The 70,191-nt window shown below is 44.3% G+C and overlaps 3 protein-coding genes and 1 long non-coding RNA gene across 15 annotated transcripts; 2 read left to right on the forward strand and 2 right to left on the reverse strand.

Annotated features, from left to right (window-relative positions):
• Nucleotides 1–2,570: 2,570 nt before the first annotated feature.
• Nucleotides 2,571–10,596, reverse strand: LOC138426712 (uncharacterized). 2 transcript variants are annotated; one of them, XR_011251722.1, is made up of 4 exons: nt 10,467–10,586; nt 9,620–9,690; nt 5,636–5,707; nt 2,571–3,426 (listed from the first exon to the last, which is right to left on the reverse strand). It is a non-coding gene; the product is annotated as an uncharacterized lncRNA (long non-coding RNA). The 2 variants fall into 2 exon arrangements; XR_011251723.1 differs by having other exon boundaries at nt 2,862–3,426; nt 10,503–10,596.
• Nucleotides 10,597–10,682: 86 nt separating this feature from the next.
• On the forward strand, nt 10,683–22,538 carry HYLS1 (HYLS1 centriolar and ciliogenesis associated). Of its 2 annotated transcripts, none has more exons than XM_069565428.1 (3): nt 10,683–10,869; nt 17,548–17,665; nt 21,216–22,538. In XM_069565428.1, the coding sequence occupies exons 2-3, from the start codon at nt 17,652–17,654 to the stop codon at nt 22,144–22,146; spliced, it is 945 nt and encodes a 314-aa protein (XP_069421529.1). In that variant the 5' UTR covers nt 10,683–10,869; nt 17,548–17,651; the 3' UTR covers nt 22,147–22,538. The 2 variants fall into 2 exon arrangements, with proteins under 2 accessions (XP_069421529.1, XP_069421530.1); XM_069565429.1 differs by having other exon boundaries at nt 10,692–10,869; nt 21,219–22,538.
• On the reverse strand, nt 14,554–25,298 carry PUS3 (pseudouridine synthase 3). Of its 9 annotated transcripts, none has more exons than XM_069565422.1 (7): nt 24,598–24,627; nt 22,511–22,634; nt 18,640–18,729; nt 16,592–17,012; nt 15,915–16,480; nt 15,200–15,390; nt 14,554–15,079 (listed from the first exon to the last, which is right to left on the reverse strand). In XM_069565422.1, the coding sequence occupies exons 4-7, from the start codon at nt 16,967–16,969 to the stop codon at nt 14,769–14,771; spliced, it is 1,446 nt and encodes a 481-aa protein (XP_069421523.1). In that variant the 5' UTR covers nt 16,970–17,012; nt 18,640–18,729; nt 22,511–22,634; nt 24,598–24,627; the 3' UTR covers nt 14,554–14,768. The 9 variants fall into 9 exon arrangements, with proteins under 9 accessions (XP_069421523.1, XP_069421526.1, XP_069421521.1 ...); XM_069565425.1 differs by having other exon boundaries at nt 18,657–18,729; nt 24,598–24,625; XM_069565420.1 differs by lacking the exons at nt 18,640–18,729; nt 22,511–22,634 and adding an exon at nt 24,934–25,298 and having other exon boundaries at nt 24,598–24,810.
• A 768-nt stretch (nt 25,299–26,066) lies between these two features.
• DDX25 (DEAD-box helicase 25) lies at nt 26,067–44,785 on the forward strand. 2 transcript variants are annotated; one of them, XM_069565432.1, is made up of 12 exons: nt 26,067–26,303; nt 26,925–26,991; nt 27,239–27,283; nt 27,765–27,900; nt 29,305–29,397; nt 29,483–29,585; nt 30,618–30,732; nt 32,132–32,309; nt 39,292–39,529; nt 41,241–41,403; nt 43,316–43,504; nt 44,586–44,785. In XM_069565432.1, exons 1-12 carry the CDS (start codon nt 26,241–26,243, stop codon nt 44,645–44,647), a joined length of 1,452 nt encoding a protein of 483 aa, XP_069421533.1. In that variant the 5' UTR covers nt 26,067–26,240; the 3' UTR covers nt 44,648–44,785. The 2 variants fall into 2 exon arrangements, with proteins under 2 accessions (XP_069421533.1, XP_069421532.1); XM_069565431.1 differs by having other exon boundaries at nt 26,079–26,420.
• The last annotated feature ends 25,406 nt before the right edge of the window (nt 44,786–70,191 follow it).

Below are 70,191 nucleotides of genomic sequence, written 5' to 3' on the forward strand. Positions count from 1 at the left end.
AATAGCCTTGAAAGCCAGATAACTGTTTGTGGGAAAAAAATGGAAAGGGATTAGCCAACTCTCTTTAGCTCCTTCTCAAGTCAATAATTAAAACTGAGGTACTCAGAGAAAACTTCGTGGTTGAGAGTGAATGTGCCCAAAGACTATAATGCCTAGGTCTACTGTATCATAAAAAGACGTGTATGATTTAGAGGAAGGAAAAAAATCAGTGTACTCTACTTTTCCAGCTCCAGGAGAAAGCTGGGAGGGGTGGCAGAAAGAACAAGAAAGCAAACATCTCATTTATCCCTAGTGGGCTCTAGAAGTGGAATCTGACAGGTTGGCAGAGGAAAATCTTGCCCTATTTCCTATCTGGGACATTGGGAGGGAGTTCCCCTTACATAATTGTCCTCTACTGATCTGGGCAGAGGCTTCTCACAGTGACCATGGGGGAAAAGCATAGACAGCAAAAGGGGACCCCAAGGAGAGCTTTTCTAAACCACCCTTCTTCGTGTACGAAGTGGACACTGAGTTGAAAGCCAGTGGGCCTGCCTTGGGGTTTGCTGTGGGACACAAAGATGTTCTAAAGACATAGACTTGTGGGGAGGGCGGGAGTGGGCATTGGCAATGGGTTGGGGGAGAAACGAGCCAATGGGCTCAATGAAGGTCTCAGTCAGTCAGCAGAGGCTAAGAGGCCATTTTCCCTTTCCATTCAGCAAAGGAAAAATGGCCTATGTTTCCTGGGAGTACTGCCTGAGGCATAAATTAAAAATGGACCATGAGTTCACCAGGTACAGAGTATGGGCACCAGAAAAATGCAGTGTGACTGTACATGGGGAATTAGCATGAGACAAATCTGTGGGTTCCTTGACAATTAAAGTCAAGTCCCAGGGACTGTTTTTTCTGAGTTGAGTGATTGGAGACACAAATCAATACTATTCATGTATTCTGCTACCAAATGTGTTTTGTTTGGCCTTCATGGCACAGTACTGCAACACTAAATACCAGAGGAAGTCACACAAATATCCAGATCTGTGGATACTTTAAAATCCACATTATAAAAGATTTTGTGTATTTTGAATCAATGAAGTCTTTGTCAGTGCTGAACCTGAAATACTGCATGGCTACCATAAGCCCGAGTTCCACAGCTGCTGCCTTTTCGGTCAAGGGTTGTCCAGTTTCTTATAGCCTCTATTGCTCTCTATTCTCTCCAGATGTAACCAATTTAACCTAATTCGTAACACCTGGTTGGCAGTTTTACAATCAACATGCAAATACTAGTTAGGATTCTACTGTTTGCAACTTTCAGTAATAGGAATCAAAGTAGCTTAAATAAAAAGGGGAATTTCTTCTAAGGATACTCTGGTGTCTCATGGCATACAAGGAAAGACACAGGAACAAATTTTAATATAAACACACCAAATACCCCCATCTTTTCTGCCCCTTCCATGAATATACGTTTTTCTTTTCTCTGGCCAGAGAGAGAAAAGAGGAGCTCTCTCCGGCCATTATTAAGAGCTTCAAATTTACATCTCCTCTGCCCTAGGAAGGAGCCAGCCCACTTTGGAACCCAGTCCCTTTCTGAATTCTTTGGAAAGGACACTGAACAATGCAGCCTTAGGGAATCGCCCACTGTGCGTATCTGCTGCGCCACAGTGCCTCTAACCCTTTCCTCCTCCTCCCCACCTCCAGGCACAGGAGGTTCCCATCCACAGCCTCTGCTATCAGGCAGGACAGGTGCTATGTCTGGCCATGGCTGTCCATGATGAACCACTGAATAGAAAACCCTGGCAGGATGATGGTCTTTTTGCACAAATATTGTTCCCAGAATACTGCAAGATCATACTAGTTCAGGAAAAGTATGGAATCTTCGTCTAGTCTCCCTCCCTGGAGGGAAGATAAAGAACTGTGCTGAGCCACTACAGAAAACAGTATGGAAGTTCCTCAAAAAACGAAAAACAGAACTGCCATATGATCCCGCAATCACATTCCTCAACATATACCTGGACAAAACTGTCATTCAGAAAGAGACATGAACCTCGGCATTCATAGCAGCACTATTCACAGTAGCCAAGACACAGAAGCAACCTAAATGTCCATTGATAGGGGGATGGACAAAGAAGCCTGCGGTATATACACACACGCGCACACACACACACAAATGGGTAAAGAAGAGGTGGTATATACACGCAGTGCATGGAGTACTCCTCAGCCATACAAAAAAGAATGAAATAATGCAACATGGATGGACTGAGAGACGATCATACTAAGTGAAGAGAGTCAGACAAATACCATGTGATATCACTCATATGCGGAATCTAAAATATGACACAAATGAACATATCTATAAAACAGAAACAGACTCATAGACATAGAGAAGAGACTTGTAGTTGCCAAGAGGGAGGGAGGCTGGGGAGAAAAGAACTGGGAGTTTGAGATTAGCACATACAAACTATTATCTATAGAATGGATAAATAACAAGGTCCTACTATATAACACAGGGAACTATATTCAAAATCCTGTGATAAACCATAATGAAAAAGAACATATATATATACATATAATGGAATCACTTTGCTGTAGAACAGAAATTAACACACTATAAATCAACTATATTTCAATAAAATAAATTTCAAAAAAAAGGAGAACTGCCCTGATTTTGAAAGAGCAGTGTCCTTCAGAACACAAGTCAGAATTAGACAAATCAAAACCAAAAGAAAATGAAGCTATAATGGCACAAGAAATTCTTAGAGGATTAGGAAGAAAAGCAAGTAAACAGCAAATAAAGAAAACAGTCTGATTCAGTCTGACTCTGCTCAAAGAAATATTTTATGCTTGAAGACAGGTCTCTTGGGACCAGTAAAAACCATTACAGAAATTAATCATGCAGCATTTTTATTTCCAAGCCAAATTATATTTCTTATTTTTTAATATTTTAACTTCATTTAATTTTCTAGTTATAAAATAATAGATGGCTGTTATAATTTTAAACAATTTTAGGAATGTAAAAAGAAGTTGATGTTTTTGCCTATTCCCCTCACACATAACATCCACTCTCAAATCACATACTTTCAAGGTAAGCAGTTTACAGTGTGATTACAACCGAATGGAATTAAATTCCTCAGTAAGAAAGCTAACAACTGGAACAGAAAGCCTCCTCCACTAGCGGAGTGGAGAGACCCTAAAGCAGTCCTGATCCCACGGAAACACTTTCTCTCCCAGGTAACACCCCCTGCTGGCCAGCGTTGTGATTGCCACAGGATTAGGCTGCTCTTCTTGAGGGTCCATTTCAAGGAGAAGCAGAGGCGTTGTCTCAAGGCTTTCTTTCCTTCAGCATATATTCACTAATCCCACCTCTAGATACGAGGAGCTGTCCCAGGAGCTGAGCAGACAACGATAAATATCATAGCCAGTGGTTCCTCATGAAATGTACATGCAAGTAATCAGCTAAAAGAATGAAGGTTGATATGTGTTATTAACAATCTGAAGAGGGTCCTGGGTGTAAAACACAAAATGATTAGGTAGTCAGGGAAGAGCTCTGGAGATTGTGCCATTGAGAGAAAGAAGAAGGAATATTTGTTCAGTGGATGGGAAGGATATGCAAAGATCCAAAGTCAAGTTAAAAGGGTATGTTTTATTCAAGGAAATCAAGGAAGAAGAGGGCTGCAGATTAATGAGATGAGAAACAAGGGAGAGTGACTTCCTTTAACTGCTGTGGGGAGAACAGTGTAGAGAAGAAGTGAAAACACCGATCAGGAGGTGCATGGAGTACAGTGTTTAGTATTAGTTTTAATAGTAAAGACAGAAAAATGGAAGCATCTGAGATACATTTTGAGTGAAAATGTACTGACCTACTAGGAGGGAGAGAGGAATGAATATCAAAGACGCCCAAGTACTTGGTATATGCTACTGGTATATGCTACTTGGTATACGCTACTGGGTAGAAGTATCACGACTCACTGAGGACTCCTCGAAGCGTGGCATGAAAAGGGGAGATGGTTCAACTTACACATATTACATCTGAGAGTTAAGTGAGCCATTCACCCAAAAATGGCAAAAAGGCAGTAATTTTGTGACTATGCAGCTCAGGAGATAAGACTGAGAAGTAACATTGAAGCAGGGGGAGGGATGCATGTGGAAGATATGATGGTTTTCTGTGTCAATCTGACTAGGCTAAGGGGTGTCCAGCTAGCTGATAAAATGTTATTTCTGGGTGCATTTGTGAGGATGTTTTCAGAAAAGATTAGCATTTGAGTCAGTAGACTGGGTAAAGAAGATCACTTTCACCAATGAGGGTGGGCATCATTTAATCCACTGAACAGAACAGAAATGTGGAAGAAAGGCAAATGTGCTCTCTGCTTGAGCCAGGACAGGCACCCAGAATCCTGGTTCTCAGGCCTTTGGACTCAGACTTAATTATACCAGACTTTCCTGGTCCTCCAGCTTGCAGACAGTTGACTGTGGGACCTCTGGGTGTCCATAATCACGTTAACCGATTCAATCAGCCATTCAATCAGTCAATCAATCCTATTGAATCTGTATCTTTAATACAGATTTTGGTACTGAGAATGGTTCTGCTTAGTTGCTCAGTCGTGAACCACTCTTTGTGATCCCATGGACTGCAGTCTGCCAGGTTCCTCTGTCTCTGGAGATTCTCCAGGCAAGAATACTAGAGTGGGTTGTCATGCCCTCCTCGAGGGGATGTTTTCAATCCAGGAATCAAACCCAGGTCTCCCACACTGCAGGCAGCTGAGCTACCAGGAAAGCCCAAGAATGGTTCTAGAGGAACAGAGCTTTAAAGATGAGTTTTCTGAATCAGTTCTGGGGTTTTCTGAATTGGCTCTCTAATTTGATTTAAAGATACTAATGACTATTTCTAGTAGTATAGAGAGCAATGACAGACCACACCAAGATCTGGAAATAGAGATAAGCAATGTATCTCCACTGAATACTTCTAATCAGCCACTTACAAGAAACACGAATCAGATGACTATATCTTTATACTTAGTTACTCCCCAGGTCAGACCATGTGGTAAAAGGATGACTTCAGGGATTTGAAATTTCCAGCTCAAGGACCACATAAATGACTGGAAGCTTCTACATGTGTCCATGCAGACCTTTAGCTCCTCCTGGAGCTAAGGGCTGAAATTGCTGAAAACCAAACACAGAACCTCATACTGTGTATCTACAATTAGAAAAGAATAGGACACTATAAGTTGGAATGATAAATGTAGGGATATGGAGCCTCTAAATTCTGAAGAGTCTCCTTTGCTGGTGGAAGATTCTTCCCATCCCCATAATAATTTAATTCGACCATACTTAATTTCATTATACACATAGCTTTGATAGTTGTGGTAAATAATACCAAATATGAGACATGTATGCATATACTACCCTTAAAGAGCTGAATCTTCTTGGGAGGATAAGAAATACATACTTGGAAAAGTAATAGAATAAAAAGCAAGGTATGAGTATCAGGGCTTAGGATGTAAATAAGAATGATTGGGAATACTATACTTGAGCTGGCCCTGTAAGTAGATTTAAAATGAAAGGATTTTAGAACTGAAAGCAATTAACATAATATCTAATGTAACTCCATTTAATAACTGAGAAAACAAACAAAGAGAAACTTGTCCAAATTATGATAGCAACTTACTGTGAACAGAACTCTGGTCTCCTGATTCCTGACTCTTTGCTCTTTCCTTTGCAACCACTGCCTTTGTGACTGCTACAAAAATAAAAAATAAAAATAAAGGAGAGAAAGACAGGTGAGCAGAGAAGGCCCTGTATAAGCACTAGGAGAAATGTACATCCTTGTCATACATATGTATGGATGATGGTATCATGCATATCATCAGCATCCTTCACTGCGGATATGTGAATGTTCAGTGATTATACTGGTGAAGGGCTCCTATTATGAAGTATCAAAAAGTAAGACTGGAATGGAATGAGCACCTTGGGATGAAAAGATAAGATTAAACTAAATAGAATATTAACAGTCTCAGTCTAGGTATTTTAGATGTTAAATAAGAAATAAAGGTAAGTGCTATATGAATTTCAAAAAGGGTCAGATTCCAAAGGCTGAAAGTAATCAGGGCTGGCTTAGTGGAAGGGATAAATTGGAGATGAACATTCAAGAGGTATAGGATTTGAGAGAAGAGGATAATTTGGATAAGGTAAGGAAATCCTAGGACCTGGGAAATGAGGCTAAAAAGGCATGATGGCTCAAGATGGTGCAGAGTCCCAGGAAGGCTGAATTTACTCTGACAGAGACCACTGCAGGTGCTTAAGCAGAATAACTTGATTAACGTTTTAGAAAGACTCATATGGCAATGACGTATAGGATGGACTGAGCCAAGAGAACAAAAGGGAAGGCAAAGAGCTATTTTTCTAATAAGAATAACAAAGAATTTTATAGACTAAAGAATACTATACAATATTTATAATACCATGAGCTATTATTCCCATCAGTTCATGGGAAATAAATGGGGAAACCATGGAAACAGTGTCAGACTTTGTTTTGGGGGGCTCCAAAATCACTGCAGATGGTAACTGCAGCCATGAAATTAAAAGATGCTTACTCCTTGGAAGGAAAGTTATGACCAACCTAGACAGCATATTCAAAAGCAGAGACGTTACTTTGCCAACAAAGGTCCGTCTAGTGAAGGCTATGGTTTTTCCAGTGATCGTGTATGGATATGATAGTTGGACTACAAAGAAAGATGAACGCCGAAGAATTGATGCTTTTGAACTGTGGTGTTGGAGAAGACTCTTGAGAGTCCCTTGGACTGCAAGGAGATCCAACCAGTCCATTCTGAAGGAGATCAGCCCTGGGATTTCTTTGGAGGGAATGATGCTAAAGCTGAAACTCCAGTACTTTGGCCACCTCATGCAAAGAGTTGACTCATTGGAAAAGACTCTGATGCTGGGAGGGACTGGGGACAGGAGGAGAAGGGGACGACCGAGGATGAGATGGCTGAATGGCATCACTGACTTGATGGACGTGAGTCTGAGTGAACTCCGGGAGTTGGTGATGGACAGGGAGGCCTGGCATGCTGCGATCCATGGGGTCGCAAAGAGTCGGACACGACTGAGCGAATGAACTGAATTGAACTGAACTGAGCTATTATTTCATAGACACTATGCTAGCTTTTCTCATTTAATGCTCACAAAAACGATATGAAGGAAGTTGAATTATCATTTCCATTTTTAAAATGAGAAAACAGAACCTACATAACCTGCCCAGGTCATAAATCCAGGGAGTGGAGGAGTCAGAATTTGAGCCCAGATAACATGACCCCACAGCCTACAGTCTTAGCTTCTATGCCATATCCTGCAGTATTACTAAATGTGTCTGTATTACTAAATGTGTCAGTATTATTAAATTCTATTAAAGAATCCAAGAACAAAATAATTGGGGCTGAACTAGTGATTAGTAGGAAAAAGGAAATGTAAGGAAGAGATGAGACTTTACAAGGGAACAAAAAGACAGAACTTAGTATGTATGAGATACATGGGGATGAGAAAGAATGAAAAATGATCATCCCTTCAGGAGTGAAAACACAGGAAAATGATAATACCATTCATACTTGGAAATCACACAGGTGAATCCAGAGGGGAAAGATGAGTAGTATTTCAGATATGTTGCATTTGGAAAGATGAAAAGATATCCATGTAGAAATCAGAGTATGCAGATAAGATACATTTTAGAAACTCAGGAGAGAGGAAGGATTGAAATTATAGATTTTTGAAATTCTCTCACATAAAATGAATAGAGGAAGCAACAAAACTAAGCTCTTTAAGGGAGGCGGGGGGGAAAGAACTACTCTTTAGGGACCAGCAAAGTTGAAAGGCAGGAAAGCAGCAGGAGCAGAAGCAGGATAGGGCAGAGTTCAGCAGATGAGACTTTCAAGAAGAGAGCAGCTGCCTTCTAATTCACTCTATATTCTCTCCTGGAAGATCTCATTCTCCCTTATTCCTTACACTATTATCCACACACATGCAAGTAAGAAGTAAGAGAGGGCTACAGTTGAAGGAGTTTGAATATGTCAACAAAGGGCTGAGGTAAGCAAAGATATCACAAAGGAGTGATTAACTTAAGCATGAGTATATAACTAGTTGAAAGCAATATTTGAATGTACAAAGACACAGATGGGTTAATTAAACCAGTTAGGTTGAATCAGGGAAAGCATCTGGAAAAGGGCTGCATTACTACCAAAAGGTAAGGAAGCTATGTTAATCTATATCACTCAGACGCAATCAGCAAAATTCAGATTAAGGGAAACACCACAGGACCAACAACTGGGCTCCTTCAAACGAAATGCAAGGGAGAAATATGGAGGTGAAACCCGTAGAATAAGAGAAGCTTGAAAGACCTATCAACCGATCACAAAGTGTGAACTGGATAGGATCCTAGGTTAAACAAGCACAGTAAAGAAAAAAAAAAAAAACTATGTGACAAGTAAATAAGAAAATACATTAAATATTTAAATGTGATAAGATGATGGTTATGCTTTTTAAAAGTCCTTTATGTTTTTAGAAATCATATTGATATATTTATAGATTTTTGATGCTTGATATTTGCTTCAGATAAATACAGGAATTATGTGGATAGTGATATAGAAGTAGAGATTGCTATTCAGTCTCTCAGTTGTGTCCAACTCTTTGTGAACCTATGGACTGCAGCACGCCAGACTTCCCTGTCCTTCACCATTTCCAGGAGCTTGCTCAAACTCCTGTCCATTGAGTCATGAGGCCATTCAACCATCTCATCCTCAGTCATCCCCTTCTCCTCCTGCCTTCAATCTTTCTCAGCATCAGGGTCTTTGCTAATGAGTCGGCTCTTCGCATCAGGTAGCCAAAGTACTGGAGCTTCAGCTTCAGCATCAGTTCTTCCAATGAATATTCAGAACTGATTTCCTTTAGGATTGACTGGTTTGATCTCTTTGCAGTCCAATGGACTCTCAAGAGTCTTCTCCAACACCACAGTTCAAAAGCATCAATTCTTCAGCGCTCGGCCTTCTTTATGGTCCAACTCTCACATCCATACGTAAAGAGATTGGCCAGAAGGTAATTGCTGGAGCTGGGCATTGAGTTCATGCAGCTTCATTTTTTCCATATGTTTGAAATTTTCCTCACTACATTTTTTTTGAAGATGCAGTTTGCTTTGCAAGAATAGGATTTTTTTCCATTTACTGTAGTTTAGATCACCATGGTTAAGTTTTCTTGACCTGGCTTATGGATTTCAAGGAATCATGGGGATTATCAAATCAGATCTAGACGAAGCTAGAAAATGAAGTGGTCCATCAAAAAATAAGGACTTAGAACACAAGGTTCCACCTGAAATATGACAGGAGATAGATGCTTCAAGTTATTAAAGGGTTTCAAAGCTAAAATTCTAACAGAAAGGACAAGAAATTAATAAGGGATGTGTGTAAGGGGTTTGTTGAATGAGCAAAACAATAGTTAAGAAAAATGATTCTGTCCACTCTTCTAAGACAAAGTAGAGATTCAATGTCAATGAAAAAGACATACAGGGATGAGATGACCAAACCGCACATGGGATATTTGTTCATGAGAAAAGAATGTGCACTAAAGGCTTGTTAAGACACTGGAGATCTAGGGGTAGGGTCATTCAAACCTTTGCAAAACGACTTCTGTCATCTTCTCTGTTTATTCCTTTTTCCTCAACAAATCCAAAGTGCACAGGCCCTAGGAAAAAGGTGGTTAAGAGTAAGGGATAACTGAAGTTTGGAGGAAAAGGTTAAAGATCATTTTCTCCCTCTCACTCAATCCTGAATTTAACAAATCGTGTTAATTAAATCTGTCACCTTCCTATTTGCATGAGGTGGGGTATAGACTCAGGATGGGAAAGGACAAGTTGCTTTACATAGGTTGCAGGGAGATGACTAGGACCTTGAGCTGTGAAGACCTCTACCCTTTTTCTCTTCTAGGCTTCACCCTCAAGAATTCCCAAAGCCCTAGAACATTTTTTCCCAGGTATGTAAACGAAACAGCACTTAAGGGTTAAGATTACGGGAAGGGAGTGGAAGGGAGCATTTAAGCTTAAGCGAGGGCTTCTAGCAAGGAAGTCGGAGTGGCGGAATCAGTCTGAGAGTCACGTTGGCGAGCGCTGGAGACACACAATGAGTCAAATCGGAGCGCCTAGGAAGCTAGGGAAAGGACTGCACTTTATACGAGTCTTTATACAGAAACTGCGCTCATCAGACTCCAGGGAGACTGCTGCGGAGCCGCGTGGGGTGGGGAGGACGGGGCGGTGGAAGAGGCGGTGGAAGAGGCGGAATCGGGGGAGAGGGCTCCAAAAGAAGGAAGAGATTGATTTCCCGAAGGTAGACGTAACGTTTAGAATGCCCCTCCCCAAATCCAGCTATCTCGCTGTTACGTAACCTCGAGAGTTAACCGAGCCTCAGAAGCCCGCCCCTCCCCAAATCCAGCTATCTCGCTGTTACGTAACCTCGAGAGTTTACCGAGCCTCAGAAGCCCGCCCCTCCCCTTCGAGCCACCTCCAGGCGACGCCGCGTTGCTTCCGGGTTACGTGCTCGAGCTTGGCGGCGTGTGGACCTCGCCGAATCCAAGCCGCAAGTCCCAGGGCTCCTCCCGCCCATGGGGAGGGCCAAGAGAAAATATGCACCAATCGGGATGTAGACTTGGAAGACGTTCACTCTCTGGGCCAATAAGAAGGTGGTGGGCGGGGCTTAGGGGGCCGTTCGCTCTTCGGGTTTAAACCTGGGCGGCCGGGCGGTTAACGGCAGCTTGGACGCGTTTGTGGTCCGTACGCCTGCGCGAGCTGCGGGAAGCTAACTGAAACTTGCGATGGTGCCATAGCTGCGCCGCAGGACTCGGTGCGGCCGACGGACGTCGGCTGGGCTGGTAAGCGGGTAAAGGAGGAGAGAGGTGGTACACGGGCCTCCCGCCCGCCCACGGCTATAGAGATGGGGCCCTGAGTAGCGAGGAATTGGAGTCTCCCTCCCGTGGTTGCCGGTCCCCCGGGCGCTCGGTGCAGAGCCGAGGTGTGGGGCCTCCGGAGGCACGTGTGAGCCGCGCTGTGCGTGCCCCCGGCGCGCCCGAACCCCGAGGTCACGTTATGCTTCCACTGCCGGTCCACTGCCCGCCGGCGGCTGCAGCGGCGAGGAGCCCAGTGGTCCGTCCACTCGTCTCTGCGAGGTGACCGGGCTTCTGGGCGGCGGGACCCGTGCCCGCGGAGGAGTCCGCTTCCCCGGAGGCTGGCCGCGAGCATGCGAGACGATGACCACGCCCCGGGCCAGCTGGTGCAGACTGTTGTCATTGTGAAGGGAGAAATCTCTTCTCCCCTTCTAGTTGGTTTCACCTTTGTCAAATTCTGTATGTTACAGTGCGAGAAACTCTGCCTAGTGAGTTAGGATAGCGTGTAGAATTGAAGAACCCTATAGTCCTGCCCCAGAATGAAACAAAAAAACTTTTTTTTCCTGGTTATAAAAGTTATACAGTCTCATTATTTTTAGGAATCCCAACACTGTTAAATACATACTAAAAAAGGAAGAAAATACTCGAGATTCTATCAGCCACAGATAAAAAATCAGTGTTCATATTTGGGTTTATTTCAGATATTTACATGACTGTAAAATGTATTTATTTTGAATATAACAAAGCATTTTCATTTAAAAGGCAGATCATGCCTCAGTCCCTAGTAGTTTAGGAATAAGATATTTGATCCATATCGAATGTAGACATGCATTATCATTTTCAATGGGGGCATATTTCTTGCTGTGGCTCTCAGTTCAGTTCAGTCACTCAGTCGTGTCCGACTCTTTGCGACCCCATGAATCGCACGCAACACGCCAGGCCTCCCTGTCCATCACCAACTCCCAGAGTTCACTCAGACTCACGTTCATCGAGTCAGTGATGCCATCCAGCCATCTCATCCTCTGTCGTCCCCTTCTCCTCCTGCCCCCAGTCCCTCCCAGCATCAGTCTTTTCCAATGAGTCAACTCTTCTCATGAGGTGGCCAAAGTACTGGAGTTTCAGCTTTAGCATCATTCCCTCCAAAGAAATCCCAGGGCTGATCTCCTTCAGAATGGACTGGTTGGATCTCCTTGCAGTCCAAGGGACTCTCAAGAGTCTTCTCCAACACCTCTACTATGCCATATTATTTAACCTGTCCCCTAATGGATGGACATTTGTTTTTCTAATTTCTTCATCAGAAAATAGTACGGTAGTGGTTACTTGCACACATATATGTTTGCATCTTGTCCAGTTTATCTCCTTAGAATAATTTCTTGGAAATGGATTGTGGCTTAGAAATAATGGTACAGTTTAAATTCTCATTCAGGGTGGGAGGGAGGCTAAACAGGGAGGGGATACACACTTATGGCTGATTCCAATACAGCATGGCAGAAACCAATACAGCATTGTAAAACAATTAAAAATAAATTCTGATTCATGATGCCAGAGCGCCCTCTATAAAAACTGTCGGTTCCCCCTCCCCTCTCAACAGTACAGAGTGTTAAGAGTAGGTATTTCTCCACACTCTGCCCTGCATTAAAAAATCTTACCAATCTAAAAGGATAGCTTGATGTTTTTATTTGCATTATTAATGATATGGAACTTTTATGTTTATTAGTCATGATTTCTTTGATAAATCATCTGTCTTTTGTCTATTCTGCTGGTGTTTGTACCTTTTAATAGCTTTCTAAGAGGAATGCGAATTAGTGATTTTGAACCTGTTAACAGAATTTCCACTAGTCTATTGTTTCTTTGGATTATGGTTATCTTTTTTTAGGGTATTTTGTTTTCTTTTGTTCTAATATTGCTGCACTTGAAGCTACTTGCAACCCTTCCAAGAAGTAAAGGAATTTGTTCTAGCTCAGCAAAGTTTAGAATCTTAACTAGTGACCCAGCCCCTCTTCCAATTTAAAACCCTTGAAATCCTTTCATTTGTAACTAACTCAACTGAACACTTAATTGCTTCAAATTTTGACAAGATACTGCTGGGTATTTTGGTACAGATAATATCTGTATTTATCTACAAAATATAAGCTGTTCTAGCTTCTGTGTGAAAGTTTCCCTATAGGTAAAGAGAAAGGATTATCAGTTCTTTATATTAAAAAAGAAAGAGAAAAACTGACAGCTACTTACAGATCTTGCTAAATTATATATATTATTATTTGCAAACACCTATCTTCATACACTCAAGAAAAAGTGTGCAATAATTTAACTGCAAAGAAAACATGCTAATCATAGTATAGTACACATGCCATTAAAAAAAAAATCACTTTGGGCTTTAGTGTTGGAAATCCACTCAGCGCGTCCTGTTACATTTCTGTCCCTACTTTCCTGTTCTGTGTTTATCTCTTCAGTAGGTAGTTTTGTATTGCATGAACACTGAAATGGATGGTATAATAGTTCTTGCAAAGCACCATTTTATTTATATATGTAACATATACTTACATGATATGTATATAAAATCTTGTTTAAACTTCACAACCTATTGAAATAATTGTTTTCCAAAGTAAAAGCTAAGCCCTACTTTACTTCTCACATTCATTTAGTCCTTACCATGGGTCAGACTTTGGAGTTTGTACATTGTATTATACAATACAGATAATTCTGCAAAGTTACATTTGGGGACTTCTGATTTGCTTCATCTGTGATGATTGTCCTGAGTTTTTCTATGGCAACTACCAAAAATAATGTCACTAAATCCTTATTCTTCTAGATTTGATAATACATCTTGTTAACTTTGAAAGGATTTCACTTAAGATCAAAGACCCTGATCCTCTCTTGCTTCTACTATAGACTCTCCCGTTAAGCTGCTGCTGCTGCTGTCATTTCAGTCGTGTCCGACTGTGTGACCCCATAGATGGCAGCCCACCAGGCTCCCCCGTCCCTGGGATTCTCCAGGCAAGAACACTGGAGTGGGTTGCCATTTCCTTCTCCAATGCAGGAAGGTGAAAAGTGAAAGTGAACTCGCTCAGTCATGCCCGACCCTCAGCGACCCCATGCACTGCAGCCTTCCCGGCTCCTCCATCCATGGGATTTTCCAGGCAAGAGTACTGGAGTGGGGCGCCATTGCCTTCTCCGATAGACTCTCCTAAGCATGGCTTTTTAGTTAGTTGCTTTTTGTGTCATGTATCATTTTTTAGAGTTGATTTTTTTTTTGGTTCCCTAAACTCTGTTCTTTTCCTAGGTTTTTTTTTTTTACTTGAAAACTAACGCCAGTGAAAGTACATTGAAATAAGGTAGAAAGTTGAAAAAAATAAAATGCTTTGGTTTGTTCTTATATGTTTAAGTGGGAATATCTTGCTACACTCCATGATTACGCTAAAAACAGAAGGATCTTTACCTCAAAATTAAAGGAGAAAGACCATTTGTGGCTCACATAGCACTATTAATAGATTGATAAGCTTCGTAAAAGATGCTGTGTTTTATCTACTTAGATCATTTTCACTAAACCAGTTTATCAAATATATAACTAAGTTTTGTGTTTTTAAGTTTTGACACTTGGGCAAAGCTCTTTATGAGAACTCAGATGAGTAGTATCATTTGCTTTTAAAAAGAACCACACAACAGATCAGATACTTGTGGGTTCTGGTTTTAATGACTTTGAACACAAGGCACAGGTTTCCAGGTGTATGTCAATGTATGTCCATTTAAAAATTTCTTCTTGCTTCTCCTACCTCTAGTTCTTCTGTACAGGAATGAAGGAATGTTTAAACTTTTTCTTGTTCAAGAGACTTCTTTAGCCTAATGGTGTTTTATTGCCTCCTAGATCTTGGTGAGTTTTCTGTGGTTTAAATGATGCTTTTAAGTTCTGTATCAACACAAATTCTCTTTGTTGGTTTCTCAAAAACAGTATTTTCTTCCTCTAGTGTGTCACTACAGTCCCTTTTGGCTTTTGTTTCTTCCTCATGGAACAAATGTGGGTGTTCAATGCGTCCCCTGCGTACAAAATGCTGGATCCGGGATTCTAATCCTTGGCATTTAGGACGATCCATTAGTGGCTTATAAGTGCGCGTTTTCACTCCTTCTACAAAGGCACTGGTCTGCTTTGTGACAGAGGGCTTAACATTTCTCCACTCTATCATCCCATCCATCTTTGGTCCTGTAATATATACAGTCAAGCAGTACAATGGGTACTTACTTTACCACAGCAGAGTCACATCCAAGCTCTGTGTGAATCTCCCTCCCCCACAAGCCTGTATAACTTTGGTTCCCATCATACCTGTTCCACAGGGTAGTGCAACAGAGTCCAGTCCTTGTAGCATACTATACAGCATCTGCGTTTTCACAGCATGATTAGCCCATAGTTGCTGAAGGTGGGTAACATTGAATTCCTGAACTTCCCGGTCATAGATCCACTTAATATTTTCAAACTTACAGTCATACAAGACTAAAGGAAATTCCACAGCCATACTAGAGAAGAAATAGTATGAGAATACACAGCAGCCATCCAACAGTTCTTAAAAAACAGGATTAGCTGGGTTAGGAGGGGGAAAATTTTGTCAATATTGAGTATCTAATAGTTGAGAAAATATGACACCATCCCTCATGTTGAACTTTAAAGAAAAACGCAGCAAACCATGGATCACTTAGTTAGGCTTGATCTACATTAAATTTCAATTGTAACAAGTCACCTAGAAGTGAGTTGACTTGGCCCCACCATAATGCTGTAAAACTATTTAAGGAGCCTGGTCCAGACCCCTGTTACTTACTAAAGGGATAGAACAATGACAGAAGAAAATTAAAAGATAACCACTGTTACATGTTTACAACATTCTACAAGTTAGAGTAAAAGCCTCATGAAGGGAGAATCAGAAATTTAGTTTTTTAGACAATGGTGGGGAGAGGAAGAATATTTTAAAATATATCCTAATATATCTACAGGCAATAGCTGTTTTTTTGGGGGGGGGCAACCTGGGTTTATGTTTTTAACTTACCTATATTGAGGCTTCTGGGGATTTTTCTCTATGTTCAGCAGCTCATCAATAACCTCTGGCTTCTCCATTCCTTGGCCAATTAGAAAAAGAATAGCCATCATACAGCGGACTTGATGATAAAGGAACGCCTGGCCAGTCACTTCAAACTGGCATAACTGAAAGGGTTCTTGCCATCCCTCCTCGGCCAGGTTCTGGCCCACTCGCTGTACTTGAGCAGACAAGATAGTCCTCTGAAAATTAGTCACCCCATTGGCTACATCCATTTTACATAAGTTCCTAAAATCATGTGTGCCAACATACTTCTGGGCTGCATAGTTCATGGTTACAATGTCTAAGTTAGCACAAGGGAAGAAATAGCGGTAGGTCCGCTCCAGACAGCTGAACCTAGCACTGAAGCTAGTTTCTACGGGCGCCCAGGCCAGCACACGGATGTCTGGAGGGAGTACCCGATTGAGAATGTGGGTATAACGGATCTCTGTAGCCACATCATTGACTTCGTCTTTTAAATTAAAATCCTCAGAATCCCTGCCCTTTGGAAAGTGAGAACGTAGGTCAAGAGAAATCACCTGTGGAATTAAGAGAAAGATATTTAGAGATACAAATGATCTGAATCCTCAGTATGTACACCTAGAATATATTACTGTCGCTTGCTTTGCAAAAGAGTACAATGGCCTTACCTGTCCAAAGGCACTGACTCCTTTGTCTGTTCGCCCACACCGGTGATAGTTGGATGTCTGCCTGTTTTCTACCAGTCGAGTCTTGGTTAGAGCCTCAAACAGTTTCTCTTCAATTGTATTGCTTGTGTTTTCCTGACTGGCAAAGCCCTGATATCCCCAGCCCAGATAGGCGATCTTTAGAGCTACATGTCTTTGACCATGAGCACTGAAATCAAAGGCACGCTTAGCTTTTCCCCCAGCTCCTGAAGAATTCTCTCTGATGTTTGCATCCTTGTTATTGGCCTGTTCTTTTTTAAGTCGTTTTACCTCCTGCTCCAGTTCCTGTACTCTTTGTAGGAGTTTCTCAGTCTGGATTCTGTCTGCGTCATTTTCAGCCATGATACGACAACTTCAGGAATAAATACAGAGAGATCCACCCTATCTGAAAAGAGTAAAGAGAGAAAATTTCAGTGCTGATTGCCTTGGTGATGTCGGTATCATTCCATTATGTTCAAACAGTATCTAAGATTTAATTTGAGGCCTAAAGGATATATAGACGTTTGATTCTGCCCAGGGATACAAGCATTAGCTTCATTACTATGGGTCAATCATCTAGATATTATTCTTTTCCATCATGTCTGGCCAATTCACAGTGGAAAAGGAAGGTAGCATCAAAAACAAAAAAATCCAGCTAGCATTGTTAAGATTTAAGTAGTGAGAATTTAGGGGAAATGTAGATTTCATTTCTCTATTCTTCATGAGCTGAGATGGTGGAGGACTGATGCTATTGATATTTTTCCCCTAAAACATTTCCTTTTGACTTCTCATTATATTTGTGCTATCTTCCAATCATAAAATCTTTTTATATGGAGTATTTATGTCTACTCCAAGTTCCTGTTGCTTTCTAATATTGCAGATAAAATTAGTGCTTGTGGTTGGTGGTGTGTTCTATCATCTAAAACAGTTCTGTCTTAAAGGTGGTGCAATAGAAGCTGGCCCAGTGGAAGAAACTTGTCAGTGATTGTACTTCATATTGGAAGTAGAATCTGGAATCAAGATTTTACCCCTTTAAGCAGCTCTGATGGCACAAAGAAGGTAATTAAGCATTAAGATCTTTTTAAGTCAAATTTAATGCATGTTCTGATAAGAGATTTCTGTACCTCTAGTAGTTAAAATTGTCATGCTGGAAAATAAAGTCAATCTGGATAATTTAGCTATCAGTGTTGAAATTCTTGATGTATTGCAATAACCTGAGGACAACTGTACTACATCTGTAAACTGGGACAGTACTAGACAGTCTTTGACTGATGGTTACTTTAAGTCTAGGCAACTCAATTTAGTTGTTTGCTCTTTGAGTTTCTATATCTATGATAGATTACAAATATAAATGTAAAAAATGAAACTATAAAAGTATTAGGGGAAAACATGACATAACCTTCTTATAATCTTGAAGTAGGAAAGGCATAAGTGAGGCACTGCAGAAACCCAAAAAATGCAACCACCTAAGAATATGTTTCTAACAGCAAAAAGTCAGAAGTTAAACAACAAACTAGGAAGAAAAATGTAATGATGGTATGTATTTCATATATAATCAGCTTTACTATAAAGATCAATTAAAAAACCCAACAACCTGAGAGGTAAACGGAAACATGCATATTTCATACAGAGGGAAAAAAATCTTATAAATGTATGAAAAGATGCTAAAATTTACTCAATGTAAATAAATGCCAGTATATAGGAGGACTGTTTTCTGTACCAAACTGACTGCAAAGAGGAGAGTGTTTGATAGGATACCACCTGGAAGAGAGGAGAGGAACGAGAAACAAGCTTTGGAATACACACACACTCAGTACTTCTTTAGAGGGAATCAGGCAACAGCTATCAAAACTGAGTGCACACATGCCTTTGACCCACCTATTACATTTCTAGAAATTGAATGTACACATATCTTAAACAAGTATGTAAAACTTACAAGATATTTGTTATAAGACTCATTTTTAAGAACAAAAATAAAATCACTAAAGTAAATCACTCAGGAACAGGTTGAATAAATTATGGTGCGTCCATACCTTGGAATTCCATGTACCTTTAAACAATGAAGTCAGTCTGTTACTTCTGACACTGACAAAGCTGGACCACTAAGACTGTCGATTCGAAACCTTTATGGTATAAAAATGTGCATGTCAATATGGAAAATTATTGGAGAAATGATAAGCTGCCTTTGACAGTGAAACTTTCTTTGGGTTGGGGGGTGGGGAGTCCTTGCTTTAAACTACATGTATTAGTTTTTCAGCTTAAGAAAATTAAAAGCATGGACTCTCAACCCAGACCGCCTGAGTTAGAATTCCAGCTCAACCACTTATCAGCACTGTAACCTTGGGCAATTTAATCTGTCCATGCCTTAGGCTACTCATCTGTGAAAAGGAGCCTTTGACTGTGTGGATCACAATAAACTGTGGAAAATTCTGAAAAAGATGGGCATACCAGACCACCTGACCTGCCTCTTGAGAAATCTGTATGCAGGTCAGGAAACAACAGTTAGAACTGGACATGGAACAACAGACTGGTTCCAAATAGGAAAAGGAGTACGTCAAGGCTGTATATTGTCACCCAGCTTATTTAACTTCTATGCAGAGTACATCATGAGAAACGCTGGGCTGGAAGAAGCACAAGCTGGAATCAAGATTGCCAGGAGAAATATCAATAACCTCAGATATGCAGATGACACCATCCTTATGGCAAAAAGTGAAGAGGAACTAAAAAGCCTGTTGATGAAAGTGAAAGAGGAGAGTGAAAAGGTTGGCTTCAAGCTCAACATTCAGAAAATGAAGGTCATGGCATCTGGTCCCATCAGTTCATGGGAAATAGATGGAGAAACCATGGAAACAGTGTCAGACTTTGTTTTTTGGGGCTCCCAAATCACTGTAGATGGTGACTACAGCCATGAAATTAAAAGACGCTTACTCCTTGGAAGGAAATTATGACCAACCTAGATAGTATATTCAAAAGCAGAGATATTACTTTGCCAACAAAGGTCCGTCTAGTCAAGGCTATGGTTTTTCCAGTGGTCATGTATGGATGTGAGAGTTGGTCTGTGAAGAAAGCTGAACGCCAAAGAATTGATGCTTTTGAACTGTGGTGTTGGAGAAGACTCTTGAGAGTCCCTTGGACTGCAAGGAGATCCAACCAGTCCATTCTGAAGATCAGCCCTGGGATTTCTTTGGAAGGAATGATGCTAAAGCTGAAACTCCAGGACTTTGACCACCTCATGCGAAGAGTTGACTCATTAGAAAAGACTCTGATGCTGGGAGGGACTGGGGGCAGGAGAAGGGGATGACAGAGGATGAGATGGCTGGATGGCATCACCGACTTGATGGACGTGGGTTTGGGTGAACTCTGGGAGTTGGTGATGGACAGGGAGGCCTGGCGTGCTGTGGCACAAAGAGTTGGACATGACTGAGCAACTGAACTGAAGAGTACTTATCCCACAGCTGTGAGGATTAACATGAATTAATAAATGTAAAGCACAAAAGGCTTCTCTGGTGGCTAAGAGGTTAAAGCGTCTGCCTCCAATGTGAGAGACCCAGGTTCATTCCCTGGGTTGGGAAGATCCCCTGGAGAAGGAAATGGTAACCCACTCCAGTATTCTTGCCTGGAGAATCCCAAGGACAGAGAAATAGTGCTGGGTACATAAAGTGTCCCTCTTAAGTACAAGTTAGATAATGTACATGAACCATTATGCCCCATATCATTAATCTCTTGAGCTTTTGTTATGCCAGAACCCACCTATCCTAGGAGCTACTAAAGGTGGCAAGACTTCCAGGCAGTTAAATTGGGAATGATTAAGAAGAGCCTGGAAATGAAAGTGGGTAATAAACCCTGAGTTAAGTTAATACCTGCAAAATCACTGCAGATGGTGACTGCAGCCAAGAAATTAAAAGACACTTGCTCCTTGGAAGAAAAGCTATGACCAACCTAGACAGCATATTAAAAAGCAGAGACATTACTTTGCCAACAGAGGTCTGTCTAGTAAAAGCTGTGGTTTTTCCAGTAGTCATGTATGGATGTGAGAGTTGGACTCTAAAGAAAGCTGAGCACCGAAGAATTGATGCTTTTGAACTGTGGTGGTGGAAAAGACTCTTGAGAGTCCACTGGACTGCAAGATCAAACTAGTTAATCCTAAAGGGAACTGGTCCTTAATATTCATTGGAAGGATTGATGCTGAAGCTGAAACTCCCAATACTTTGGCCACCTGATGGGAAGAATTGACTCATTGGAAAAGACCCTGATGCTGGTAAAGATTGAAGGCAGGAGGAGAAGGGACAACAGAGGATGAGATGGTTGGAGGCATCACTGACTCGATGGACCTGAGTGAGCAAGCTCCAGGAATTGGTGATGGATAGGGAAGCCTGGCATGCTGCTGTCCGTGGGGTCGCAGAGTCGGACACAACTGAGCAACTGAACTGAGTTAATGCCCCTCCAAAGTGCTCCCTTACTGCCTGTACTAATCTGTATTTGGCCATACACTTAACTGTTGTACTTATGACTGTTCTGTTTCACTGCTATAAAATAGTACATAGGAAGGGAATGGTTTTTGAGGTGGGAGTTTATTGTCAGGAAACTAATTGGTGATTTTCTCTTACAGAAGGTCCTTCAGTGTAGGGGAAGCAGTGGAGGCACTTGTGGGACCTGATGGACAAAAATGGGCTGATATGGATCCAGAAGAACGAATGTTAGTAGCCGCTAAAGCTTTCCCTCACATCTGTGCAGGCCACGGTGAGGGAGATGTAAGAAGAGAAGCCCAGTCCCTCCTGTATGATCCCTACAGTAAAGCCTCAGTAACCTCAGGAAAGCAACCTGCTTTTCCTGCACAACTGCATTACCCACATACAGAAAGCAATGCCCCTTCAGAAGCAGTCTCAGAGACCTCCCAAAGACTCCGAAAACCAGTTATGAAGAGAAAGGTGCTGCGTCGAAAGCCAGGTGGGGAAGTATTAGTGACGGATGAGTCAATGATCAGTGAATCAGAGTCTGGTACAGAAAGTGACATGGATGTCTGGGACTTAAGACAAAGGCTGATGAATCTGCACTTCCAGGAAGACAGGGAATCTCCAGTTGATATTTCACAAAAATTTAGTCTACCACATGACTACCAAGAAATTTCTCAAGATCAGCTCATTTGCTATCTACGAAGAGAAGAAATGGGCCCTCCAGCTTATGAACAAGACCTGATTGTTGCCAGCCGGCCCAAGTCCTTTATCCTCCCAAGGCTGGACCAGTTGAGCCGAAACCGGGGCAAGGTAGACCGGGTAGCCCGCTATTTTGAATATAAACGAGACTGGGACTCCATGCGGTTACCTGGTGAAGATCATAGGAAGGAATTACGCTGGGGTATCCGAGAGCAGATGCTTTGTCGTGCAGAAGCCCAGTCCAAGCCTCAGCATATATATGTTCCAAACAATTACCTAGTGCCAACTGAGAAGAAACGATCTGCCCTTCGCTGGGGTGTTCGTTGTGACCTTGCAAATGGTGTGATGCCCAAGAAACTTACTTCCTTCCCTCTTTCTCCTTCTTAAAGTTTTTTTTTTTTTTGAACTTGTCTCTCTTTTCACAGGATTGTTTGCATAACCTGGTTCTTAGTACCTCTCCTTTATTTAAATAGAAACAACTAACTCAAAATACCATGGAACATAGAGTAAGGACTTCACCCATCACTGGTCTTTTCTAGGTATATGTCACATTGGTATCTACCACTTAACTTCCAAATGACCATCAAATCTAGCGACTGCAAGAGGAATCATGCCAGAAAAACAGACTTAGGCTTTCTGTTTTGTCTTAGTGAGCAAAGCCAGCACTTGTTTCATGAACTTGTTACCTTTGGCCAATGTGAGTTGCTGTTTTTATCAGTGTGTTTTTAAAGTTGCTGAGCAGTAAGCTTACCTATTAAACAGTTTTGGAAATTTGTGAACTTGACCTTATTTTCTCTTAAATATTTTCCAAAGGCAATCTCAAACCTAGGTTATGTTTCTGCTTCCAATTATACTCTCCATCATACTCTCCGCACCTAAATGAGAGCCAAAGGGAATGAACAAAAACCTGCCCTTTATACACAATCCTACATGAAGGAACAGCAAGATAACCTTTGTTACTAAAGGAATACAGTAATTCCACTAGCCATGTTAAATGTTTTTTAATAGATGCTTAATAATAGCACGATACCACATGCAAGGTTCTAACCCAAGTTTTGTTTCAGAATTATTTCAATGATATGTTGCCCTCCGTTTACTTCTGGAATGCCATACTTTTCATAATTTGCCTCTGAGATTTTCTTAGAAATCATGTCTGTCATTTGAAGGCTATTGCCACATTGCAACAGAGCTTCAAACTACTAGCAGCTGGAGCCAGATGTAGACAATAACCAAAATGAATCTGGCCTGTTAGGGTCAAATCACTAACTGAGCTCATCTGAACTTAGATCTGTTTGTTCTTGATTTCTGGTCCAATAATACCTAAAACCTGGAGGCTGTCAGATTTAGCATTTAAGCCAGAAGAGTGACAGCAGAAATAGCTTGCTTGTTCAAGGGAAAAACAGCCATGTAACAAAAAAATCTTCCCCAGTGGCCCAGATGGTAAGGCATCTGCCCACAATGCAGGAGACCCGGGTTCGATCCCTGGGTTGGGAAGATCTCCTGGAGAAGGAAATGGCACCCCACTCCAGTACTCTTGCCTGGAGAATCCCACGGACAGAGGAGCCTGGTAGGTTACACCCCATGGGGTTGCAAAGAGTCGGACACGACTGAGCGACTTCACTTTCACTTGACCATTACTATCTGCTAAAATATATTTTCTCTGTAATATTTCAGTTACATCATTCATTCATTCACCCAGTTCCATTGTTAAGCATTCATCAGGGAGAAAAATAATCAGTGGCTCAAAGATACATATAACATTCACTGCAAATAAGCAAAAACTGCCAACTGTCCAACAATAGTGAAGTAATTAGAAGTTAGTCATTGGAAATATATGGGAAGCTAATAGAAAAATGAAAACTAGATCAAACAAATAGGCTGCGCGCACTGTCTTGCTGCACACACAAAGCACAAGGAAAAATAAACACACCTAACTCCAGGTAGTGGGATTCAAGGTAGTTTGTACCTCTTTTAAAAGTTAACAGCCACATGGTATTTTTTTACATACAAATCAGTTAAAAAAAAAACTCCCAATGGTTTGCTTCTTCATATATTTCTCAAAGCCCAATATTACCTACCTTATTAAACCAATTAACTAGTCCAAAGGTATTAAGCCGGTAATAAGACATTTTTGGCAAAACAGAATTGACTCAGTATAGTTTTCCCCAGAACACCACTTCCGCTCCTCAGGGTGAAGTGCAGTGGTTCTCAAGCAGCCGTGTAATATCAGGAAGTGAAGTAAAAGTCGTTCAGTCGTGTTTGACTGCGACCCCATGGACTATACGGTCCATGGAATTCTCCAGCCCAGAATACTGGAGTGGGTAGCCTTTCTTCTCCAGGGGATCTTCCCAACCCAGGAATCGAACCCAGGTCTCCCGCATTGTGGGCGGATTCTTTATAGCTGAACCACAAGGGAAGCGCAGGAAAGGGGTCACCAAATTATCAAACCAATTTTCAAATTTTGGGGGAAAATATTGCCACACCTCCACACTCCACATACTACCGGAATCTCCATTTCTATTTGGTTTCATGAGCAAACGAATTCTGAGGCAGAAGAGACTACACTCCGCGGTCCCAGGGCCCTCAACAAATCGAAGTAAGCAAGCTCCTAACTGCTGCACGTTTCTGACGACTGCTCCAAGAAGCATCAGACACAAAAACACAGGGTCTTTAGTGAGGTTCCACTTCCATACTCAAAAGAGTGCTTTCTTGAAAAGATCAAGGTACAGAAAAAGGAGCATAGGGGAAATGAGAGAAACGTCCATCTGTTTGCCCATCTGTTTGTTCCTCTTTGTAGAACCCAGAAAATAATTCACCCCCCAAAACCCGCACACTTACCTTCCGGTTGTCGGCCACGCAGCTTTCCGCGAGACAGGAAGCTGTCACTTTGCGTCTTCTACGTGCTCCTCCGGGACCTCATGGGAAATGTAGTCCACCTTTATGGGAAATGTAGTTCTAAGAGCCGGGAGTACAGGTTTAACACTGAAATCTGCCTAATATTTTGTAGTCCGGCCGCCATCTGTGCACCTCCAACAAGGCATGACCTGGGGCCTGCGCGAGGACAAGAATAAAAGATAGGATAATTTCTAGTCCGCTAAAATAATAGAACGTTAAATTTAAAGAACTTGACCCGATTTTGGCGAAGGCAATAGCACCCCACTCCAGTACTCTTGCCTGGAAAATCTCATGGAAGGAGCAGCCTGGTGGCTGCAGTCCATGGGGTTGCTAAGAGTCGGACACGACTGAGCGACTTCACTTTCACTTTTCACTTTCCTGCATTGGAGAAAGAAATGGCAACCCACTCCAGTGTTCTTGCCTGGAGAATCTCAGGGACGGGGGAGCCTGGTGGGCTGCCATCTATGGGGTCACACAGAGTCGGACACGGCTGAAGTGACTTAGCAGCAGTAGCAGACCCGATTTTACTTGTAGTTAAATTAGTAGAAAGCTATCATTGAACGTCAAAACCATTTACAATTAGACTCCACACGAGGGGCTGAAAAGGAATGTGATCGTCTCATTAACAAATGACCGAGATGTCTGAGTAACCAAACAAGGATGGGGAGTCTTGCTTCAGCACCACGGAGAGGTCATAACTAGGCTTTTGCGCGTTTTTCTAGAGATGCTGATTGAAATCTCAAGATTCCGGTTAGAAAATTTGAAGAAAAAAATATTCTGCTTCTTTTGTCCAGATTTAGCAGCCATTGGTGCAAAGAATCTATCCCTGATTGTGCAGGTGAAGGTGGGAGGTGAAGGCTGTACCAAAGGGGAAACAGTTTTCTCCGCGTTGTTTCAGCACGAGACACTATCAGAACTAAGATGAAAACAAGCCGGTATTTGGAAACATGACAGGTATCGAGTAACAGGGACAGTAGTTAGAATTTGAGTAACTTTACTTCCTTTCTGCATCTTTCCCATTTGTCCAGTGAGCCTCACTCCGTCTGACTCCACTTTCCTATGCCATTCACTACTAGCCTTTCTGACATCTTGCAACGTAGCAGCAGAAATTTCGGGGGAAGGCGAACATGCGAGTTTGAAGCGGGGTGCGGGGGTCCTGCCCCACCACCTGGAGAATAGTCTGGGGAGAGGGTGGTGGGGGAGAAGAGGTAGGACTCTCGAATCAGTGGGGAGATTCCTGCCGCTTAGTCTCCCACGCCGCTGCTGGCTCAGCAGAGGTCCGCCTAACATTCTAACATTTGCCAAAGAAGCGCCGGTGGCGGGTTTCTAACGCCTAGAGTGGACCTGCGGCGGGGCGGAGGACCGCTACCCCGCCCCCTCCTCCCCGGACCACGCCCTCCGCCCCTGACTCCGCCCACCTCCCCGGAGCTAGGGCGCCTGCGCGCGGCGGGTGGTGTTTCTCCCCAACCCCCACCCCCACCCCCCGCCCGGCCGGAGGAAAGCCCATTGGCCGCCGTGTGGGGCCGCGTGCTGCCTCGCGCCTGTGACTGTCGCACGTGCTGGGGCCGGAAGCAGCCGTCGCAGCGATGGCGTCGTTACTTTGGGGAGGCGACGCGGGGGCCGCGGAGAGCGAGCGGCTGAACGGCCACGTAACCGCCACCGAGCCGGGGAGGGCCAGCGGGTGGGAGCTAGAACAGCACTCCCTGAGGGAGATGTGCTGGGGAGGGGAAGGGGGAGCCCCGGTAGCGTTTGGAGTGGGGTGTCAGGTGAGATGTGGCAAGGATTTGGAAGCGGGCCATCGGAAGGGAGACTCCGAGAGAAACAAGACCTTGGGTTGGAAAGGGCAAAATGAAGACACTTGCGCCGGGAGGGAACGCAGCTGGTGGCCCCAAGTAGACCCCGACATTTCTATTCTCCCAATTTGACCACTAGGCCTCGGCTAGCCTTCATCTTCGTCTTAACTACCAACACGCTTTCCTGTCCACTTTCCTTTGCTTGTCCTGTGACCCCCAAGAACCGTCCCATTTAGACCAGAGGCTTAAAAGAGGAATTTCATATGCAGGAGCAGCGGAAAGTCTCCTTCCAATTTTAGGGTAATTCATACAGGAGACCAGTTCCTCAAAGGAATCCATTTATACATAACGTTGCAAAAGAAACAGTATTGGGAGGGGGAATCTTCCCTTTCTTCCTTCCAGTCTGTTAGGGGGCAGCACTGAGCTGCTTGATGATTTGCTTCCTAATACTGATTGAATTTTGTTATCTTTCAATAGTTTTCAAACCTCATCCACTCCCAGAAGAACCTTCTGGGTATCAAGAGTGCTACCATCCCAAACGTAGGTGAGTGCTGTTCAAGGAGACTGGGCTCAGTTCCTTGAAAAAGTGTTGTTTTCCTCATATCCCAACTTTAGCTCCCTTAACACTCAGGGCCCTCCACCACCTTCCCAGTCTTTTTACCCTCTTCTCTACTGCTTGACTCTTGTGCACACTGTAGAGTCAGCAAGAGAAACTGGGATCATACGCTAGATGTTTCTGCTTGGCATTTTATCTTTACAGTTTTTTTTTTTTTTTCCTCACATCCTTTTAGATGGTTCTGTTAATAGGATTGAAGACGATGATGAAGATGATGTAGGTAGGAAATAAATCCATTTGTGGGTATTTACTCACAGTCTGTTTCATGTAATCATGACTTCACAATGTGAATGAATAATATCTTAAGTGGAAAAGAACCATCTTTGCTTCTGTTTTCTTTATGAATAGTGAATGTCAGGAAAAACACTAACTTGGGAGTGGGGATTACCTCTTCAGAGGAAAATTGAAATAGAATATGTAGGAGTGGGTTAAGAATTTTCAGCTGGCAAGGACAAAGGAGGTCTGGTGGCAATGGATGTAGGCTTGGTTGAGGATAGAGTCTGGTGTAGGGCAGAGTCTAAGAAACAAGAGTTCTCAGTGCTGTGTCATCCTTTCTAGAACCTTCTTTTAGAAGAAAAATGGCAGCAAGAGCAGTTGCTTGATATACAGTCACTGAATGGAAGGAAGCAACTTGTTAGATGTCATGCGGGAGGCTTGACTTTTCCCCTGCAACATCCCCTTTTCTATCCTTGCTTTCCTAGTGGATTTGGCAGCTAATTCACTCTTAAACAAGTTAATCCGGCAGTCCTTAGTAGAATCCAGTCACCGGGTTGAAGTCTTACAAAAGGATCCCAGCTCTCCACTCTACTCAGTGAAAACATTTGAAGAGCTGCGGCTGTGAGTATTTGTGCCTTAAGTGTGGGAAAATGCCAGAAAGTGTAGCACAGAACAAACTAATCTGCTGATAATAAATCCATCAGATTCTCCTTCATGTTCTAATAATAATCAGCATTCAACTGAGATGTAGACGTTTTGCCTGGAAATAAAATACAGCTTAAAGAGGAACACCAGGCTATCTTGAGTTGTACAATGACTTGAGAACCTTTCTGAAAGTGAAATTTTTAACCTTGCTGGGCTATGGGGGATAGCTAAGCCAGACACAGCCACATTGCTACTCTCCATACCAGAATACAGGGCTTCCCTGGTGGCTCAGTGGTAAAGAATCTCCCTGTCAATGCAGGAGACACAGGTTTAATCCCTGGGCTGGGAAGATCCCCTGGAGAAGAAAGTTGCAACCCACTCCAGTTTTCTTGCGTGGGAAATCCCATGGACAGAGGAGGGCTGCAGTCCAGTTCATGGGGCCACAAAAGAGTTGAACATGGCTTAGCGACTAAACAGCAGTAACAATACCAGAATACAGATAACAGGAAATTTGGTGGCCCAAATATCCCTTGAGATAAGTTACAAACTTTTACCTCTTTACTTTTGTCTCAAAAGGTATGTAAATAACTTTCTTAAATTGGTTTGTATATCCTAGGGATTTATCAGTTGGCATTAAGGAAATGTATTTTAACAGGGAGAGTTACTGATGTGGAGAAACCCAAAATCCTGATGCCCTCTTTCTAAATGGGGAGATGCTTACCTATGATGAAAAGTTGGCTGCCAGTAATCTAGCAGTTCATCTACCAATTAAACACATCCAGACTGTGCATGTCGCTGTAGTGGAAGTATTCCAGCCTACTTCACTTGATTCTCTTCTGAACACCTGTCTTGAGACTCCCCCTCCCGCCCCCTGCCCAGGAAAAAGGCATTTAAAATACCAGCTTAGAAGAATGAGCTATTGTTGCATCTTCTTATAGACAGAACTGATATAAGAATCACCTAAATGAAATTTTGTCTTCTCTGAAAATTGCAATTAAAACATAGAAGTTTGTCATTGATTAAAAAGAAATAAATGATAAATATTTAGTTTTCTGCTTGTGTGGAAAACAAAACTCTCCTGGAAAATTGTACTTCTCTCAGATGAGTTTTCCCTTTTTTTTTTTTTCTCTTGGTTCAAGAGAGAGTTCACCTTTAGGCCCTTACTACTATGCTTGGTCTAAGCTAATAACTTATTGCTTTAGTGCTCCAAATGTACAGGCATGATTGTATATGTTTGAGAGTTGAGATTTAGATATGTCATTAATACTTTTCATACTCTGTTGCAAAGTGGCCTAATATAGAAATGCACTTTTCATGTTTGTATTTCTGAGGCTACTGATGCATCATAGCCTTCAAGTATTTGATTTCTTTTTTTGGCAGCAAGGAAGAGTTACTAAAAGGGATCTATGCAATGGGATTTAATAGACCATCCAAAATTCAAGAGATGGCTCTTCCAATGATGCTGGCACATCCGTGAGTTTCCAGGGAAATAGTGTTGCAACTTGGTTATTTTTGGTCTCAAATTCAGTTGATGGCCAGCGTCTCCTCTTTCCTACAGACCCCAGAACCTCATAGCCCAGAGCCAGTCTGGAACAGGAAAGACAGCTGCTTTTGTCTTGGCAATGCTCAGCAGAGTTAATGCCTTGAAATTGTTTCCACAGGTAAGGAAAGGCTGAGAGAGATAGGAATGCTTGCAGCGCCAGTGGTATTTTAGTAATGGGCAGTAGTGCTGCCATGATGTGGTGACATTTAGAATAGACGTTCTTTCTTAAAATCAGAGGGTTATAGGCAGCAGTATAGGGTAGTGACTGAGAGCACAGTCTTCATAGTTCGACTGGTTCCAATACCAGCCTCTCTACTTACCAGCGGAAAACCTTAGGAGAGTTAGTAAATCTTTTGGTACATTTTGTTGTTAATAAAAATAACATCTATAAAGGTGTGGATCACAGTTGTCCAGTTTGCCCTTGAACCCTGACGCCAAGCACGGTGCTTGCCCTGTAGAAACCGCTCCTTAAACATTGAATGAATGGGTATCTGCCTCATAGGAATGTCATGCAGATTGAGTGAAATAATACACATTTTTAGCACTATGCTCAACATAAAGTGAGCATTCAGGAGTGATGGCTATAAGGCTGTAGCTCACCCAGTCCCTTTTACTTAACGCAGAAGGAAACAGCCTTGGAGAGGGAGAGGTTGCCTGTGAGGTGACAGTTGTCACAGAGTAGCTGAGCAGGGGCTGGAACTGGAGCACAGGAGACGCAGGTTCAATCCCTGGGTCGAGAAGATCCCCTGGAGAAAGAAATGGCAGTCCACGCCAGGATTTTTGCCTGGGAAGTCCCATGGACAGAGGAGCCTGGTGGGCTCCAGTCCATGAGGCCAAAAAGAATCATTACCTGACTGAGCACGCCCAGCATGGCTGAGCAGACACGAGTGTGGTTGCTTGACAATGTTGTGTTCGTTTCTGCTGTGCAGCAAAGTGAATCAGCCACACAGATACATATATCCCCTCTCTTTTGGATTCCTTCCCATTTAGGTCACCACAGAGCACTGAGTTCCCTGAGCTATATAGTGGCTTCTCATTAGTTATCTGTTTTATACATAATATCACTATACCTCCACAAATTTTAATTGTATTTCAGAATTGCATAATGGCTCTTATGAAGCTTTTTCCTTCCCCCCTATCTCTCTGTCAGTGCCTCTGCTTGGCTCCTACTTATGAACTGGCTCTGCAAACTGGCCGTGTGGTCGAACGGATGGGGAAATTCTGTGTGGATGTTCAAGTGATGTATGCCATTCGAGGAAATCAAAGTATGTACCAGCGAGCCAGTCCTGGCTGATATATGTATATTTAAACCAACTATTTTATTTACTTATTTTTAGCCAACTTTTAGGAGAAGGCAATGGCACCCCACTCCAGTACTCTTGCCTGGAAAATCCCATGGGCGGAGGAGCCTGGTAGACTGTAGTCCGTGGGGTTGCTAAGAGTCAGATACGACTGAGCGACTTGACTTTCACTTTTCACTTTCATACATTGGAGAAGGAAATGGCAACCCACTCCAGTGTTCTTGCCTGGAGAGTCCCAGGGACAGGGGAGCCTGGTGGGCTGCCGTCTATGGGGTCGCACAGAGTCGGACATGACTGAAGCGACTTAGCAGCAGCAGCAGCCAACTTTTAAATTTCATCTTTTCTTTTGGCTGAGCCCCGTGGCATGTGGGATCTTAGTTCTCTGACAAGGGATCACACCTGCGCTGCCTGCGTTGAAGTCTTAATGACTGGACTGCCAGGGAAGTTTCCCTGGCTCATATTTTAGATCCTGACTCCACCAACAATCATGGTATATTAATACCTTCTCTGCTTTCTCGCCTCTAAAATGAGGACATAATGGCACCTGTATCATAGAGTTGTTAACTGGAATTTAATGAAATGATAGAGATGAAGCACTGTGTACACCTCCAGCGTGTAATAAAGATTCAGTGCATGTTAGCTTATCACTCCCACAGCTGGAACAACAGCTCTGCTTTTGCCTGTTCTCTTCTGTGAGGCTCAGTTGTTTTGTACAGAACAGGTTTTATTGTTTCACTTCATGAAAGTGATACATGCATATAGCTTAAAAAAAAAGTCTTTAAAACCCAGAAAATTTAAAGGTAAAAGTATAAGTTGTTCTTTCTCATCTTTCAAAAACCTATTTCCAAAGACGACTATGGTTTTGTTATCAAATCTGTGGGGGTTTTTGTTTTTGAGTGTTGACAAAAAATGGGAGCATTTTTTTTGTACTGTTCAAAAACTTAGGCATCTTAAACATCTTTTCATGTCACTGTGTATAGCCCCACGTCCTCCTTTTGATCAGCTGTATAATATTCCATCATTTTTTTCATGGGACCTCTTGATGGACATTGTGGTGGTTTTCCGTTTGAGGAAGGTCTGAAGGCCTTTTACCCCTGTGGCACTTTCCTGTAGGATGGTGGAGATGTTGCAGGCCGGCTTCTTAAATGACTGTGAGGCAGAATCAGTTACTCAGGACTCTTAACCATTACTGTAAACCAAGAAACTCGGGGACTTCTCCTAAAACTCTGTAAAATCAAAAACCACAATGACCCTTAGGGTTTGCCCTTGGGAAACCAATAGGAAATGTGTTGCGTGACTCAGAATTCCAGACGGTTAGAGTGGTTTCCAGCTAAAGAAGACCTTCCAACGCTTTTCTCCATAGTTCCCAGAGGCACGGATGTCACCAAACAGATTGTAATTGGCACTCCTGGGACTGTCCTGGATTGGTGTTTCAAGCGAAAATTAATTGATTTGACTAAGATTCGTGTGTTTGTCCTGGATGAAGCTGATGTGATGATCGACACGCAGGGATTTGCAGACCAAAGCATTCGTATTCAAAGGTAACCTTCACGTCCATGCTTTTCTTCCTGGATCTTCTGTCCAGATAAGGGATTTCATGTGTCCAGTGCTCTTCATTGTCTTTACTGCTTATTCCTCGCTTCCTTCTCCTTTAAAGCAGATTGGGTTTTCATCATTTTTAGCAGCTCAGTGAGCCTTCGACCTCCTGTAGTTTCCCACTTCATCTGTAACTTTGCTTTACTCTTGTGTTGCAGGCTCATAGTGGGTCTGCACCAAATTTTGCCAGTAATCTTATATTTGAGCAAAATTCTAAAGAGAATTTATTAAAACCCCATAGCGCTATTGTAAAGACGCAGTAACCTGGGGTCAGCAACCTAGTGGTCTAGTCCTGACCTTGCCTGTAAGTTGTTAAGTAAATCTTGTCATTTTGCTAGGCCTCTCTCCCAGGATCACCATGGGGCATAAAATTTCAGATTATCAGGCCTAACCTGAACCTTATGGAATCATAATTTCTGGGAGTGGGCCTCTCTGTATCACTTATTTTTAAAGTATTTGTGGTGGTGGTGGTTTAGTCGCTGAGTCGTGTCCAACTCTTGCAACCCCGTGGACTGTAGTCCGCCAGGCTCCTCTGTCCATGAGATTTTCCAGGCAAGAATACTGGAATGGGTTGCCATTTCCTTCTCCAGGGGATCTTCCCAACCCAGGAATTGAACCTGGGTCTCCTGCATTGCAGGCAGATTCTTTCCCAGCTGAGCTACAAGGGACTGTGTTAAATTCAAATAGGATATTGAAAGACTTATAATGAAAACCTGCCCCCAAACCCTAGAGAACACTGTCCGTTTTGGCATCAACTGTCATATCTTTAAATAACAAGCTCGCATTGCTGCTTCTCATTGTATATTGTCTCTTCCGAGGTGGCTCAGTAGTAAGAATCTGCTAGTATAAGAGACGCAGGTCGAACCCTGGGTTGGGGAGATCCCCTGGAGAAGGAAATGGCAACCCACTCCAGTATTCTTGCCTGGGAAATGCTTTGGACAGAGCAGCCTGGCGGGCTACAGTCCATGGAGTTGCAAAGAGTTGGACATGACTGAGCAACTAAACAACAGCTGGCTTCCTGTTAGAGAAAGTGGGAATTTAGTCCTCTCCCACCCCCACTCTCACTGTCCTGTCCCCTCCATGGCCTCGGTGGTTGTATCATAAGAGTTTGGTTACATTAATGGTCAGTATTAATATTATTATCACAACACAAGTATTGTTCCCTGTGGAACCTTCAGTTATTATGTGGGTTATTGTTGTTTATTTTGGCTGCACTGGGTCTTTGTTGAATTTCATGGACTTTCTCTAGTTGCACTACCTCAGCCCCAGAGCTTGCAGGCTCAGTAGTTGTGGCTTGTGGGTTTGTGGGATCTTAGTTCCCTGGCCAGGGATCGATCCCTTGTCCCTCACATTGCAAGGCAGATTCTTAACCAGTGGACCACAAGGGAGTCTCTAATTATGTTTTTTTGTGTGTAACTTTTCCCCCTAAAGTCGCCTGTTTTCCTTTTTTGGCACTGTCGTTATGCAGGAGCCTTCCGTTTTTCCCCTGCCTGTTTTATCAGAGGTGTCGTATGTCAGTGACATCTCTAGACAGTCCAGTGCATCTTAAGGTGCCGGTGGTCTCTCTGTTGAGGAGGCCGCCCGCACACGCCGCCTCTGGCTTCAGCTGGGCTGGCCGCGCTCCTGCAGCCATGGTCGTGCCAGCTTCCCCTGTCCTCGTTCCCAGCTCTGAACCTCCTGTCCTGTGCTTTCTTTTGCTTGGCTTACTGAATGTGCTGGAACGTGCAGTCCAGTGACTTCCTGCAAAAGGAAGTGTAGGAAGTCCATTTTCTAGCCCCTGCCTGTCTGAAAATGTTTTTATCGTGCCTGTAAATTTGATCTCTGAGTTGATTTTGCCTGGATGTGGAATCTTGTCCTAGAAAGCTTTCTCCCTATAAATTCAGAACCAGTGTTGAAAACAGAAAAATGGTGGTGGTTTTTTTGTTTGGTTGGTTGGTTTTTCTGCTGTAGTTAATACTCTGTTTCTGGTGTTGCAACTGGAAAGTTTAATGTCATCCTTATCCCCAGACTTTTGTCTGTGACATTCTTTCTTCTCTAGAAGGTTTTGGAATCTTTTTATCCACAGTATAATGAGACTTCTCAGCTTGGTTCAGTTTTTTTTTCTTCATTGTACTACACACATGGCACATGCTTTTCATTTCCAGAATTTGTGTTGACCAGATCTGGGGAAATTTCTTACGTTACTTTCCCTCCAGTGACCAACTTTTTAGGAAGCCAACAGCAGGGAAATATACACACAGGGAAATTCACAGCAGGGAAATACACACGCACACACACATATATATATCATGTATATATAATAATATAATACAGAAGAATTAATCATACACATGTGTTATTACTTTAACATAAAAATATGTAAAATATGTGTTTATTTGAAATTATATATTATTATGTACTTTTCTGTTTAAACAAAACCGTCGAACTGTGGCAATAGGTAGTAATTCTTAGGAGAAGTAGTTAAATATGCATGAGAAAAATACAATAATGTTTGATCTCTGATACAGCAATTTAATCTTTTAAAACATGATTGGATGTTAAATTTTGGAGGCTCTGCTGTTTGTATATATATTTTTTGACCGCACCACACAGCTTGTGGGAGCTTAGTTCCCTGACCGAGAATCGATCCTGGCCCTTGGTGGTGAGAGCACAGAGTCCTACCCCCTGGACCGCCAGGGGAGTCCCTACTGTGTATTCTTACAGTACAGAATTACAGAGCTTTTTATGAAGAGACTGTAAGTCCATTAGAGCTAGTTATACATACTACCTGTATCTCATGACAAAGACAGTCATGACGCTTTGCTTTGTGTCTCACAGTGCTACAGGATGTTTCTCTTCTCCAGTGTCCTTGAGACTCCTTGCAGCCTTCTCTCCTCGTATGTGGCAGTAAAACAGAATATAATCAAATGTAAAATTCATTTTGACTTGTAGCTCTGCCATCAGTAAGCCCACACTGATTCTTTTTTAAAAAAATGTTTTGGAGTGCAGTACACACGCACAGTTAATTTACGACGCTGTGTTACTTCCTGCTGAACAGCACAGTGAATCGGGCAGGCATATGGCCACTTAGTAGTTATCTGTTCTAGTTATAATATGTGTGTGTGTGTGTGTATGTATATGAGAAGCCCACAGTCCAGTGAGATAGTGAATTGGGCAGGCATATGGCCACTCTCTTTTAGGTTGTTTTCAGTATATGTCATTACAGAGTTTTGAGTAGGGTTCCCTGTGCTATACAGTGGGTCCTTATTAGTTATCTGTTCTAGTTATCACGTGTGTGTGTGTGTGTGTGTGTGTGTGTATGTATATGAGAAGCCCACAGTCCAGTGAGATAGTGAATCGGGTATACATATGGCCACTCTCTTTTAGATTGTTTTTCAGTATATGTCATTACAGAGTTTTGAGTAGGGTTCCCTGTGCTATACAGTAGGTCCTTATTAGTTATCTGTTGTAGTTATCACGTGTGTGTGTGTGTGTGTATGTGTGTATGTATATGAGAAGCCCACAGTCCAGTGAGATATCCTCTGAACAAAAGTGTCCAAGCGTAGAATACTTGGAGCTAGCAACAGTGGTTTTGAGACCTGTAAGAATTTCCAGCTCCCTCGGGATGTCCTTCCCCTGCATCCACACACTTGTTTTAGTAGACCAAGTGTTTGTCATTCAGATCCTTTGCATCCATAAATCCATCGTCTGGGTTATCTGTACCTAAAATATCCGTCATTTTTGAACACCCCAAAGTCTATTAGATCTCATCATAAGTGAAACCTCTCCTCCTCAGGGAAAAAGATTATAAACCACAGAGGTGACTTAAACTTGTGAAATTAAAAGATGGATCCCTTACAAATTTGGTAAAGAAATGAGAAAGTCCTCAACTTGGCTGGACTTTGGAAGCAGTTTTATTTCTAAAAAAGGAAAAATAAGTCATTTTTTTGCTGCGAGTTTTTTTTTTTTCCTTTTGAACTATTTATTTTGTTTTGCAATATAGCCAGTGAACAATATTGTGATAGTTTAAGGTGAACAGCCAAGGGACTCAGTTCAGTTCAGTTGCTCAGTTGTGTCCAACTCTTTGTGACCCCAACGGACTGCACATGCCAGGCTTCGTGTCTATCACCAACTCCCAGAGCTTACTCAGACTCATGTCCATAGAGTCGGTGATGCCATCCAACCATCTCATCCTCTGTCATCCCCTTCTGCGTTCAGTCTTTCCCAGCATCAGAGTCTTTTCCAGTGAGTCAGTTCTTCGCATCGGGTGGCCACAGTATGAACTGGTTGGATCTTCTTGCAGTCCAGCGGACTCTCAAAAGTCTTCTCCAGTACCACAGTTCAAAAACATCAATTCTTCAGTGCTCAGCTTTTTTTATGGTCCAACTCTCACATCCATACATAACTCCTGGAAAAAAGATAGCTTTGACTAGACAGACCTTTGTTGGCAAAGTAATGTTTCTGCTTTTTAATATAGATGTATTCATTCTTCTTCAAACCTCCCTCCCATCCAGGCTGCAGCATAGCATTGAGCAGAGTTCCACGTGCTGTGCAGTAGGTCCTTGTTAGTTCCCCATTTTAAATATCTGCTGTGAGTTTTTGTTGCAGCCTTTACAGAGTACCAGACAACTGGGGCACAGTCAGTATGCAGCATCTTCATTGGTCCTCAGACCGTTTTGGAGATAGCGTGTGTTAATTCTGTTTTACTATCATCTCTCTCTCATCCTTAATTTATTTCTAAATTAGAGATGGACATTGTTTTTGTCTCAAGCTTTGAAAATAGACTAACATTTTCAGTCCTTTCACTGGCCAGCTACAATGCCTGGCATCCTGTAGACACATGTCCAAGGGAACACTCTGCTTCCATCTCTTCACAGAAAGAAATCTTACAAGGCTTCTGCAAGTTTGACCTAACAAAGGGCCCCAAAACTTTGGTAGTAAACAGCTCAGTATCACAGGGAAGCAAATCGTATGCCTTTTTAGTAGTGTTGTGTACAAAGATGCAGACATTTAGCTGGTAAGAGCTGCTCGTGCTCTTTGGTAAGGAGTTCATAGGTTGAATGCAATCTGCCAGAATTTATATTTGCTCTGTCTGCTGCTCCTGCTGGGGTTGAACAGAGGCTGGTTTGTGTTTGGAAACAACGTCTAGCAGCCTTTTGTTTTATATTTTCTGTGTTGTATAAAAACTTTATAGAAGTCAAGATGTTTTTAAGACTCCAGTTTTTAGTTTTTCCTTCCTTTCGTTTAAAATGCATTAAGCCACAGCACTGTCTAATAGAAATACAATGCAAGCCACATGTGTAATTTAAAATTTTCTAGTAGCCACATTAAAAAAAGAAACAGGTGAAATTCATGCTATGAAAAAAATCATTTTATTTCATTTGATATCAAAATGAATGTCTTAACAAGTAACCAATATTTTATCAGTATAAAAATTATTAATACAATAGTCTGCATTTTTTTGCATACTAAGTCTTTAAAATCCAGTGTTCTACAGAACGACCCATGTTTCTTTCCCTTGGATAATTTGTATAAGTTTACTTTTTGGAAGGAAATGGCCCCAGCCTTGGGGTACCAGTCCTGGGGCCGTCTTTTTCAGATGAAAGATTGTAGTAGAACAGATGGCCAGTGCAGATTCTCCTCCAGTCTCTTCACAGCCCCGACCCGCTGCCAGTCCCTCCTCTGAACTCTCTGGTCTCACAGGTCTTAGGCCTCCCAGGGTTCTGACACCCACTGCCTTTGCATCAGCGTTCCCTCTGTAGCACACGTATCTTAGCTTCCTTCACGCACCTTCTCCGCTATCATGCTTTTCCATCTTGCAAAACTACATGGAAATGTCTCTTCCACCCGTTTCTCTTCTTGGATTCCTTAAGTTTTGTGAGTTCATATCTTCATCCCTTTATAATCACATAAGTGCGAGGTGGGACACTGAGAAGGTAACATGTAGTCAGTTTCCCACAGTCAACCCGAAATCGGTCCAGTTGTGTGAAAAGCTCCTGGGGATTCAGGTCCCAGGCTTGATATAATGTTTGGGAATCACTGAGCTGTATGAACTCTCCTGTTCCCTTTTAGCACTACGGACTTTTCCTCTTAAGACCTCTGTTGTCTTCTCAAAGGCAGTGATTTCTCTCTGGTCTCTTCTGTTTTTTTGAAAACTAACTTTTTAATTGACGTTTAACGTATGTACAGAGAAATATCCAAATCCTAAGTGTACACTGGATGAATTACCACAGAGAGGCTGTGCTTATGGGACAGTGGATCTGATCGCGACTGAGATCTTTCTCAGCTGTGCTCCAGAAAGTGCCCTGCAGCCCTCTCTCCTCCTCAGACTTAGCTCTGTCCTAACTGCTGACTCTGTGGGTTCATCTCACCTATCTCTGAACTGGGGTATCAATTGTCCTGTGTTCAGTGTGGGTTTAGTTTGCATTTTCCATGCAGCAGCATCTTCCCCTTCTGTACCCTTTTATTTATATCCGGGTCTTCCCATTCCACATAGACTTCTCATGACTGTTCTTTCCCACTCAGTAGATAGAACACCTGCCGCTGAGTGATGAGCCTCTGTGCCCTTCATCTGCATGGAGCTCTTGTGAGATGATTGCCATAAACGGCTCCTGGACTGACACCCTAGCCTCCATAAGCCGTCTCTCCTAAGGAGAAGACTGGCTTGAAAACCCGCAAGCCCTCCAGATCTCTCAGCTGACCTTCACTCTGGAGCCCTATGTTCAGTTTATGCGTTTCTCCAAACCCTGGGTGGGAAGGAGGGGCTGACACGTGGCACTCTGCAGCAGGTGTAGTTTTTGTGTCCACAGTGCCTTTCACGGTGACCCTGGAGTGGGAGCAGGGGCGTAGGGGCAGCTGATGGCTATGGGCATCCAGTGCTGGAAGCTGCCCCCTGGAGTGGGACAGGCCTGGCAGTTGGGTGATGCCCTTTTCCCTTCTCTCTCCCAGAGCTTTACCCTCCGAGTGCCAGATGCTCTTGTTTTCAGCGACCTTTGAAGACTCTGTGTGGCAGTTTGCCGAGCGAATTATTCCTGACCCCAATGTTATCAAGTTACGAAAAGAGGAGCTGACCCTGAACAACATCCGACAGTACTACGTGTTGTGCGGAAACAGGAAAGACAAGTACCAGGCTCTCTGCAACATTTACGGCGGCATCACCATAGGCCAGGCCATCATCTTCTGCCAGGTAACTCCACTGGGACTCGCCTTCCTCGTGCCCAGACTTCCGTGCAGATAGGGACAGGGGACAGTCAGATGAGTGAGAGCCAGGGAGCCGGGCCCTGTGTCCCACACTGTTTATTCGTGATGTCGGTCAATTTTCAGAGCAACTTTGAATAGAGATTACTTGCATTTTATGGTTGACACTGAAGTGATGAAATAGGACTTCAATATGACATGAAACAGGGCATCCTCCTTTTATGTCAATTTAAACTTTTTTCTTTTTTGGCTATGCCATGCAACTTGGTTAGTTCCCTGACCAGGGATTGAACCTGGGCCATGGCAGTGAAAGCCCAGAATCCTACCCACTGGAATTAGGATTAGGGCCTCCAGGGAACTCCCCAGGCATCCTTCGTTTAGAGGGACTGCTTCTAACATGTCCCCATTCAAGTTGATGTTACTGTGGCTGTTTTCACAGATACCCTTTATCAGGTTAAGAATGTTCTCTTCGTTTCCAAACTTACTATGAGCAAGGCAGCCGCTCAGTTACTCGCTGTTGGTAGCCCCTTATTTTTCTTTTCTTATTTACTGTTTCTCTCTGACATTGTTCGTGTCCCTGTTCTGAGTTATATTTTTTCACCACCACGTGAACACTGTCAGCTCCGTGAGAGCAAAGTCTGTTCTACATACCTCCATGCTCCCATCCTGGAAGAGCCCCGCCCAGCAGTGGATGGCCTTGGAAACACACCTGCAGAGTAGAGGAAAGTGCAGCCCTGCCACAGACTAGCCATGTAACCCTGGGCAGATCACTTAATGGTTTTACGCTTTAGGTTAATTTTTTAGTTTTTTCAAATGAGCTTAGACACCTACTTCATCAGATCATTATGGGAGTAGATGAGCGTGATATAAGTAAAGGTTTTTGCAGGGTGCCTGGCACACACAAAAACTTACTCGTCATCGTTGTTGTTCAGTCACTAAGTCGCATCTGAGTCTTTGCAGACTCATGGACTGTAGCCTGCCAGCCTCCTTTATCCATGAAATTTCTCAGGGAAGAATAGTGGAATGGATTGCCATTTCTTTCTCCAGGCGTCTTTCTGCCCAAGGGATCAAACCCGCATCTCCTGCTGTCTTGCATTGACAGGCGGATCCTTTACATTGAGCTCATCATCGTTAGGTTACCTCATTTTGTCATCCGACCACCGCAAGAGGTGGACGGAGCATTTTATTCTCTGTTTCAGGGCTGAGAAGCAGAGCTCTGACAGGTTGAGAGGATGTGCCCCTGAGAGGCCCGGGGGCGGGAGAACTCCCTGCCACATTCACAGGTCTCTCTAGGCCTGAAAGGAAGGGGGAGCAAAACCCCTGTGCAACCCCCGTACCTCCAGCTCCCATGCCCTGCAGACATGAGTGCTGCACACACAGTGAGGCTCCTTCAACTTGGGTATGATGCTGGGCTTTGATTTTCCTGCTCCTGCTGCTGCTAAGTCGCTTCAGTCGTGTCCAACTCTGTGCGACCCCAGAGACACCCCCGTCCCTGGGATTTTCCAGGCAAGAACACTGGAGTGGGTTGCCATTTCCTTCTCCAGTGTGTGAAAGTGAAAAGTGAAAGTGAAGTCGCTCAGTCGTGTCTGACTCCTAGCGACCCCATGGACTGCAGCCTACCAGGCTCCTCCGTCCATGGGATTCTCCAGGCAGGAGTACTGGAGTGGGGTGCCATCGCCTTCTCCGTGATTTTCCTGCAGACTCGTCGAAATGCCAAATGGTTGACTGTGGAGATGATGCAGGATGGCCACCAGGTGTCTCTGCTGAGCGGAGAGCTGACTGTGGATCAGCGAGCTTCCATCATCCAGCGGTTTCGGGATGGGAAGGAGAAAGTCCTTATAACCACCAATGTCTGTGCTCGAGGTGTGTGTGTGTGTATTAAAGAGGTTATCATTTACATGTGATAAAATTCACTCTTTTTAAGGATGTGGTTCAGTGAGTTTTGACAAACATATGTAGTCCTGTACCCATCACAGTAATCAAAATGCAGAACAATTCCATCTCCCCTCAAAATTTCTCTGTGCTCATTTGCAATCAGTCTCTGAAACTAATGGCCCCTGACCACTGCTGAACCAGATCTCTGCCTCTGTATTTTTGTCTCTTCCAGAATGCCATGTAAGTTAAGTCATGCAGTTGGTAACCTCAGTGTCTGATTGATTCCTCTTGACATCATACTTTGGAATTCATCAGTGCTGTAACATGTATCAACAGGTCATCCCTTTTTATTGCTGAGTGGCAGTCTATTGAATGGGTGTACCACAATTAGTACATCCATTCACCCGTTGATGAACATTTGGATTGCTTACAGCTCAGGGCTACTTTGACTGAAGCTGTAATAAACATTCATGTATAGGGCTCATGCAGACATACATTTTCTTTTCTCTTAGGTAAATACCTAGGAGTAGGATTTTTCAGTCATAGGGTCAATGTATGCTTTAGAGACAACTGCAGAACTCTTTTCCAGAGTAGCCGTGCCATTTTGCATTTCTACCAGCAGTACAGGCGGGTTCTAGTGTTCTCCATCCCTGTCAGTAATTGGTATTGACACTTTTTCATCTTAACTTTTCCAGTAGATGTATGTGGTGTCTTGTGTTTTTCACTTGTGTTCCCTAATGACTAATGATGTTGGTCATCTCTGAGGTGTTTTTAATTTTAAAACTATTGACTGCTGGGAAAAAAATCTTTTTTTCAAGCAAAGGGTCTTCCTACTTTCCTCAATTTGCCATTGTATCCTTGCCTATACCACATACTTAAACCCTGTTTCCTAGTGTATTACTGGTTCACCCAACAGAACTGAGGACCTGCCATGAGGGCTGAGCCTGGCATTTTGGAGGAGTAGCCTGAAAAAGGGCCTTCCCCTCAGGAGCACACCACCTCCTGACCCTCTAGACCGGCGCTGTCCAATAGAAATGCTTGCACTGAGAGAAATCTCCTATTCTCTGCTGTCCAAGCCATAGACAGTGGCTTTTGAGCGCTGGGAGTGTGGCTAGTGTGGCTGAGGAACTGGATTTTTAATGTGAATTAATTTAAATGGCCTTGTGAGGCTAATGGTTACCATACTATACAGCACACCTGCAGAACCCCAGAGATAGCCCCAGAGTCAAAGCGCAGCACAGGGAGGACAAGGGTCACGGGCCAGACAGCCTGCTAGTGTTGCACGTGGAGGCCCCAGGCCAGCCCAGAAGTCTTCCTGGAAACAGTAGGAGTGAGAGGTGTGGATGGAAGGGGAGAACCCTTGGAAGTCTTGAGTTGTTTGTACTTTATCCTGTACGGTTTGGGCAGCCGGCTGCTAAACACAAGTGCTCTGGACATCGCTGTGGCAACCGTGGTGAGGATTAGAGGGGTAGGACATGAGGGACTGGGGAGCCAGCCCAGAAATTATCATAACAATTGAGGCCTTGGATAAAATTGATGTGAACAGTGGCTGTGGTATGGGGCGGAGCTGGGGCCCTGATGGGGAAGAGAAGACTCAGCACAGCGGGAGCAGAGAGAGGGGGCTCTTTGGCTCCGTGAGAGCCCCCACCCCCCGCCACACACACACACACACACACACACACACACACTTTGTGCATAGTTAGACTTCTGTAGAGTTCAATTCTACTGACACTCTTACCTAGCATCGTAGACGTGCATACTTACAAACAAATATATGTCAAGGCAAGCTTGATTGTAGACTGTGTCTGTGAAATGAGAATTCCCTCAGCAAATGTGGTTCTTGGATAGCTGGGTCCTGAGGTGGAAGCTGCAGGGCCCTGTGGTGTCCTTCCTCTTCCAGGGATTGATGTGAAGCAGGTCACGATCGTCGTGAACTTTGACCTCCCCGTGAACCAAGCAGAGGAACCGGACTACGAGACCTACCTCCACCGCATCGGGCGCACGGGCCGCTTCGGGAAAAAAGGGCTTGCCTTCAACATGATCGAGGTGGATAAGCTGCCTCTACTGATGAAGATCCAGGACCACTTCAGTGAGTGGCACCCTTCACAGTCAGAGCTGTGGACCTGCCCACATTGACAGTGGCCGTGTGTCATGGGCCTCAAGCTTGGGGTTCATGACACAATAGGGTGGGGGCAGGAACCAGACAGTAGTAGGTGTCCACTTCTTAGTGTCAGAGCTCCTAACCTGAGACGGGGGTAGAGAAAGACCCAAAAACCAAGTGGAATTCATATGAGCTCAGATTTCTACTTTATTGCTCATTCTGGGATCTGGAGCAGATTTCGCATCCATGAAGAACCACCGTAACTAATGAGATCCTGTAAGATTATATTGTGTCCCCAGCTTCCTTTTTTTGTCTACGTTTTCCTCTACCCGGTTGTCCCAGTGACCAGCTTGGGCAGTTCTAAATCCTGAGTCTTGCTGCTTTCCTCCAGCCCTCCTTCCCCTCATCGAAACAAGACAGGCTCTGATAACCTGCTGGGAAGATGGCTGGGGAGCAGGGGAAGAGGAACCCTTGCAGGACTCCAAACGTTACCTTTCACCTTGAGGACAGTGGTACTTATCCTCTGTGGGAAATAAAGTATACTGTCCCTGGGGGAGTGCACATAGGCACAGAGGTGGAATTTGAAATATAATTTTAAAAGGTTTGCTTACTAACTGTGGGCCCTTTAGGGAAGTTAGTTAAGCACTCCTGTATTAGGATAACAGAGCAGGGATGTGTGTGGAGAAAGACCCATTAAGATTGCCTTTGCTGTGCTGATCAATGCTCCCTGTTGCCAGCCAGCAATGTCCCCCCCATGCATGTACATACCCACTTCACTCCCCATGAACTCAGCCAGGCCCCTTCGCAGGCTCCCCTCACTGCACTTTTGCACTTTTTTTGTCCCAAGGAATATAGACATGTATGTTCTCTTGTTTGGTGCATTTGATGCTGTTGTGGTTGGTGTGAGTTGGTCATTTGGACACCTGCCCGTCCTCACCTAATCTAGAGAATGTTCCTATCTTGAGGATTCCCATATGAGGTGTCATTGTCTTCAGAAATGTAGTTGGATGGACTGAAATTTCATTTGGGCCCCGGGATAAGACTGTTCCATTCTCTTTTGCTCTTTTAGACAGCAGTATTAAGCAACTCGACCCTGAAGACATGGATGAAATTGAAAAGATTGAATATTGAAGAAATAACTTTATCATTTAGATGTATTTTGGTTTATGTGAGAATGTAGGTTTTGAAGGTAATTTTTTATGTTGAGCCTTTTTCAACATGAAGCTGTTACATATGGCAAAATAAATGTCATGGTAGCCTTAGTTTTAAGACCTGAGTTTTTTTTGAGCCAAATTGATGTGAAGCAGTTGATTCTTTTGAATAAAAAGGTGAGATAATTTCTTACTCCCAGTCTCTTCACAGACACACGGTAGCCTTTGCAGGGCTACTGGGATGTTGTGGGATTTAGTTCATATAAAGCACCTGAGGTGGTCCTGCTGCCTGTGAACAGCTCAGGGTGCCACGAGATGGCAGTAGAACGTCACTGGTTTGGAATTTGAGTGGTTGACAAGCGCTGTGCCTCCCACCCCAGGGTCTCGACCCGCCCTAGCGTCTCGACCCCACCCCCAACCCCCTACATGCACACACCCCACGCACAGACACACACTTCTCCCTGTGAGTGCAGGGTAAAATCTTTACAAAGTAAAACAGTTGGAAAGAGAGAACATTTTGCTTCTTTTTTAACGTTTCAACTGACAGAATTTCAAAATATTTTTCTATTTTAGTTCTTAATGTCTTCAAATGAGAGAAGATTTACTCCATCCTCAGTTATTTTATAGTCTATGAAAATGTGGTTTTATTATAGGCATTTCTTTAAGACAGGCAGTGGGGATTGGGGGAACCCACTTGCCTCATTAAAGAGATGGCGTTTCAGGGAGCTGTCAGGTTTGATTTCCAGAATCTCACTGTGGATGTGAGAATCCTAGACATTTTCCTACAAGTCCCGATGACAAGCTTCTCATTCCTTACATTTACTTCTAGAAAAAGGAAACAGTGGGCTTGAGTAAGCAGGGTGGCGGCGGGGAGTCAGTACTCTCCCAGAAAGCCGGAGCAGGCTTTGCAATCCATGCCTGTCACACCAGGCGGCCACCAGCGCCCTTGGGGAGTGCGCCTGTCATCCCAGGTTGGAAGGTGGTTCCCGGCCTCTCTCTCCTGGTATTCCACGTGCATGTCACCTGCCAATGTTTTATTCCCATGGGCACGGCTCAGACATAGATTAAATTCATCCAACATCCTCATCCTCCAACAGCTATTTATTGTGCATCCTGTAGGCTACACACCAAGGAGGAGAGACGAGTAAGATGTACCAGTCATTTCTAAATTCAGAGCCTCACGGCTGAGACTCCGAATTAACCAGCTTTGTTTTAATAATGGTGTTTGCTTAAATAAGGGGCACAGAGGAGGGACCCCCAGCACCATGGGGGCCAACTTCCCGGAGGAGAAGACACTGCATTTCCTTTTATCGAGAGGACATGGGTTGCAAGATGCCTCCTGTCAGGTACTTAGTACCACCTTGCTGTCATCTAACAGGTCCAGATTCAGTTCATCACCAGAATTACCTGGAGAACTTGGGAGAAAAATACAGATTTCTTCCCCATACTGTACACAGAAGTGCAGACTCTTTTAGGGTAGAGCCCAGAAACACAGTTACCTGTCATAGCCAAGAACAGGTAAAGCCACAGGTCCTTTGGACCACTGTGTTAGGGAGATGCCAAGGCAAAGACAAGTCCCAGGGACAGAATCTGTAAAACGTGGAGCTTCTGCCTCTGAAGGTCCACGCATGTTCTCGTTTTACGTGTCTGCCTTCCTCTCTGGGCCAAATCAGCTTGTCCACTCAGTACCCAGCCCCCAGCGCCTAATACGCACTCTGTGAATTCTTGTTCTGTTGCGTAAATATTCTCTTGCCATTTCTTCATTCACTAACGTCCTTCCCTGATGTTTGCCATCTTAGTTTTGAACCCCTGTCCTGTAGCACAAGATGAATAACCATAGAAAGTGTATCAGGATCGCTAGACCTCTCTCACTATTTGAGAATTGAGTTGGACTTTGCATCACACTCAGCTGAGCATTGCGGATGTCCTAAACAAGACTCTACCACTTTCTCTTCCGGACCCGATCTCTAATGGACTCTCCACCAGTTACCCCGGCAAGCGTCTTCCATTTGGCAGCTGTTCCCACGGCGTCTGCACATAGTGTGCACCCTTCTCCCCCCTCTTTGTCCCCTCTCCGCACTTCCCTTTGTCTCGCTACCGAGGAGGAAGAAAGCCATCCCCGTCCTGTGTACATCTCAGCTGTCTGTCTGCACACTGATTGTCCGGCTTGGCAAGTCAACATTCCCAAGGCTTGTCTCGGGGGAGTAGCACCCTGCTCAGTCTCCACGTCCTCCTGCCTAGCCGGGCTAGATCGTCTCTCCATGGATGCCTGCCTGAGAGAAAGAGTCCATGGAGAAGCTGGGAATGGCCAGATGATTCCAGCGCATCTGGGAGCTGGGTTAATCAGCTGTGTATTACTTGGCACCAGATACTAAACCAGACCCGTTCGGTTTATCTTGGCCAGCTTCAGACCGTGAGCATATTGAAATTCCCGATTACGTACAGCAGGGTTATGATTTCCAGTGGGAGCTGTGAGTGAACACCTCGCCACGGGGGGCACAGGTCCTGGACGTTAGGTGCTAGATCAGAGGCAACCATGAATGACAGGAGAGGCGAATGCGCGGGTCCTGGGCTGGTAGGATGTCTGACAGCCCTTCCCAGGAGATGTGATGGCTTTTGCCCTTGGGAAAGAGTTGATGCTCCCAGCAGAGCTCGGGCCCCGGGAGAGCTCTGGCCACCTCCACACATGTCAATGGTGGAAAGTCTGGAGGGTTGCTGGGGAGATGAGTGGTACCTTTCCAGACAAGACCCTAGGAGAGGAGCCAGTGTCTAGCCTCGGTTCTGCTTTTGGTTCCCTGAGAGGCTCCGCCTCCTTCCCTTGGACTCAAGGCAGGGTGGGTTTTGGGGGGGGCCGGGCAGGTTGACTAGAGGACCCAGATTTAGACAGCACAACTGCAGGCACGGATGCTACAGTGGGGTCCAGGGCAAGGGGCTCCCCATGGGCCTGCTCGTCTTTACCCTCGGAGCTCAGGGCCCTTGCTGCTGCCAAACAGACAGCCCTGCAGGCTGGTCCAGAGGCCACAGTAGTTTCCCCCAAGAAACAACAAAAGAATTGAGTCCTGTTAGCTCCTCCCCCTATTCCACCCTCCACCACCTTCAGGGAGTCAGCTTGTATACTGAAGACCCTCATGACATGGTAACCCACAGACCAAGAAAAACCCCAGCCTTGCGCTATGCAGTGGGGAGCACCAGTTCTCAGCCTTGGGAGGAACTCCTACAGAAGTCACCCCAGCATCTTTCTATGCTTTTTACTCATCGGCTGAGAGAAGACATGGGGCTCCCCTCCGCTGACTCCTCCCCCGTGGTGCAGCTCCCTCCTCGGGCCCACATTCTTCTTTTTGTTCTCCCGAGCTCTCTAAGGAGGGATGGGGCAGCCGGATTGCTGTCAGAGACACTGCCCTCTCCCTCCATTTCCCTTCCTGCTTTGTGTCTTAGTGGGCTCGGGCTGCTGTGACAGAATGCCACATAGAGTGAACCAAGTCAGAAAGAGGAAGACAAATATCACATATTAACACATATATAGGGAATCTAGAAAGATGATACGATCCTACGTGCGGGGCAGCAAAGGAGATACAGACATAAAGAACAGCCTTTGGAACTCAGTGGGAGGAGAGGGTGGGGTGATTTGAGAGACTAGCATTCAAACATATACATTACCAGATGGAAAATAGATGGCCAGCGGGAGTTTGATGTAGGAGGTGGGGCGTCCAAAGCCAGTGTTCTTTGACAACCTGGAGGGATGGGGTAGGGAGGGAGACGGGGGTGTTCAGGAGGGAGGGGCTGCGTGTATGTCTATGGTCGATTAATGTTGCTGTATGACAAAAGCCATCACAATGTTGTAATTATCCTCCAATTAAAAAAAATTTTTAAACAAGCTATTAAGACAAAAAATACCACATAGACTGGGGGGCTTAAACAACAGAAATGTATTTTCCTTAAATTTCTGGAGGCCGGGAAATTTGAGATCAAGGTCCGGCAGGGTCGGCTTCTGGTGAAGTGCAGACTGGTCTGGAGAGAGAGAGAAAGGGACATGGCTTCTATCTGGCGTCTCTAATCCCACTGTCCCACCATGGGGGCCCCCTTCACTACCTAATTACCTCCCCAAAGCCTCACCTGCAAATACCATCACATGGTGAGGCAAGAGGCAGTTAAAGTTGCAACACGTGAATTTAGGGTGGAGGACAGTAGGCTCTCCCGGTGGCTCAGATGGTAAAGAATCTGCCTACCATTTAGGAGACCTGCATTCAGTCTCTAGGTCAGGAAGATCCTCTGGAGGAGGAAGTGGCTACCCACTCCAGTACTCTTGCCTGGAAAATTCCATGGTCAGAGGAGCCTGGTGGGCTACAGTCCATGGAGTCGCAAAAAGTCAGACACAACTGAGTGACTGACACACACCAGAAGCACCATTATGTCTTTTTAATGTGGTCTTCCACCCCTCCTTTAAACATGAAACTTTTGAACTCTTCTCACAAAATACAGGAAGCACATGTGAAACGGGATGATTCCTGGTTAAGAGAAGTGCTCGTGTGTCCTGCAAACCCAAGGCAGAGTTCCACTGCGCATGTGGGGCTGCCAGCCCTCCCTCTCCGCTCTTCAGTCTTGTACTTCTGGTGCTGAGCTTAGACTCAACCAGAAGCGCTAGGATAATGCAAAAGATAAGCACAGAAAAGATGGCCTTCCCCGTCTGGTATTCAGAACAACTGAAGGAATTTTCTAAATGAGAGTCTTTATAGATCTAAAAGTCTTTCATTTCAGGACCTCCCTGGCTGTCTGGTGGTTAGGACTCCACTGAGCTTCCATTGCAGGAGGCACAAGTTTGATCCCTGGTCGGGGAACTAAGATCCCACATGCTGCACAGCACGACCAAAACAAAGAAAGAAAAAAAAAAAAAACCTTTAGTTTTTAGAGAGAAGCATAGGCAACTATCTGTTGCACTTTAGGGATTCATTTCTTTCTAATAACTTTTTTTTTTCTATTCAATAGAATAGCCGTGGGTTTCTACATTCCCATTTCTACTATACATTTGACATGAATAGGGATCGTCTCTTATTTTGTGTTGGTTTTCCTTTTGTTAGGAAGGTGATGCAGTCTCACTCAGTCCCTTAGTTTGTGATTTGTGACTTGAAATCTCAGTTGAAGGAAGCGATTGACAAGGGAGCCCCGCGTTGTGTGAGGGTTGGAGGCGTGTTTCTGCACAGCAGCCTTGGGTGTGTCTGAGAAGGCAGAGCCTAATCAGGCTGTTCTGCGAGGTGGTGAGCTCCCCACTTGAGGGAATATTCAATCATTCAGAAGCATCCATTACACTTATTTGCAATGGAGACTGTAGTTCTGGTTCTTGAATTAGCTGGGAGTCAGAAATAAAATGATCTCTGAGACTCCACCCATGACCCCACACAGACCTACACACACACACACACACACACACACACACACACAGGAGAGTATGTGCCATGGGAGCTTTGTACAGAGGAAGATTGTTTCCCACAAGCAAAAAGAAAATGGAGTGGCTAACTTTTCCTTTTAAAATGTATTTAATTATTTGGCTGCACCGGGTCTTAGTTGTGGCACGCAAGATCTTTAGTTGCTCATATGGGATCTAGTTCCCCCACCAGGGGTTGAACCTGGGCCCCCTGGGCATCGGGAGCATGGAGTCTTAGTCTCTGGACCAGGGAAGTCCCTGGAGTGAATAACTCTTACCTGCCTTAATTATCAGATGTGCCAACTTCCCTGTGTAACCATTATACCTATTTTCATCAGTTTATGCAGAATGTGAGGACTTCCCTGGTGGCTCAGAAGGTAAAGCATTCGTTTACAATGTGGGAGACCCAGGTTCAATCCCTGGGTTGGAAAGATCCCCTGGAGAAGGAAATGGCAATCCACTCCAGTACTATTGCCTGGAAAATCCCATGGACAGAGGAGCCTGGTAGGTTACAGTCCATGGGGTTGCAAAGAGTTGGACATGACTGAGCAACTTCACTTCACATGCAGAATGTGGATGGTTTTTATTTAATATTTACATTATAAAAGCAAACAGAGAAGGAAATGGCAACCCACTCCAGTATTCTTGCCTGGAGAATTCCATGGACAGAGGAGCCTGGCAGTCTGCAGTCCATGGGGTCGCAAGAGTTGGACACAACTGAGTGACTAACACAATAAAAGCAATAAAACAGCAAACAAAAGTGATGGGGATAATTATCAAAATTATTATAATACTTACTGTCTGAAAATGGTCCTTTTCATCTTAATATGACTGTGGTTGGTTGTAGTACATAGATGGTATTGTGTCCTTTTATTTGAAACATTCATTGGAAGGACTGATGTTGAATATGAAACTCCAATATTTTGGCCACCTGATGCGAAGAGCTGCCTCATAGGAAAGACCCTGATGCTGGGAAGATTGAGGGCAGGAGAAGAAGGGGACGACAGAGGATGAGATGGTTGGATGGCATCACCGACTCAATGGACATGGGTTTGGGTGAATTCCAGGAGTTGGTGACAGACAGGAAGACCTGGCGTAGTACTGCACTTCATGGGGTCACAAAGAGTCAGATGCGACTGAGTGACTGAACTGAACTGATTTGAAACATTAAAGTGTTTTTTTCATGTTACTACATAGTCTTTGGAATTATTATAATAACACTGATTGATCAGATTATCCTATCAGGTAAATATAACACAATGCATATTACTATCCTGGTTGAACATTTATGTGTTTGTCCAGTTTTTCAACATTATAAATAATGCCGGAAATTCCCTGGTGGTCCAGTGGTTAGGATTCCACAGTTTCACTGATGAGACCTCAGGTTTGATCCCTGGTTGGGAAACTAACTCCCCAGGTCAGTAGGTGCCCAATATGCTACTGGAGATCAGTGGAGAAATAACTCCAGAAAGAATGAAAGGATGGAGCCAAAGCAAAAACAACACCCAGTTGTGAATGGGACTGGTGATGGAAGCAAGGTCCGATGCTGTAAAGAGCAATATTGCATAGGAACCTAGAATGTCAGGTCCATGAATCAAGGCAAATTGGAAGTGGTCAAACAGGAGATGGCAAGAGTGAACGTCGACATTCTAGGAATCAGCGAATTAAAATGGACTGGAATGGGTGAATTGAACTCAGATGACCATTATATCTACTACTGCGGGTAGGAATCCCTCAGAAGAAATGGAGTAGCCATCATGGTCAACAAAAGAGTCTGAAATGCAGTACTTGGATGCAATCTCAAAAATGACAGAATGATCTCTGTTTCCAAGGCAAACCATTCAATATCGCAGTAATCCAAGTCTATGCCCCAACCAGTAACGCTGAAGAAGCTGAAGTTGAACAGTTCTATGAAGACCTACAAGACCTTCTAGTACTAACACCCAAAACAGATGTCCTTTTCATTATAGGGGACTGGAATGCAAAAGTAGGAAGTTAAGAAACACCTGCAGTAACAGGCAAATTTGGCCTTAGAGTACAGAATGAAGCAGGGCAGAGGCTAACAGAGTTTTGTCAAGAGAACGAACTGGTCATAGTGAACAACCTCTTCCAACAACACAAGAGAAGACTCTGCACATGGACATCACCAGATGGTTGACCCCAAAATCAGATTGATTATATTCTTTGCAGCCAAAGATGGAGAAGCTCTATACAGTCAGCAAAAAACAAGACCGGGAGCTGACTGTGGCTTGGATCATGAACTTCTTATTGCCAAATTCAGACTGAAATTGAAGAAAGTGGAGAAAACCACTAGACCATTCAGGTATGAACTAAATCAAATCCCTTATGACTATACAGTGGAAGTGAGAAATAGATTTAAGGGACTAGATCTGATAGAAAAGAGTGCCTGATGAACTATGGACGGAGGTTCATGACATTGTACAGGAGACAGGAATTAAGACCATCCCCAAGAAAAAGAAATGCAAAAAAGTAAAATGGCTGTCTTAGGGGGCCTTACAAATACCTGTGAAAAGAAGGGAAGTGAAAAGCAAAGGAGAAAAGGAAAGATATATCCATTAGAATGAAGAGTTCCAAAGACTAGCAAGGAGAGATAAGAAAGCCTTCGTCCGTGATCAGTGCAAAGAAATAGAGGAAAACATTAGAATGGGAAAGACTAGAGATCTCTTCAAGAAAATTAGAGATACCAAGGGAACATTTCATGCAAAGATGGGCTCGATAAAGGACAGAAATGGTCTGGACCTAACAGAAGCAGAAGATATTAAGAAGAGGTGGCAAGAATACACAGAAGAACTGTACAAAAAAGATCTTCACGACCCAGATAGTCACGATGGTGTGATCATTCACCTAGAGCCACACATCCTGGAATGTGAAGTCAAGTGGGCCTTAGAAAGCATCACTAGGAACAAAGCTAGTGGAGGTGATGGAATTCCAGTGGAGCTATTTCAAATCCTGAAAGATGATGCTGTGAAAGTGCTGCACTCAATGTGCCAGCAAATTTGGAAAACTCAGCAGTGGCCACAGGACTGGAAAAAGTCAGGTTTCATTCCAATCCCAAAGAAAGGCAATGCCAAAGAATGCTCAAACTACCGCATAATTGCACTCATCTCACACGCTAGTAAAGTAATGCTTAAAATTCTCCAAGCCAGGCTTCAGCAATACGTGAACCGTGAACTTCCTGATGTTCAAGCTGGTTTTAGAAAAGGCAGAGGAACCAGGGGTCAAATTACCAACATCCGCTGGATCATGGAAAAAGCAAGAGAGTTCCAGAAAAACATCTATTTCTGCTTTATTGACTATGCCAAAGCCTTTGACTGTGTGGATCACAATAAACTGTAGAAAATTCTGAAAGAGATGGGCATACCAGACCACCTGACCTGCCTCTTGAGAAATCTGTATGCAGGTCAGGAAGCAACAGTTAAAACTGGACATGGAACAACAGACTGGTTCCAAATAGGAAAAGGAGTATGTCAAGGCTGTATATTGTCACCCTGCTTATTTAACTTCTATGCAGAGTACATCATGAGAAATGCTGGGCTGGAAGAAGTGCAAGCTGGAATTAAGATTGCCAGGAGAAATATCAATAACCTCAGATATGCAGATGACACCATCCTTATGGCAGAAAGTGAAGAGGAACTGAAAAGCCTGTTGATGAAAGTGAAAGAGGAGAGTGAAAAGGTTGGCTTAAAGCTCAACATTCAGAAAACTAAGATCATGGCATCTGGTCCCATCACTTCATGACAGATAGATGGGGAAACAGTGGAAACAGTGGCTGACTTTATTTTTTTGGGCTCCAAAATCACTGCAGATGGTGACTGCAGCCATGAAATTAAAAGATGCTTACTCCTTGGAAGAAAAGTTATGATCAACCTAGATAGCATATTCAAAAGCAGAGACGTTACTTTGCCAACAAAAGTCTGTCTAGTCAAGGCTATGATTTTTCCAGTGGTCATGTATGGATGTGAGAGTTGGACTATAAAGACAGCTGAGTGCGGAAGAATTGATGCTTTTGAACTGTGGTGTTGGAGAAGACTCTTACAAGTCCCTTGGACTGCAAGGAGGTCCAACCAGTCCATCCTAAAGGAGATCAGTCCTGGGTATTCATTGGAAGGACTGATGTTGAAGCTGAAACTCCAGTACTTTGGCCACCTGATGGGAAGAGCTGACTCATTGGAAAAGACCCTGATGCTGGGAAAGATTGAAGGCAGGAGGAGACGGGGATGACAGAGGATGAGATGGTTGGATGGCATCATCGCCTCAATGGACATGGGTTTGGGTGGACTCCGGGAGTTGGTGATAGACACGGAGGCCTGGGGTGCTGTGGTTCATGGGGTCGCAAAGAGTTGGACGTGACTGAGCGACTGAACTGAACTGAACTGAACTGGGAAACTAAGATCCTACAAGCCATGCAACAAGGCAAAAAAAAAAAAAAAAAGCTGCAGGAAATCTTCTTGGCCATTATTGTGAATTATTTCTTAGAATTAGAGATGTTTATATTAGTCTCACTCATTTCACCTCACCTACCCATTTTCATTTCAATATTGGTAACTTTTTCTGGTTTACATTTCTTTTAATGCAAAGTTCCCTTAAAAAAAATTGTTTTTGGCATGTGGTTCACTGTTTAAAAAACATCTGTGATGTCCTTTGCCCATTTATCTTATGAGATCTTAATGTTGTCCTTTTTAAGTCTGTGAAATACCTGTGTGACTTGGTTTTTCCAAATAAAGAGGTTAACTTTTTACTGAACATATGCTTTTCTAGTTTACCCTTTTTTTTTTTTTTGTACTATGGCTTTTACACACAAAACTGTCTCATGTTTGTAGTGACATAATTGAATAGTTTTATGGATTTTGTCTGCTGGTTCTAGAATGTTGACCCTGCTCTAGGACTTGTTCCTCCTTTTGGCTATCTTAATTCTCATCTTTTAAAAAAAATATCATTACCAGTTTTATTCTTCAAGAGTAATTTTAGATCCATGTCCTCAACTTTCAAAAACCCTCTTAATTTTTATCTGTACCCACTTGGGAGTAATAATTTATTTACTTAGTACATACATTAGTTGGTGGAGAATTGATTTCTTTACAATATTGAATCATGAGGTAGATCTTTCCTGTCTCAAAAAGGTCAGGAAGCACACCTGGAGCCAAGACACAAGGGGCTGTGAGCACCAAGGGTGGGGAAGTGAGGAATCTCTCTGAGTGTTCCCCGGTTGGGCTGGGCACGCCCACCTGCTGACTTGTCTGCCTGAGGGAGTCCAGGTAGAGACACCGACAGGTCTGGAGGGGTCAGAAGACCTGGTTTCTAGTCCCATCCCCCAAGGTCCCCTCCAGCTCTGACATCCTTCTCATCTCTGCTTCGTGGGGGGTAAGACACGGTGGTGCAAGAAGGTACCCTCTTAACCCATCCTGCACCCAGACCAGTGCCTGCTGCTCACTCAGGCCCCATTCCTACAGGAAGAGTGGGGAAGGAAGGAATGGCATCATCCCAGTTTATAGAAGAGATTAGACCGTGCCTATGTGTTCGATAAAGGACAGAAATGGTATGGACCTCACAGAAGCAGAAGATATTAAGAAGAGGTGGCAAGAATACACAGAAGAATTGTACAAAAAAGATCTTCATGACCAAGATAATCACAATGGTGTGATCACTCATCTAGAGCCAGACATCCTGGAATGTGAAGTCAAGTGGGCCTTAGAAAGCATCACTAGGAACAAAGCTAGTGGAGGTGATGGAATTCCAGTGGAGCTATTTCAAATCCTGAAAGATGATGCTGTGAAAGTGCTGCACTCAATGTGCCAGCACATTTGGAAAACTCAGCAGTGGCCACAGGACTGGAAAAAGTCAGTTTTCATTCCAATCCCAAAGAAAGGCAATGCCAAAGAATGCTCAAACTACCGCATAATTGCACTCATCTCACACGCTAGTAAAGTAATGCTTAAAATTCTCCAAGCCAGGCTTCAGCAATACGTGAACCGTGAACTTCCAGATGTTCAAGCTGGTTTTAGAAAAGGCAGAGGAACCAGAGATCAAATTGCCAACATCTGCTGGATCATGCAAAAAGCAAGAGAGTTCCAGAAAAACATCTATTTCTGCTTTCTTGACTATGCCAAAGCCTTTGACTGTGTGGATCACAATAAACTGTAGAAAATTCTGAAAGAGATGGGCATACCAGACCACCTGACCTGCCTCTTAAGAAACCTGTATGCAGGTCAGGAAGCAACAGTTAGAACTGGACATGGAACAACAGACTGGTTCCAAATAGGAAAAGGAGTATGTCAAGGCTGTATATTGTCACCTGCTTATTTAACTTATATGCAGAGTACATCATGAGATGCTGGACTGGAAGAAACACAAGCTGGAATCAAGATTGCCAGGAGAAATATCAATAACCTCAGATATGCAGATGACACCACCCTTCACCCCAGAAAGTGAAGAGGAGCTAAAAAGCCTCTTGATGAAAGTGAAAGTGGAGAGTGAAAAAGTTGGCTTAAAGCTCAACATTCAGAAAACTAAGATCATGGCATCTGGTCCCATCACTTCATGACAGATAGATGGGGAAACAGTGGAAACAGTGTCAGACTTTATTTTTTTGGGCTCCAAAATCACTGCAGATGGTGACTGCAGCCATGAAATTAAAAGATGCTTACTCCTTGGAAGAAAAGTTATGACCAACCTAGATAGCATATTCAGAAGCAGAGACATTACTTTGCCGACTAAGGTCTATCTAGTCAAGGCTATGATTTTTCCTGTGGTCATGTATGGATGTGAGAGTTGGACTGTGAAGAAGGCTGAGTGCCAAAGAATTGATGCTTTTGAACTGTGTTGTTGGAGAAGACTCTTGAGAGTCCCTTGGACTGCAAGGAGATCCAACCAGTCCATTCTGAAGGAGATCAGCCCTGGGATTTCTTTGGAAGGAATGATGCTAAAGCTGAAACTCCAGTACTTTGGCCACCTCATGTGAAGAGTTGACTCACTGGAAAAGACTCTGATGCTGGGAGGGATTGGGGGCAGGAGGAGAAGGGGACAACAGAGGATGAGATGGCTGGATGGCATCACTGACTCAATGGACATGAGTCTGAGTGAACTCCAGGAGTTGGTGATGGACAGGGAGGCCTGGCGTGCTGCAATTCATGGGGTCGCAAAGAGTCGGACACGACTGAGCAACTGAACTGACCTGAATGCGTTCAGAGTCCCCTCTCCCAGCCATGAATGTAAACAAAACCACCAAGGGATGTGTTAAGCTGGGGCCCTGAGATCCCAGGTCTGGGTGGCTATGATGCCCTTCATCTGCAGAGCACATCTGAGTAGTGATCTAGGTGAGACTCCTTGGCTAAAAAAGGAGAGGTACTGGACAGGAGGTTTGCCTGGAGTCTTAGTCACAATGATGCTTTAAAAGTTTGTGTGTAGACAAGAAATGTGGAAACAAAACAGTTGGATACATTATAGCGGGGGTCCCCAGGCTCTGGGATCTAATGCCTGATGATCTGAATTGGAGCTGATGTAATAATAATAGAAATAAAGAGCAAATAAATGTAATACACTTGAATCATCCTGAAACTATCCCCTCCACTGTGGAAAAACTGTCTCCTCATGAAACCAGTCCTTGATGCCAAATAGGTTGAGGACCCCTGCATCACAGGGCTGATGAGGTTGTGGGTGACTTTCAATTATGTGTTTGTTGCTTTCAGTGTTTGCAAAGAGTACAAACCCTAAGGACCTCTCTCAGTGCAGGAAAGCAAAAGCGGTGGTTGGTCACGTGGCGACTGGGGGTTGGCCAGGCCGCATCACTCGTTGTCCTTTTCCTGAGTGACTACACCCCTGGAGGTAAGATTGCTCTCTGGCTGGGGAGGTTTCAAAATGTTTTCCAACAGCCTGCCTGAGTTTGCTCCAGTTTAGAAACATTTGAGGCTGTACCCACAGCACTGAGGGTGAAACATGACCAGCCACCCACCTCTGGTGCAGACACAGCCTTGAAGGATGTAAGAAAACCCCTGCTTCCCCCTTTAGGGTTAACCCGCTCCCCAGCCAGATGACCAGCAACACCTTCCACCCTACTCCCCGCCCCCGAAAGCCCGCTCAGGAAAATCTCTGAGTTAAAAGTTTGGCTTTGTGACTGGAAGAATTTTTATTAGGCAAAAGCGTTGACAAGTTTGTCATTCCCAGAATCTGCTAACACCCTCCCCTGACTCCCTTCGATTTTTAGTACTTTTTTCCTCCTCATTTCTAAAAGAGGGGAAAACTGTCTCGAACAGGCAGAGAGTTTTATCCAAGGTGTTTGGCAGTGACTCCGTGAGCCAGGAGAGATTTATGTCTCCTCCGTTCTCTGGCACTGCCTGGTGTGAGCTCACTTAAAACAACCGAATAAATGAGTTCACTTTATCCCGTCAAAATGGAGCCAAGGGCGGCATGGTACCCAGCTGGGGTCCTGGGGGACCCTGAGGCAACGTTCCTGTCTCAGTCGCCTGTGCTGAGCTCAGCTGTTTTTATGTCTGTCTGAGATCATTAAAACGAGGAGGGCAGAGAGCAGAAAGCCCCATGGAATTGGGGGCAGAACGGGAACCCCACTTGGAGTCTAGAGGCCTCAGCCAAAAGCACGAACCCAGGGGGTTGGCTTAAAAGGCCGCCTCTCCCTAGTTGGGTTTGGTCTGAGTTCCTTGAAGTGCCTCACCCCCAACAGCCCTCCGCTCCCCAGTGTGGTTTCTTCTTGCAGATAGTCCCAAGAATATTGGGTTTCCTGTCGCATGAAGTCATGTTTTTTTCTTTCCTGCTGCCCTACTACCACTGACAGCAGGCTCATGAATCAGCCTTGTTGCTCTAAAAAAAAATGAATGTGGATTCTGTCCTGGGTGGATTTCCTGGGCCAGGCCTGGGTCCTGCCCTCTCACGTGGGGTTGGGCTCAGGAGTTATCAAGCAGCTGTGTTATTAACCTGAGGCAGTGTGACTAGGAACAGAACAGCTGCCCCAAAGGGAAGGACTGTGGAGAAGAGGGAGGCCGGTCTGCTCATCCAGGAGGGGATGCCCGTGTGGCCCTCCACTTGCCCCCTAGGCTAGGCTTATCACTCCTTCCAGAGTCCTGGGCTGCAGCCAGAGGGAGGAGGGCTTTGGCTTTTGTCTTAGGATGGGGAATCAGGATTGTAACAACTCCTACGATTTTTAAGCTTTTAAAGATGACAGACAGAGTGTGTCTCCTAGACTGTTGGCAGCCTAAAGGTGGGGGTTGTGTTTGCCTCCTTAGGAAGGATGGGAAGAAGAGAGGGAGGGAGTAACTCAATCCTCACTAGTCCTGGGAAACCTATTTGACTATCAATAGATCAATGGAAAGGGCTTCTCAAGTGGCTCAGTGGTAAAACAAATCCACCTGCCATTGCAGGATTGAACATGGGTTCAATCCCTCAGTCGGGGGAGATCCCCAGGAGAAGGAAATGGCAACCCACACCAGTATTCTTGCCTGGGAAATCCCCCGGACAGAGGAGCCTGGTGGGCTACAGTGTATGGTCTATGAAGTTGCAACGAGTCAGAAACAACTTGGTGATCAAACAACACCAAGATCAATGGAAAAGGAGGTGTAGTGTATATAAATGAAATGAAATGTATCGTTAAACCCTGAGAAAGAAGGAATACCTGTCATTAGTAACAACATGGATGAACCTGGAGAACATTATGCTAAGTAAAATAAACCAGACAGAAAAAGAAATAAGAAAAGATTCCTTTTGATAAATGCAGCAGCTGAGAGGTTGTGGTTTCCATCCTGCAGCAGGTCTGGCATTGGACTGCAGGCCTGTCTGAATCCTTGTTCTCTGCCCTTCCCTGCATCAGTACTGCCCAGATTTCAATCACTCTTTGTTATCACCTTCTTTGCCAATCTTCACATGACATAGATGTATAAATATATCCTTAAATCAATTTATTTTTACTTAAAAATATAACTAGGTAGGACCTACCTGGTGAGTCAGTGGTAAAGAATCTGACTGCCAATGCAGGAGACACAGGTTTGATCTCCGATCCAGGAAGATCCCACGTGCCTCGGAGCAACAAATCCGGTGTGTCGTAACTATTGAGCCTGAGCTCTAGAACCTGGGACCTGCAACTACTGAGCCCACGAGCCTCAACTACTGAAGCAAGCCCACATGCCCTAGAGTCTGTGCTCCGCAGCAAGAGAAGCCACTGCGATGAGAAGCTGAGCACTGCACCTAGAAAGTAGGGCCTGCTCCCTGAAACTAGGGAAAAAGCCTGTCCAGCAACAAAGACCCTGAACAGCCAATAAGTAAATAAATAAAAGTTATTAAAAATATAGCTAGTTTGACATGCTGGTTACATTTTTCTGCTGCTGCTGCTAAGTCGCTTCAGTCGTGTCCGACTCTGTGCGACCACATAGACGAGAGCCCACCAGGCTCCGCCATCCCTGGGATTCTCCAGGCAAGAACACTGGAGTGGGTTGCCGTTTCCTTCTCTAACTCGCATTAAAGTACGAATGACTTTAAGCCAATGATCGTCATCCATCCATCACCTTACAAGCAGCTCCGAGTGCTCCCATGGGCCCAGAGCTGTGGTTCTCAGTGCGGTCCCCAGGTTGGCAGCATCAGCACCGCCTGAGAACTTCTTAGAAATCTTAATTCTCAGGTCCTACCACAGACCTCCTGCATCACAGACTCGTGGGTGGGGCTCAGTAAGGTCTTTTTTCACACCCTCCAGGTGATTCTGATGATGCTAAAGTTCAGGAACTGTTGCAGGAAGGGGGACCCCTTCCAGGGCCCGAAACCGGGCTCTTGTCTAACACTCAGAAATGAATTGTCCAAGGAGACACGTGTGCTGACAAAGCAAGAGATTTTTATTGGGAAAAGGCATCTGGGTGGAGAGCAGTAGGGTAAGGGAACCCAGGAGAACTGCTCTGTCAAATGGCTTGCAGTCTCGGGTTTTATGGTGATGGGATTAGTTTCCGGGTTGTCCTTAGCCAGTCATTCTGACTCACAGTCCTTCCTGGCGGTGCACACCTTGTTCAGCCAAGATGAATTCCAGAGAGGATTCTAGGAGGTGGTCAGACAGGTGGTGTCTCCTTTTGACCTTTCTTGAACTCTTCTGGTTGGTGGAGGCTTATCAGTTCCCAATTCCTTTCCAGGACCTCCTGTCATAAAACAGCTCATGCAAATGGTTACTATGGTGCCTGGCCAGGGTGGGCGGTTTCAATCAGCGTGCTTCCCCTAACAGAACCATTGCACTGGAGTGCGGGACCCCTCAGGAACGTCCTGGTTGAGTTCCCTTTGCCCCCGTATCCTGGATCCTCATGGTGTCCCCAGGACCGCAGAGCCTAGGAAATCCCTGGGTGAAGCACCATGTACATATTAACTCATTAGTTAGAAAAGACCGGAAGTGTGGTATGAAAGAACAGCTGCGTCAAGGAAAACACCTTACCTTGAAACTTATACATAAGGATACAAAGAGCCAATGCTGGCTCAGAACTCAGAAGTGATCGGGAACTCCCAGCAAAGCAGGTAGCTCCGCATTGCTTAGAGCAGCTCTGTCCAACAGAACTCTCTGCAGTGATGGAAATGTTCACTACCCACTGTAGGCTGGGAGACAGTTCTCCATGGGTCTTGCATTTCTGCACGTTTGAAAGCAGAGGCACTGAATGCCTTTTTTTCTGGACACTTTTCAAGGGCATTTATATAGCCAACAGCTTTGGAAGGAAAAGGTAGTGTCTTCCTCCAGAGCAAAGGACTTCGTGCTTCCTGCCTGTTAGAAAAGATCCAGGTCTCCTAAGCTCAGAGTTCTAGTCCTATATTGTGACCAACTGCTTGTCCATATAAGCAGGTATCTCCGGCCCTCTTCACATTGCCCTGTGGGAACTGGAACTCGGGAAACCAGAGAAAGAAAATGCTGATACTCTGACTGCTGATACTGCTATAAATAATTAAGTCCTTATCTCAAATCCTGAATTCTCATGTCTTCTGCTGGCATCCACGGAACTGGCAGATTAACTTCTTAGCTTGCAACTAGGGCAAGAGGTGAGATTCCTTGAATTTCTTGACACATTGAATGACATGTGGCTATTAAAAGCTGGAAATGTTTCTAGTGTGACTAAGAAACTAAATTTTTAGTTTTAAAATTTTCCTAGTTTTATTAGATATAATTGAAAAATATAATTGTATATATTTAAAGCATGGAAGAATTAATGCTTTTGAACTGTGGTGTTGGAAAAGACTCTTGAGAGTCCCTTGGACTGCAAGGAGATCCAACCAGTCCATCCTAAAGGAGATCAGCCCTAGGATTTCTTTGGAAGGAATGATGCTAAAGCTGAAACTCCAGTACTTTGGCCACCTCATGCAAAGAGTTGACTCATTGGAAAAGACTCTGATGCTGGGAGGGATTGGGGGCAGGAGGAGAAGGGGATGACCGAGGATGAGATGGCTGGATGGCATCACTGACTCGATGGACGTGAGTCTGAGTGAACTCCGGGAGATGGAGATGAACAGGGAGACCTGGCGTGCTGCAATTCATGGGGTTGCAAAGAGTTGGACACGACTGAGCGACTGAACTGATCTGAACTGAAAGCATAGAAAGTGATGATTTGATCCATTGTGAAATGATTGCCACAATCAAGCTAATTAACATATATTTATTTAGCTCACGTAGTCGGGGCTTCCCAGGTGGCACTAGTGGTAAAGAATTCACCTGCCAATACAGGAGAAGAAGGAGACTCGGGTTCAATCTGTGGCTCAGGGAGATCCCCTGGAGAAGGAAACGGCAGCCTACTTTAGTAGTCTTGCCTGGGAAAAGTCCGTGGGGTTGCAAAGAGTTGGACACAACTGAACAACTGAACACAGAGTCACATGAGGCTAGGGACTGTTCAAGCATCAACTGGCGTGGCCATTGATCAAGGATACTATTGAGAGAGTTTCTACATTGAGAGTAAGTTAGTTGAGACTTAGGTGATCTCTAAGTTAAACTCAACATTTAAAACACTAAGATCATGGCATCCAGTCCCATCATTTCATGGCAAATAGATGGGGAACCAGTGGAAACAGTGACAGACTTTATTTTCTTGAGTTCCAAAATGACTGCAGATGGTGACTGCAGCCATGAAATTAAAAGTTGCTCGCTCCTTGGAAGAAAAGCTATGACCAACCTAGACAGCATGTTAAAAAGCAGAGACATTACTTTGCCCACAAAGGTCCATCTAGCCAAAGCTATAGTTTTTCCAGTAGTCATATATGGATGTGAGAGTTGGACCATAAAGAAAGCTGAGTGCCAAAGAATTGATGATTTTGAACTGTGGTGTTAGAAAAGACTCTTGAGAGTCCCTTGGACTGCAAGGAGATCCAACCAGTCTATCGTAAAGGAAATTAGTCTTGAATTTTCATTGGAAGAACTATTGTTGAAGCTGAAACTCCAATACTTTGGAAGAGGCTTGGAGGCTAGAGGGAGCGTCCCTGGTGGCTCAGATGGTAAAGAATTTGCCTGCAATGCAGGAGACCCGGAGAAGGAAATGGCAATCCATTACAGTACTCTTGCCTAGGAAATTCTGTGGACAGAAGAGCCTGGCAGGCTACAGTTCATGGGGTTACAAGAGTGGGACACGACTTAGCAACTAAACTTATCACCATGACACCTTAAACTTGGAGGCTAGAGAGACAGAAAATATGGCCGGAGAAGACGAGCAGACCAGGGGCCCTTAAAGAATTTTCTCAGCTCAGCTTCCCCTTTCCCTGAGCCTGAGAACACCTACATCTGCTCCAGGCTGGCTGAAGACTCCTCAGGGCCCTTCTCAGCTCCCCAGGTTCCCGCCCCCTCACCTCCCAGCTCAGAACAATTTCGCCTTTCACTGGGGCTCAGGCCCTGCTGACAGGTCAGGTCATATGTACCTAATCAGGAGGAGCTGGGGCCTGAAGGATGATAAACGGGGCTTCTCCTTCAGTAAAGTTTGTGCAGAATATTGGAAACAGCTGTGCCAGGTAGAGCCAGAGCCTGTGGGGACCTGAAGGGGGAGGGTTGAGATGGGGGAGCACCAGGGCAAAAGTCTAAAGGGTGCTTTGCCGCTCAAAGGCTGACAGAGCTAGTGAGCTTAATCCAATGTTAGTCTAGAATCCTGGGCTTTGAGGAGAAGAGAGAATGCCCTGGAATCAGAGGACACGGATCATGGCCAAGCAGATCTTGACTACCTGACAGACATTTATTTGTAATCATTGCTATTTATTTCATAAATATCACACCAACTTCTCAAGATGTAAGTTGCTTTTCTCACCTAAACTCATGACAGAAAGAGAAATAAAGTGAAGTCACTCAGTTGTGTTCGACTCTTTGGGACTCCATGGACTGTAGCCTACCAGGCTCCTCAGTCCATGGAATTTTCCAGGCAAGAGTACTGAAGTGGGTTGCCATTTCCTTCTCCAGGGGAGTTTCCCAACCCAGGGATCAAACCCAGGTCTCCCACACTGCAGGCCGATGCTTTACTGTCTGAGCCACCAGGGAAGCCTAATGAAAATCCTTCTGGTTTATTTTTTCTTATATTATGGTAAAATAGCTTCCCAGGTGGCTCAGTGGTAAAGAGCCCGCTGCCAATGCAGGAGGTGCATGTGGGATTCCTGTGTCTGGAAGGTCCCCTGGAGAAGGAAGTGGCAACTCACTCTGGTATCCTTGCCTGGAGAATCCCATGGACAGAGGAGCCTGGTGGGCTACAGTCCATGGGGTCACAGAGAGTCGGGCACGACAGAACACACACACACATAACACAACATTTATCATCTCTACCATTTTTAAGTGTAACTTTCAGTAATGTTAAAGTATTCACATTGCTGTACATCCAACCTCTAGAACTTTTTCATCTTGCAAAACTGAACTTCCATACCCCTTAAACAATTCCCCATCTCACCTCTACCCCAGCCATGGACAACCACCATCCTTTCTGCTTCTATAAGTTTGACCATTAGAGATGCATCTAAAGTGGAATCATATAGCATTTGTCTTTATGCAATTTATTATTTTGAATAGCTGCATAATGTTATAGTATTGGTGTGGTGGGAAAACCTACCACAAAAAAATGTTATAAAGAATTTTTTGTATCCATAACCTTGTGTACTGGAGTTTGTCAGGGTTTTTTCCTACTCCCCTGTAGGATAAACTCCAGAAATGACATGACTATATTAAAGAGATGCATATTTTTAATTTTTATATATGTTACCAGATCACTTTCTCCAAAGTCCAAGGTAATTCACATACCCGCCAGCTGTATTTGAGCGTGTGTCTCTCCCACATCTTCACCAGCTGTAGCTATCATCATTCTTTTTAAGTTTTGCTATTCTAATAAAAGAAAAGTGATGTCACATCTTAAAATTTGCATATCCTTGACTATTAGTGAGATTGAGCATCTTCCCATAAATGGACTGACCATTTGTTTTGTCCGTTTTCAACTAGGTCTTTTCTCTTTCTTATTGTGTATAAGAGCTCTTTGTGTATTACAGATGTTAACTCTTTACTGGTGGCAATTGAAATATTTGCTCCAGTATATAATTTGTCTTTTGATTTTGTATATGTTACCTTTTATTCTTCCAAAATTTAAACATTTAAAATTTTCCTCTATAGCTTCTGGACTTTCTGCTTTGTTTAGAAAAATCTCCTCAAACCCTAGATTGTATAAATATTCTCCTAATTTTTTCCTCATTAAATTGTTTTAAATATTTAAATTGTTTTAAATATTTCCTTGAGAAATTGTTTAAATATAAAAACCAATATTTAAATTGTTTTCAGTGTTTAAATTAAAATACATTTAAATCTTTCATCTATTTGAAACTTGGTTTTAATAACTCGTGGGGTAGAGAGCTTAACCTTGTTTTGTTTTTCAGCCAGCCAGCCAGTTGTGTCTATACAATTTATTAAATAAACTACCCTTTTTCCCCACTGGTTTGAAATACCACCTTTATTCTTATACTATAGTCCACATGTTCTGGGTTATATTTCCTGACTGGTTTCTATTTCCATCCCCTGGATCTATTCATCTTGTCCTTTACCTTTAATGTATGATTTGATCACAGTGATTTATAGTTCGTTTTCTTAAGGCCACTTTTACCTAAATACTTCCTCACCGATGTTGTTTTCATCTCTAACATTATACAAATTCCTTCCAGCTGTCAGAGACTGTGAATGTCAGTAACTCTTCAAGACAAGCCAGAGTCCATCCAGGGAAGGCTGGCCCACGTGCCCTTTCAGGAACCAAACAAGGCAGAGGCCAGACAGTGATATTAGATGCTGCTGCTGCTAAGTCACTTCAGTCGTGTCCGACTCTGTGCAACCCCATAGATGGCAGCCCACCAGGCTCCCCCATCCCTGGGAATCTCCAGGCAAGAACACTGGAGTGGGTTGCCATTTCCTTCTCCAATGCATGAAAGTAAAAAGTGAAAGTGAAGTTGCTCAGTCATGTCCGACTCTTAGTGACCCCATGGACTGCTGACTACCAGGCTCCTCCATCCATGGGATTTGCCAGGCAAGAGTACTGGAGTGGGTTGCCATTGCCTTCTCCAGATATTAGATTAGTATCGACTATATGCTCAGTATTGCTTAGCACTCTGCCTGGCCTTATTAAAAGTGTTTAGTAAAAGCTAGGCATAATTACCAATTTAACATTTATTGAGTGCCAATTATAAGGCTGGGCCCTGCACTTTGTGTAAGAGATTCAAAGAAGTAAAGATCTGGACGCTGCTCTTTTTCTTCTCTTGTTTATTTATTTATTTGGCTGTGCTGGGTCTTCTTTGCAGCACCGGGATCTTCAGTCTGCATTGAGACATTTGGATTTTTAGTTGCAGCATGTGAGTTCAGTTGTGGTCTGTGGGATCCAGTCCCGTGACCAGGGATCAAATCCCAGGCCCCTGCATTGGGAGTGTGGAGTCTTAACCACTGGACCACCAAGGAAGTCCCGACTCTAAGGGTTTCACGTCTTAGGTCCAGACCCATCTTCTGTCCACTGCTTTGCGATGCTGACCTTGGGCCCTGTGAACCCCATTTTTGCTTTGCTAGCTGTTTCTTTGCGGATTTCCCAGTAGGAGCCGCTAAAAGGAAGCTACAGGATGGACAAAGAAGGGTGGGCATCTCCTTGCGCCTGTGTGTTCCCCATATGCCTCACTCCGTACTTCTCCACCCCAGCAGCAGCAGGCCCACCCTGAAGCAGCGGCTGAATGCAGTTTGCAGTTTTTCCAACACTGACAGCTTCATCATCCACCACCCACTCCCACACGCCTGCCCCAGAGCACCCAGCACCAGCTGGCAGGTGCCCCTTCCTGAGGTCTGGGCACAAGCCCAGGGGTCTTCGGTTCCTGCTCAGAGCCTCCTCCTCAGGGGTCTGAGTCCCAGGCTGTGGGTCCCCCTCCTTGCTATGTTGAAGGTTTGGTGGTTCCAGTCTCTTCCTTTGTTTTCCCAGCCCCTGCCGTTGCCAGCTCCGTGACACCCAAGCATGCTCTGTGTTACCTAATTAGCAACTTTATACGCAGTTACCAATTCTTTATAGTCAATTCTCTTTTCAACTGACTGATGTGGTTTCTGTCTTCCGCCTGGACCCTGACTGACACAGGTAATGAAGAATTAAAGTTTTCAGAAGGCTGGGGATCTGCTTCTCTTGGCCGCCCTGCCGAGCACTCCCCCCTCCTCCATTCCCAGAATTATTTGGCTGCCAGTTGCCAAGGAGACGGCTGACAATCTCCAGTTGCCAAGCCTCCCCCTGGAGCTCTACAGAGACATTCTGGAAACTCCCTTCTCCTTCCAGCTCCCCAGCCAGGGAACTTGGAGAATTGAGCCAGGTTGGGGAGCAGGGGATTGGGAGGGGGCGGCGGGGAGCAGCCTAGGCCTGAAGATGAAGAGAGAGGCAAGAGCTTTCCTTGAGCCCTGACTTTCTCTGCTGACCTTGGTGCCTGGCTCCTCAACGGCCCTGTCCAGACAGATGCTCACTGGGTCCAGCCAAGGCTAAGTTCTCCAACCAGGCCCTCAATCACGGAAAGCTGTCTTAGCACCGTCACTCCAGGCATGATAGAAGCACCAGCACCAGCTGGGGCAAGGAAGGGCCTGGAACCTCTCTCAGAGAGGACCCTCTACTGGAGCAGCATTCAATATGCTCGCAAATCTGGTGTCCGGGCCCAGGCTCCAGGCTATTTCATAATAGCAATAACAGCAACACTGACGATAACAATAGCAGGCAGGGTGTGAATCTCACTCCACAAACTGACATGTGCAAGAGTGTCTGTTCCTTTATTTCACTAAAATCAGATAAAGTGGATTCCATACTGGAGTCCTTGCCCCTCCCAGGGGTTTCTGAGTTACCAAAAGCAGAGACGCTTCGAGCCTCGGGTTCCTTGGGGCTGCTCCTGACCTTGTAGCCTGAGCCTCTGGGGGCCTCTCCACTTCTCCACCCCCAGCGGTCATGGCCCTGACCTTGGTCCTTTTCCAGGGACCCAGGGACCTGTGACCTCTCCTCAACTCAGGAAAATCTCTCCCTCTCCACTCTACCTCCAAATGCTTTTTCCTTTCTCCTACTCATCACTTCCACTGAGAATACCTAACATGACTTTTCAATAAATTTGGGCTTCACAAAAATAGGGAAATGCTAACTATGGTGTCAGGCTTCCTTGGTGGCTCAAATGGTAAAGAATCTGCCTGCCGATGCAGGAGATGCAGGTTCTATCCCTGGGTTGGGAAGATCCCCTGGAGCAGAAAATGGCAACTCACTCTTGGGCAATCCCGTGGACAGAGGAGCCTGGTGGGTTACAGTCCATGGAGTTACAGAAAGTTGGATTCGACTTAGTGACTAAACAACAACTTTGGTGTTAAGCAGGTTTTGCATCTGCCCTGTGAAAACCCCTGAAGACTTGGCTGAAGATGCTTCATTGATTTTATTTTCTTGTAGGTTTTTTTTTTTCCTCTCAATAGCGCTTGCACGCTCAGTTGTTAAGTCTTGTCTGACTCTTTGCAACCCCAAGGACTGTAGCCCCCCAGGCTCCCTTGTCCATGGGATTTTCCAGGTAAGAATACTGGAATGGGTTGCCGTTTCCTTCTCCAGGATTCTTAATAGTAGTTGTATTTAACATTTAATTTTTTATTGAGGTATAATTGCAATGTTGGGTTAGCGTCTTCTGTAAAAAAAGTGAATCAGCTGTATGTATACATATATCTGGGGCTTCCTCGGTGGCTCAGTGGTCAAGAACCTGCAATGCAGGAGATGCAGGAGACATGGGTTCGATCCCTGGGTCAGGAAGATCCCTTGGAGGAGGGCATGCATCCCACCCCCGTATTTTTACCTGGAGAATCTCGTGGATAGAGGAGCCTGGAGGGCTATAGTCCATAGGGTCGCAAAGAGTCGGACACAGCTGAAGCAGCTTAGCACTCACACATGCATATAACACCTTCTTCTTGAGCTTCCTTCCCATCCCTCATCCAACCCCTCTAGGTACACGAAGGTATGTTAGAGACACCATTACATCTCATCCCTGAATGTCTTAGTATTCACTAAAAGACGAACAGAAACATTGTCTTATATAAACACACAACTGTTGTCACACATAACAAAACCAACAACTGTTCTAAGAGCAGCCTCCTTTTGTAGGGGAAAGACTGAGGCTTGGAGTAAGTGACTTCTTGCTGTCGCCCGGCCAGTGGATGATGGAGCCAGGATCTGAACGCTGATCTGACTCCAAAGTCTGCCTTGGTCGCATGCCCCCATCTGTACAGTGGTTGTTATGCTTTTTACAGTCCTCTCCTCCTTCACTACACTCTTACAACAACCCCCAGAAGCAGCTGGTGGGCATGACAACCACATTGTTAATCCATCAGGAAATGGAGAAACGGGCTGTCCTGCGCACAGCAGCCCAGGAAGGGACCACTGAGAGTGGTTGAGCAGAAGGAAGGAGGGCTTGTTCCCAGGCAGAGCCGGCAGAGACCCCAGGCCCCGAGGAGCCACTGCCTTCAGGGTCACACCTCGGCCTCTGCCTCCCCTCCCTTCCTCCCTAGCTCTGTGGTTCTCCTTCTCTTCACCCCTCCGCCTAGGCCTTGTTCATTTCCTCTCCGTCCCCCAAGGAGCAGTTTACAAAGTGACTAAGCGGTGACCCCTACTGGA

The sequence above is a fragment of the Ovis canadensis genome, chromosome 21 (genome assembly GCF_042477335.2).
Source record: "Ovis canadensis isolate MfBH-ARS-UI-01 breed Bighorn chromosome 21, ARS-UI_OviCan_v2, whole genome shotgun sequence".
Classification (NCBI taxonomy): domain Eukaryota; kingdom Metazoa; phylum Chordata; class Mammalia; order Artiodactyla; family Bovidae; genus Ovis; species Ovis canadensis.

What these genes read in the sequence shown, in the direction of transcription:
- PUS3 (XM_069565420.1), bottom strand. Translation starts at nt 16,969, where the DNA reads ATGGCTGAAAATGACGCAGACAGAATCCAGACTGAGAAACTCCTACAA. An exon ending in CCCCAGAAGCCTCAATATAG is followed by an intron (nt 15,391 to 15,914) that starts GTAAGTTAAAAA and finishes TTTCTTCTCTAG; the next exon opens with TATGGCTGTGGAATTTCCTT. An exon ending in TGCACTACCCTGTGGAACAG is followed by an intron (nt 15,080 to 15,199) that starts GTATGATGGGAA and finishes TATATATTACAG; the next exon opens with GACCAAAGATGGATGGGATG.
- DDX25 (XM_069565431.1), top strand. Translation starts at nt 26,241, where the DNA reads ATGGCGTCGTTACTTTGGGGAGGCGACGCGGGGGCCGCGGAGAGCGAG. An exon ending in TGCTACCATCCCAAACGTAG is followed by an intron (nt 26,992 to 27,238) that starts GTGAGTGCTGTT and finishes ACATCCTTTTAG; the next exon opens with ATGGTTCTGTTAATAGGATT. An exon ending in CACCAATGTCTGTGCTCGAG is followed by an intron (nt 41,404 to 43,315) that starts GTGTGTGTGTGT and finishes TTCCTCTTCCAG; the next exon opens with GGATTGATGTGAAGCAGGTC.